Genomic DNA, 72,089 nt, shown 5'->3' on the forward strand with positions numbered 1-72,089 from the left:
CTGCTGTGGGGCTCAAAGCACAAAGAGAGAGCCTGGAGCTCCTCAAATAATGACCTAATAAATGCTAATTCATGATGATCATGTTGTTTGGAACATGAGCCATTCTTCTGAAGTCTTAGAAAGAAATGAAGGAATAAGGCATTGGAAACTAAGGAGAGAGGGCTGTTCAGTAACAAAGTGGCAAAGAGCTCAGCTGAACTGTACCGGAATAATGTGTGTAAGGTAGAACCTGGGAGTGATGAGCAGCCTCTTTGGCAGAAGAAATCAAAATGTTCAGGATGATGCCTGGCTTCTGATTACATAGGGCAAAAGAAAACCCCCAAGGTGGTGTCAGAGCAACTGGTCTCTGATATTACCATGCAGCTGGGTGCTATCCATCCCAACAACAGAAAAGCAGTGCTGGTGTCTTTCTGGGGACTATTGTGGCTGTCTCAATCATCATAGTCCCCAAATGTCAGGACTTAAAGGACAGATCAGTTTCAAATGACAGGCCTTGGGTACTACTCCTGGGACCTCACTGCTTACTGCCTAAGGCCACCTCAAGTTTCTGCCCCAAGCTTTCAGGTACAATTCTCTTTGGTCACTGCAGCTTCACCTCACACTTGATTAGATGCACCTCTGATGCCTTTCTGGAAGGCATAAACAGTAAACTCCACATCCATGCAGTGCCATGCACAGGACCCATGCACAGGGCCATTCACAACACAAGAACTCTGGACATGGATGCATCCACCTAAAGTTCAAGGAATTCCCTGGAGAGTCTTTGGAGAGCCTTAGGCTCCCAAATCTGTAGTGCCATCTGCATGCGACACCAGTGTGGGAGAGGTACAAGCATAAGACTCTAATCCTTGAATGTACTGTGTAGTCTTGTGCTCTCAGAGAGATGGGATGAGTCAGCCAGGGCCTTGGGAGCTCAACCCCCACACTCGTGTATCTGGAAGGCAAGAATATAGTCAAAAGATTCTATTAGAGGCTTAGTATTAAATGTCGTTTACCTTGTTGGGTTTGGGGCCTGCTTGGGGTCAATTAGTTTGTCTTCCTTTTTTCTCCCTCTTGGATTGGAAGGGTTTACCCTGTCCTGTCACGCTGTCACATTTAGGGAGTAGATAACTTGTTTGTTTTCACATGTTCAAAGCTGGAGTGTAGTCTGGCTCAGAATGAATCCCACCTTGGGGTTTCTTGGAGCCAGTTTAGATGAGACTCTAGGCTTTGGATTTCTGAGTTGGTGCCGAGTGAGTTTCAGGTTGGTGGCTTTTGGGATGGACCGAATGCATTCTGCTTGTGATAGGGGTTTGGAAGGTCACACAATGCTGTGGTCTTAAGATGCCTTCCAAAGTCTTCTGTCGAATTTAATCAACAACAGCAGAGTATTAAGAGGTGGAGTCTTGAGGTGCTGTGCAGCCATTTTATCCTAGTTGAAGCATCCCCTTCACAAGACTCAGGAAGTATATGAAACTTATCAGTCTCAGAAAACTAAAACTTAGAAAATTCACTAGCCCCTTCCCTTAAGGTCTTGAGAACCTCATTGTTCTAAGTGCCTAGGCCCTAAGCAGAGTGGGAACACATCCTTCCCCTTGCTACCAGTGGGCTACACATTAACCAAGGCCCACTCCCCAACACAGAGAGTGTGACCCTTGTCAGACAGGCACAAAGCATAGGTCACAGATTAACTAAGTCAGCTTCCTGGGATGCAGGGCTTTCCCTGCCCTCAAAAACCTTTAAGATTAGACCCTTGTTTTGTGTGCTAGGAGTGAAAATGTCTACTTCTGTACCACTAGCTGTAATGTTAATAAATCTGTTGCCTGGAGGAGGGTTTGACTTAGCACCCCCACTTTCCTGCCCTCTCGGTCCCTCTGTCCATCTCTCCCTTCCATCCCTCAGATAGGTTATATAAGCAAGCGGTGAACAGTTGCTGAGAAAAGAGACTCTCCTCCCAGCTGAGCTGCCTGCAGTAGACTTTCTGACTGGCTGTGCTGCCTGCAGTTTGGGGAAGGAGCGCCAGAGCTGCAGGTTTCCTGAGTCATCACCCATACTGGGGCAGGTTTTTCAGGGATGCAGCTGCTTCCTGTGAGTGATCGCAATAAACTCACCGGTTCACTAAGCTTGCCTTGTAGGGAACCCTCCCTTGGTATGTCTTAGTGCCTCATCTGGGGCAGTAGATGCTTGTAGAGGTTTGTTTCGGTGACCCACCTGGAATCCCAGCCATCCAGATATGGAGACAGGATCCTGGCCAAACCAGGAGAATCATTGAGCCCCAATTCAGTGAGAGGCCCTTCCTCAGCATGCAAAATGGAGGGTGCTTGAAAAAGACACCTGACACTTCTGGCCTCCACAAATGCGCTTGTGCATGTGCACCTCCACCCCACCCCCACCCCCACACATATACCATCCATACACACAATATTATATGCTTATGTAGCATTTGTCATTAGGATATTTAATTTTGGAAAATTTTAACATCTAACAAATTTCTTGTTTACTCTCAACATCTGAAGCAGGTAGAGAGAGAAGGTAAATAAATACAAGCAGCTGTAGGCTGGGGTCAGGCCACACTTAGACAGACAAGCTTGTTTTCAGCCCTGGAGCTGCAGGGGAAAGGCTGAATCTTGGCTCCCCCTGAACAATCTAGTGACTCTCTGAGAAGCGAGGTGATTTTCTCAGGGGCTTCAGTGCTTCAGGCAATATCTTATTTGTCCTTTCTTTTGGCTCTTAGAAACAATTCGATAACTGGACCTTCATCTTAGGGAAAATGAAGACATTTTAATCTATCCTAAACACATGACCCACTCAATGGGTCTTCATGCTAGCAGGAGACTACCCCTGTCTCGTAGGCCTCAGTTCTCACAACTTGGAACTGAGGACTTAACGTTTTCATTCAGAGCAGAGGTTCTCAGCCTGTGGGTGGTGACTTACTTGGAGTCTTGAATGGCCCTTTCACAGGGGTCGTCGCCTAAGATCATTGGAAAGCACAGATAATTCGTTACAGAAGTAAAACTGCACTTACGAAGCAGCAGTGAAAATAGTTTTATGGCTGGAGGTCAGCACAACATGAGGAACAGAATTAAAGGGTCGCAGCTTTAGGAAGGCTGAGAACCACCAATTCAGAGTCCAAACTCTGCCCTGGGCCTCCTCTCCCCCTCCCCTCTTCTCCACACTAAGCTGGGCTGAATGACACTATACTTTAAGTCACAACCAGTTCAAAACAGAGCAAGACCTTTACCTGGCAACACTATCGGTGCTCGGTGAACATAGGACAAACGTATCAGCTCCCGTGGGAATTACTTACTGGAAAATAGGAAGCAAAGGAAGATAGGAAGGAGAGGATAAGGAAAGAAGGGCAGGAAGAAGATAGCAATGAATAAATTCTACTTAAGACTATGAGGTATGAAAACGTGTGACAGAATGCATTTCCACGGTCTTTCTTTTTTAAAATGTTAGCCTTAGGGGCCTTTTTGGAGGGCCTGGGTGTTGCTTTATTGGAAAAGTTCAGAGAATCCTAGAGTCCTGGTTTTACCAAGTCAAATATTTTACATTCCCAAGAGTGTCTGGTTCATGTATATTCATCCCGGTTCCTTGTCTCTGCCCTTCCCACCCTCAAACCTAAACTTCTCCCTCTCAGGTACGCTCTGCAGTGCTGACTTTACAGACAAAACCTCAGCAGTCTAAACAGGGCTGGGTTGCAGCTGAATATAGACAAAGGAGATAAATAATGGATAATGGACTTGGCAGGTCACGGCGAAGTGGCCGTGGCAGAGTCTGTGGGAGTCCAGATGTGCGTTGGCAGATGTCAAGAGATACTGGATTTAAGAGAAGGCAAATAAAATCTGTCCTTCCAGAGTACCAGGATTAGGAGACTACACCCCACTGTCATCTCAGGACATCAAAAATGATCCATGTGATCCAAACATTTGAAATCACAGTTTGCTGTGAGGCAGAGTCTCTCTCATGGAGTCTGACAGGCATCATCTCTGCCTGGGCTTGCCAGCTCCAGTCTCATGTCACAGTGTACCTGTCAGGCCTTCAACTCTAAAGGGGCTGACTTTAGGAAGTACAGTGGTGTCAGCAAGTGATATGTTGGTACACTGCATGTCTTCCTTTCCTCATAGAGACACTGAATAAAACCCCAGTGAGGACACTAGAGGCAGGCTGAGAAGCTACACCCACTCAGCCCCAGTCACCATGAAACCGAGAAGGGATTCCACCAAAGAGGTGGTAGTTTGGCAGTTAGTCACATCCTGCCAGTACATCCGCCCCTCTCTGTGGTGCAGCGCTAAGCAATTGGGAAGGATTCTTCCCATCAAGGCTCTGCAACATGGAAACAAGAAGGCAGCCCATGCACTCAGTGTCCTAGTTTATCTGGAGGCTGTCCAAGAGCCTGGTTGCGGTCACATCCACCTCCAAGTGCCTTGTGCATTGCAAGACCGCCAGAACCTAGCCACTGAAAAAAAGGTGAGTCTCAGATCAGAGCTGCAGTTCTCCCGACCAACACCAGAGGGAGTAAAAGAACAGAAAAAGCTTTGAGAAATCCTTGCACCTTCACAGCTCACTGAAAGTCTTCTGGTACATCAAACTAAAGACTGGAACACACCGCGGCTTTCCAAATGTCCAAATACAGGCCGAAAATGTATAAGGCATGCATAGTTATAGGAAAATACAGCTAAATCAAAAGAGTTTTTAAAATTTCTCTAGAAACCGATTCCACAAAAATATTTATGGATTGCCCGATAAAGAAAGTAAAACATTGCCAAACGTGGTGGCGCACACCTTTTATCCCAGCACTTGGGAGGCAGAGGCAGGCGGATTTCTGAGTTCGAAGCCAGCCTGGTCTACAGAGTGAGTTCCAGGACAGCCAGGGCTACACAGAGAAACGCTGTCTCGAAAAACCAAAAAAGTAAAACATTGTGTCATAAAGATGTATAATGAACTAAAATATTGTGATCCAAGCTCTCTGATGGCGAGTCAGGTAGACTTCAAGTTCAAGACCAGCCTGGGCTTTGTGATGAATTCAAGACCTGACTGAGTTTCATGGCAATACACTATCTAACAAACAAACTAACAAAAACAAAAGAGCCAAAAGAGAAAAAAAAAATCAAATGAATGAAAAATTTAAATTATACATAAGTAAAATGAAAGTAACAACCAAGAGATGTAAACTATCAAAAGGGAAGTTGTATAGTTACTCCAGAAATACTGGAAAATGGAAGGACAGATCATCCAAAGTGGTCAGGTTACTGGAGCACAAAGAAAAAATGAAGGGCTGGAGGGAGGGTGGGATCTCTAATCCCAGCATTCAGGAGGCAGAGGCAGGTGGATCTCTGTGAATTTAAGGCCAGCCTGGTCTACAGCATGCATTTCAGAACAGCTAGGGCTAAATAGAGAAACTCAGTCTTGAAAACCCAAAACAGAAGAGGAGGAGGAAACAGCCCAGTAAGCAAGGTGTGTGTGATGGTGCACACTGCTAGCCCCAGCTTCTCAGGGAGGGAACAGAGACTGTAATACTGTGAGAATCACCTGCCTCACATGGAGAAGGCCCTGGCTCGATCTCTAGCACTGCAGAGAGAGATGGGATGGGAAAGGTGATTATTGTATATAGGTTACTAAGGACAAAAGAGAATGCTATGGTAATAAGTGTACAGTGTATGTATTATGTATACATAATTCAAGATGTAATTTGAGACATCAGTAACATGGGGAGAAAATAGAATTATACACTGTAGTCTAAAATGTGGCTGAAGCTACACTGTTGTCAACGGAAGGCTGAATGCTATTACTTTGTTTTATGCAATAATAAGAACAAAAAGAAAATATCTATAAAATATAAACAAGAGGAAAGGAGAAAGTCAAAACATGTCACCTGCAGAAACACTCATTTAGAACACATGTAGATTCTAGAACGTGAGTGTACCTCCTCTTTTTCTCCTTCCTGTGAGTGGCCCTTCCACCATGCTCCTCCTGCTATGCATTCTGTCTGACACAGACCAGAGCCAGGGGATGCAGGACCACAGACCGAGAGCCCTGAAACTGAGAGCCAAAGAACTCCTGCCTTACGTTGTTTGTGTCACTCTACCATAAATGCCACAGAAATGAAGACGTGTTTAATGCTATCCACAATTACACAGCAACAAAATAGATAACTAGAGAAACTGGACAATCCCTTGAACCATGCACTGTATTAAGAACATAAAAGACCAGTAATGAGAAAGAAGTGATCAAGACCAGGTGGCTTCACTAAAGAACCCCAATGTGCAGTTAGAGAATGAACAGTCTTCTGAAATTAGGGGAAACTTTAGATCATTCTACCGTGTTAGCATTACCGTAAGGCCTTAGCAGAAGACCACACCCAATACTGTGGATGAAGAATCATGCCAAATCTCCCAACAAAACGGTAGCACTCTGCATCCCACAGCATCACAACCAAATGGAATTTAATCATGGAATGGGGACAGTTCAGCCTATCAAAATCAAAGCCAATCTAGAACCGGGTATGATTGCTCCTGGTTTTAATCCCAGCGTTGGGGAAGTAGAGGCTGGAGCCATGTGAGTTCCAGGCTAACCTAGGTCACAGTGACATATGGACCACAAAATGGAATTGTGAGCCAAATAAATTCTTTCTTGAATTACTTTTGTTGAGGCACTGTGGTGGTTTGAGTGAAAATGCGCACACCCCCTACCCAACCTCCACAGATTCATAGGGAGTGGAACTATAAGGAGGTGTGGCCTTGTTGAAATAGATGTGGCCTTATTGGAAGAAGTGTGTCACTGGTGGGCTTTGAGATTTCAAATGCTCAAGCTAGGCCCTGTGTCTCTCTCTCTTCCTGATGCCTGCCAATCTGGACATAGAACTCTCTGCTTCTTATCCAACACCATGTCCAGCTGCGTGCCATCGTGTTTCTTGTCATGATGATAATGGACCAAACCTCTAAACCTGTGAGCCAGACCCAATTAAATGTTTTCCTTTACAAGGGTTGTGTGGTCATGAGGTCCCTTTACAGCAATGAAACCCTAACTAAGGAGGCACTGTGTCATAGAACAGGAGAAGAAACCAAGACACCTAAGAACCCATAGTGAGGACATTCCCCAATGGCGAGTGGCAGGGAAACACAGATCTGCTGCTCATGATGGGGGTGGGGCAGGATCTCCTCCAGCAGAGCCTTGGGATAACTTCAGGCCCAGTCAGAAGGTGACCTGTAACCGCTTACAAGGACCTTAGGGCTGGGGATGCAGTTCAGTGACGAACACCTGTCCAGCATATATGAGATCTCCCACACTGCTCAACACAAAATGCAAAATAGTTTAGCCAGAACCATCTAAATAAAAAAACTCCTACAGAAGCTGTGGGGTTGCTTCAAAGTCATGATAATTTTAAGTCTACTTTGGGGGCAATTCTATTGTATGTATAGCTACACACAACTGCTCTAGCCTTTTAGCACTCTGTAGGGAAAAGAAATAAGTGTGTGTGTGTGTGTGTGTGTGTGTGTGTGTGTGCTGTGTATGTGCTTCAGAAAAAGCTACAAAATGTTAAAGATGCTCCTGCTCCTGGGAGCTGTTGATCATGCTGTCAGAGTTTCACATAAAGTTGTAAAAAAATGAAAAGACAAAAACAAAAACAAAAACTGAACACGCCGAACGGACAGGCAAACTGTAGGTCTAATAGAGGATTTGAGAATAAAAAGCTCCAATTAGTGCTACACTAGTCTGATATTCACCATTACAGATCAACTCCACCTGATCCTGCAGCACAAGTCATTAGAAGTCCCCTGGAAGTCACAAAACCTTAAAATAGTTTTTATAGCAGGGTCATTACGTGGGAAAATCTAACTCTAGAGTCCACTTGAGCAGGATTGAAGTAAGGAGACTGAATGTAGGCATTGGCTATAGAACCCAGAGTTTCCTTCTTGTAGAGACTGGTGGGAGAAAGAATATAGCTGGAGGGAAAGAGAGAGAGAAAACCCACAAAATTTTCAGAGTGGTTGAGGCATGGATCCAAGGAGGAGGGAGTGGCCAATCTTAACTGCAGTAGAAATGGAACATTTTGTAAATCCCTGGGCCCAAGCAGGAAGGACAAGGGAAAATTAGTCAGTCTCTCTCATCCCTATCATCCAAGATCACATCGGTGCCTCCCCTTTGCTAAGCCCTCCATCAACCAAGAGGGAAACGGAGCTGGTGGAGCAGGGGTCAGGGCAGGCACTGGAGGGTGGGGAGTGACACAGCCTTTTGTGATGGCCAGTACTGATTGTCAACTTAACAGGGTCTAGGATCACCTAGGAGACAAACCTCTGGGCGTGCCTACCACGAGTAGAAACTCCTCTCTATGTTGGGTTAACTGAGATTGGGAAGGCCTACCCTAACAGTGGGCGGCACCCTAACAGTGGGCGGCACCCTAACAGTGGGCGGCACCATTCCATGGGGCGGGGTCCTGCGTTAAAAAGAAGGGGAGACCATCACCAGCTTCATCACTCTCTGCTTCCTGACTGAGGATACAATGTAAACAGCCATCTCATCCTCCTGCCACTGAGCCTTCCTTGCCATGTTGGATGCTAGCCTCAAACTGTGAGCCAAAAGAAACTCTTTCTTCCTCTCTCAAGTTGCCCTCTTCAGGCATTTTGCCACAGCAACAGGACAAGTGTCTGATACAGCTCTGGAGCCTGCTCCAAGTGGAAGGGATCCTACCACATCCAGGACAGTCGGTGAACCTGCGTTTTTGCACTGGAAGTGACAACTCAAACTGGCTTACGTGCCCATTGGTTTGCTTTCCTAAGAAGCCCATGGGTGTATATGGCATTTAAAGCAATTGGATTTTTATCACTTATCTGACAGCCCAAAGCTCTGCCTCTCACCTCATCTTTGCCTCTATTCCTTTTCCAGTCAGCTAAGCAAGGTGAGCATAGATAGTCCTCAGCCCAACGCTCACACAATATTCCAAATGGAAAACAAACTGCCTCTCAGCATCTAAGGCTAGGGGAATATCATCTCTACTTGGTACGTGTGCCCTTCCTGAATTCGTCATTATGCTACAGGAAGATGAAGTAATTTTACCGGCTCTGTCTAGAATGGGTGCCAGCAATGAATGATGGGGTGGTGCAGACAAGGGAGATGATTGACAGTTCTCCCAGACCACACAGCATAGGGGAAGGAAGAGTCTCCTGAGGACAGACGTTAGCGGGTCTAAATAATGGATATCATGGCTCCCAAGCAGGGAGTATAATGGACACTGGAGACAAGGAGGCTGGAGAGGGAGTTGTGTGGTAAGAGAGAGGAGCAGGGGCAGCAAGATCTTACTTTTCAAAATACAGCTAGCTGAAGGAACTATGGTACTATAGAGAGACTTGTTTAGGGAAGGAAGAAGATAACATGAATTAAAATATGAAATGCACCCTAACTATGTGTAGACATAAACTAACTTGAATAGTTGAAGATTATTGTGAGAAACAAAATCGTGGCTTCATAATAAGAGTGCTGGAAACTCAGAAAGGTGGCAGGAGACAGATCCATTTGTAGTTTTTCAGAAGCCAGGTGTCAGTGAGAACAAAAGGCTTAAAACAGTGTGTGTGTGTGTGTGTGCGCGCGCGCACGTGCACTCTATTCATAATTGCATTTTTCTGCGTACTAAATTCCTCATTGGCTAAGCTCTTGATACAATCTTGTGTCTAGAATGGCTCCCTCTTCAAATTCTTCATTCTCTTGGTTCAGGAAGCAAGACTTTATTTAATATATATCCAGAGGCTTGAGATTTCCTTCTTTTTTAATACGTGGCCCTGGTCATGTGGCAGACTGTAACTTTTCAACCATGGAATGAGCAACAGTACCAGGGCAAACAGGTGCTAGCTGCCAAGTAGGGAGGGCGGGGCCTAGGGACTCCTGCATCTCTGTGACACCCTGATGATGTCTAAATGCACCCATACTGAAAACGGAACACAATCATTTACTTCTTACATATGGATGAAAGCAGATGATAGAAATGCTATCATTTTTCTCAGGTAAATTTTGAAGTTCAGTGCAATTAGCAAAACATCCTCAAAATAGCTTTGGTTTGATTGTCACACCATCTAATCCTGAAAAGCTTAGATTTGAATAAACAAGTTTCAAATATATATCTCATGTCTGCTCAAGACACTGAGCTGAAGGAAGAGGCAACAATAGCCCTAGCCGTCTCCTGGGGTGAATGCAAGCTCAGAACCAGTCTGCAAAGAGAGAGGGGGAAGGAAGCCTTTGAAGGTCAGTGATCAGGCAAAGAGTCAGAGACTCCAAGAAGCAGGATCAGTACCAAGACCCAGAGAAGATACAAGGCTGGAACCCACAGGGAGCAGGTGTAGCATGCTAGCAAATAATCCTTTCCTTCCAAGTTCTTCACCTCCAGTGCCAAACTTGGGAGTAGAGACTTCCCATAGAATTCTGCGAGGTGTGCTCACAGCTTGCCTGTTACGGATGGAAGGTGAAACTTTGATAATGCGTCATAGCTCCATGATTGCTAGACACCTACCATGGCCCAGTCGTCTTTCTCTTATAAGGGAAGCAGTGTACCCGAGAGCCACTGAAAGAAGGAAAATCAAAATACCACTTTCTGTGCAATGGAGTAAATGCCAAATTGGTTCAGCGTTCTCTCTTTAGGGCCAGCAGCCTACATCGATGGCTTCCAGGGGACTTTTCCTCTTAGATGAGACACAAATCCCCTCACTTTTGGTGAGAAATGCAATAAAAAGTTTGTGTGGTTATGCACTCGAGGAGGGGAAAACAAGGTAGCCAGAGGGTCCCCGAAGAAAGCCCTGACTCAGTTTCCCTGTGCCAGGCAAATGAAGTAGAAGAAACTGAGTGGGGGTTAGACCAGTTCATTTCCCAGAATCCTACCCAGAAACGGAACAAAAATCAGAGGAAAGGCGGAGCTAAGAGAGGAGGGGAAATCGGGGCTCCCCCTTCCTCCTCTTCTTAGGGTACACCAGGGACAAGCAGAAGCAGCCGAGGACTTACTAGCCACGTGGAAGCTTGATCCCACCCGAGGTGAACTGAATTGGAGAGGCAGTCTGGAAGACCATCAGGCCACTCAATTCAGACTGGGCAGAGTTTGGGATATGATGAATTTCTGGCTCCCAAATTCACGCTCTGCTTCATTTCCTAAAATAATGCTCGGCATATGGTCAATAATTAATGAACGAATATTTGAGAAATTCTCCTTGGCACTTCTTTAATTCCATCTGAGGGGAAGCAAGCATTTCCAAGAAGCGAGAACACGCTACAAATGAGTGGCTAAGCTAGACAGAAGCATGCTGAAAGCAAGCAAATAAACAATGCCAGGCAACCACACTCAGCACTGCCAAGTGGGACAGATGGGCATAGTAACTCCTTCCTCACTTCCTTCCCCCATGGTCTTCCCTCCCTTCCTCGCTGGTGCTCCCCTCCCCTTCATCCTTAGGAGTACCAAGGTCTTGTGCTGAGTTCTTCGTCTTACACAAGGAAATGGCACATGAGTTATCTGTCTCTTCAAACCCTGTCCTTAAAACCAAAACTGAAGGAAAGACATAGTGCGGGGAGGGGAGTTGTCATGCCATTAACCTTAACCTTTTAACTTGATTCTTTTATTTTCTGCATGTATGTGTTTGTATGTATATGTGTGTGGTGTGTATGAGTATGTGCACACATCTGTGCAGAGGACAAAAGTCCACATAGATGTCTTCCTCAATCACTGTCCACCTTATTGGGACAGGGTCTCTCACTGATCCATTGATTTAACCAGATTGGCTGCCTGTGAGCTCCAAGGATCTTACTGTCTCTATCTCCTTAGTACTGAGGTTACAGAGGCTTGCTTGCACAACCTTATCAAACCATCTCCCAAGATCCACGTCTTACCTTTAGATGGCTTTGTTGAGACATTACCAAGTCCAAGGTTTGGATCTTTATTTGATATTTGCTTTCTATGATTCTTTCTACCCTGATCCACTGGGGTAACAGGAAATCTTTCAATCTCTTCCTTCTGCTCAATTCGATACACTACTTGAAAATAGAAAGGGCCAGGAGTTGGCAGATATTTACAAATTATTGGAGTTCTGCCGCCACATTATTATGGGATCCAGCCATGGTAGGATTTAGTGTGTAATACAATTACCATCTGCCAAGTACTTAGACCATGCTTCACAACAAACCCACTGGGTTATAACCCCACCCCCACTTAATGAGTGGGGAAATCTGAGGTTGTCTAAAGTTGAATAACTTGCCCAGGAACTAGCCAAGAGAGAATTCCAGCACACACACACCTGTCCGACTTCAAAGCTCCTTCACCACTGAGCAAACAGAGCGCCTCACTTGTCAGAAAACGGTAGATTCAGTGCGTAAGCAGAGACTCCTTACCTTCTCTGGAGCATTAGGGAGGCTCAAGTAGGATTAAAGGTGATGGAGCATTTAGCAAAGGGACGTTCTATAAAATGCAAGGTATAATTTAGTACACCAAGTTCAGGTCCAATTAAAAAGCTTTAGTTCGCCATGAATGGCAACTACCCATGTGAAACATTCATCCTTAGCATGAAGTATGTCCCAGTTAAGGTGCCATGCATTTTTCAACTTCATAAATACCAAGTACTTATACAAGTTTTACTTTTGATGTAAGGAAGCTATGTAATGATGTATTTGTGTTGGGAGCACAGGTTGGTCCCACCTTTTAAATTTGAATTATACATATGACAAGGTCTCCCTCTGTAGCCCAGGCTGGTCTGGACTTCACTCTGCATACTAGGCTAATCTCAAATGTAAAACACGCTTTTGTGTCTTAATCTCCCGAGTGTTAGGATTACAGGCAGGACAGCCCATAGCCAGTTGGACCACATTTAGACAAACAAACAAACTGTGCACCAGGGAGACGGTTTCGTGGTTAAAACACTTGTAAACCACCCACCCTTGACTTGGGGGCCCACCCACAATGCCAGCAATTGGAAGGTGGAGACAGGGAATCTCCAGAGAACGCTGGCTAACCAGACCAACGGCTTCTGAAACCCTGGATCCAATTGAGAGACCTGTTTCCATGAAAAACATGGAGAGCAATCAATGAAGACTCCCAGCATCAACCTCAGGCGTCCACATACACGTGCACTGACATTACACACACGTGTTCACGCACAGAGAAACACACACATTCTCATGCATACCACACACATACTCACGAGGGAGAAAAGAGCAAATTGACGGACTTTCTTGAGCTGGGTGTATGGCTCAGTGGTAGAATGTTTGCCTAGCACAAATGAGGCTCTGGGTTTGACCCTCAGCACGGTGTGTGTGTGGGGGGGGGGAGATTTACTTTAAAAATTAACCAATTTTCCTGACAGAAAAGTAAATAAGAACAAAAAATAAATATGAGTAATGCAAGAGATTAAGAATAATGTAAGAGTTTCCAAGGACAGATTGCATGGGTTCAAATACCAGGCTTGTTACTTACTGGGAGTACAACCTTGGCAAGTCTCTGTAGCATGCTGTGGAGGAAAAGAAATAGCCCCGAAAGATTCATGGGCATGAACGCTTGGCTCATGGAGGTGGCGCTATTCGGAGGTGTGGCCTTGTTGAAAGAAGCGTGTCACCATAGAGGCAGACTTCTGAGAGCTCATATAGGCTCAAGGTCCGCCCAGTGTGGAGCACAGGCTCCTCCTGGTTGCCTTCAGATGAAGATAGAGAACTCTTGACTCTGTCTCCAGCAGCATGCCTACCTGCATGCCACCATGTGTCCCACCATGATGATGATGATGGACTAAACTGGACTACTGAGACTGTAAGCCAGCATCAATGAAATGTTTTCTTTTACAAGAGTTGTCATGGTCAGAGTGTCTCTTCACAGCAATAGAAACCCTCTAAGACATGTGGTATGCAAAATGGGAGTAACTACTTATTTCACTAGATTGTTATGAAGGTTACATATATGCAAAGTGCTTAACCCAGTCCCTGGCACGATGTAAGCACCAGGTATTTGATATCTACTATTGCTCACTTCATTTAGTATTATCCATAATAGTGCATAATGTAATATAAAAAGCCGTCTGGATACAAAAACAACTGGTTCTGTACTTTAAGATACACACCTACAATAGACTATTATATAGCCATGAAAATAAGGCATAGGGGCCCAGCTCAGCTGTGGAGCACTTACTTGCATGAGTCCCCAAGTTCAATCCCCAGAACTGCAAGAGGGAAGCACTAAAAGAATATTTAATTCCATGAAACGCGAAAGTTTAAAAAGAAGGAAACAAATTATAAACATTGGCCCATACCGCTTACATTTGTTAAGCAGAAATACGAAACTTTGAGTAAGAGTCTCCGGGTGCCTCTATGTACACGCTGAGGTTTTTGTTAACAGTTTTTTATACTTTCCTAAACTTCTAGTGCAGAACTGCAGGTGTAGCCATATTATTACCGTCAATCTTGTTAAAGTGCAATTCCTGGGTCAGTGGGCTGGCAATCTTGCACCCAGAGCACTTCTCGCAGGCTCATCAGTGATGCTGATTCTGCTGGTCCAAAACCTGAGTAGGAAGTTTTCACAGCACTGTCTCTGAGTTCCTCTTGGAGCTCCAGAAACACAGATTGCTGGATCCAAGGCTAGGGTTCTGTTTTAGACAATCTGGACTATGTCCTTAGAGTTTGCATATAATAATTTCCAGAAGATGTTGATGCTGCGGATCTGGGAAGCACCCTTTGAAAATCACATTAGAGCATCTTTTCGTTCCCTTACTATCACTAAAAATGTATCTATCCTCTTCATTGCCTATTAACTCAAATCCAAATGCTTTATTCAGAAACCCCTGGAATCCCTCTCACTTGGAAAGCCATAAAGTCAAACCTTTAGGCCTTGAATATGTCTGAGGTGTCCAACATTACATCTCTGAGAGCTTTCTTGCTTTGGCTGATATGTTACTCCTTCCCTGTGCCCATCCTTTGGGGGGTCTTCAAATGTTGTTACCCCATAAGGAATTCCCAGGGCTCCACAGCGCTTTCTGTGATTGCTAGTGGGAATTGTATCTTCCAGCAGTAAACTGGATTCTTTTGGGGGGTGTGTGTGGGGGGGTGTAACTTGCCTATTTTCATCTGCCTGTGTGTGGCTCAGCCAGTCTCCTGCATACAGCTGACACTCTCATTGACAGAGGGAAAGAATGAAAGAAGGAGCCTCCCCAGGAAGGGCGCGGAACTGTCCAGTAATGGAAACTGGAACCCTGTGCCCGCCAAGCCTGATGACCAACAGTAACAGGTGTTTCTATCTCCGCTTCTGTGATTCATTCTGCATAGCTGCGCACGCACATAGCGTAAGCACACACAGTCTCCTGGAATACAACGCCAGGCACGCAGACGTGCACCCAGTGTCCTGGGCGCCCAGGAGACACACCTCAGCGACAACCTGGATCCACAAAAGCGAGGCTCTGCCACCTAAAATAGTAATGTCTTACTGCAAACAAAACAAGCAGTAGCTCCTGCTTATTCTCCTTGCTCCCTGGCGCACCTTTCTCTTTAGTCCTAAAGAAAGCTATTGAGGTGACCCCCCCTTCCCAGTCCTCCCCATACACACGCACCCCTCCCCCATAGCTTCTTTTGGTCACGGCGCGCCTCGGAAGGCTGGATGAATGGGAACCAGGGGGCCCTCTTTGTCGCTAATCCTCCCCTCCTTTGAGCAAGCCCAGCTTCTTCCGGGTCAGCGACAATCACCACCACCCCAGTCGGGCCCGCTGTCCCCTGTACCACGGCCAGGCTCGCACAGGGTCCGGTAGCCCGCGGGGACAGGTTGCGGGAGCAGAAAAGGGCGGGGACGAGGGCGGGCGCCGAGGGAGCGGGGGAGGGAGCTGGGAGGGGAGCGATCGCAGGAGGAGGGAGCTGCCTCGGGCGGCTGGCGACAAGGATGGGAGTGCGGGGCAAGCGCGCGGCGCCCAGGGTAACGGCCACGGCAGAGTCTGCGGGGCGCGAAGCCAGCGCTCGGCGCTTTTAAAGCCCGGATCGCGACGCGCTCTAGGCGCGGGCGGCGGCCGGATGGAGAGGAAGGGCTTGGCGGCCCGATCCTCGGGGAACCCTAGCCCGCCCGCGCTGGGTGAGGGACCGCGGCCCGTGCCGCCACCCTGCGTCCCGAGCGGCGGAGGAGCCCCGGAGCGGGGCCAGGCTGGAACGGCGGCCGAGCCCGCGGAGCTTATCCGGCGCGCGCAGGAGTTCAAGAGCCAAGGGGCGCAGTGCTACAAGGACAAGAAATTCCGCGAAGCCATCGGCAAATACCACCGGGCGTTGCTGGAGCTGAAGGGATTGCTACCGTCACAAGAGGAACGGGACGCACGGCCAGCCTCCTCGGCAGGGGTTCCCAAATCCAGCCGCCTCTCAGAGGAGCAGAGCAAGACGGTTGAAGCCATTGAGATCGACTGTTACAACAGCCTGGCAGGTAAGCCGCGCCCCGCCGCACCCCCTCCTCTCCTTCCCCGGGCCTCCAGGGGCCCCGCCTGGCCACGCGTCCCGTCCCCAGCTTTCCTGACCTAGTCTCTCTGGATCCTAGAGCGCCTTAGAGGCACACCGCGGTGCAGACTCCCTCCCGAGACAGTGGTGCTCTGGGGAGATCTGGGAGGGAGGCGCTTGAGAAAAAGTATGACTTTCAAGATGATGTCTTCCAAAGGCCATAGTCATCTTGAGTCTCTTCCCTTGCAAACATGGTGAATCTTGCCTATAAATGACCGGGCAGACAGAGGGCGACCCAGCGGGCCTGTCAGTGACTGCTACTGCTCACTTGGGTTCAAACTGAAGAGATAGAAGAACCCAGGTATGCCGCACAAGCCATGGGCTCTAAGGTTAGCACATGCACCTGTCTGTCTCACTCAGGTGTCGCTGGCTTCAAAGTTGACCTATGTCTTCCCTTAAGTAACCAGATGGAAACAGGCCTTCCCTCAAGTTCTCCTGCCCCAGTAGCAAAGGGGATTTTTTTCAGGATGTCCTGAGTAAAATGGATTCCAAAATGCTACTTTCTTCTCTCCGGGTCTTGCTCCAGCAGTCTCAAGGCTCTGAGCTCATGGTTGGTCCTTAGCCCTGCTAAATTCTTAGTCTCCTGCCTAAGGCTCTTCTGTTGGGCCGAAGGTGTACTTCCATGGTGTGCTTTAGGGATGCGGCTAAGTGTGTGTGTGTGTGTGTGCATTATAGAAAATGTAAAGTCTGTAAAAAAGGAAAACTCTGAGGCTTTCGAAGGACTTCCTGCGAAATGTGGCAAACAGCAGTATAAACAACTGCCTTACAGTGACTCAACCACCCTCTACTTTTCCCACCTAGTGTGTAGGGTTTGGGGCACAGTCAAGCCTCTCTCTGTTAGAATAAAAGGCATTTCTTCATTTCTAACCTTGGAAGTTGCTTGAACTAAGTATGGCCTGTTAGGGGGTGGGGGCGGGGTGGCAATGGATGCATCTGGAGGTTGAAAGACTACAACTATGGTCTATTCAGAAATGTAGATCTGCTGTGTTCGCTTTGGGCACTGAGCACCAGCTTCCTCCCTTCCTGTTCTGTCATGTTTGAGGTCATCCTTAGGCAAGTGCTCCCCTGTGCTGCCATGTCCCTATCAGGTCATCTTTACTAGGGTGAAACCCAGCCTGGGAAGACATGGTGTGAGGTAGCTTACACACGTTAAGAATTACACATGTAAACCAAGGGCAGTTACAGAGATGGTGACATTGGTCCTAGTATTACAAATAATGGTACCAGAGAAAATAATGGCACAGAAGGATGGAATAGGTGAATTCATAAAAGGATACTTGATTCCTCTGGTTTCCCGTAAGGATTTGGCCACTGCCCTGATGAACAGTTAAAGGGCAGAGCCTGTAAGGGCGGAGGAAGAGGCACTCAGGATGGCTAATGCAGTGATTTTGGAGTGGTAATGGAGCCTGCCTCCAGTATTACCCGTGGGTGTTCTAGGACTACATTTCCCCGGCCCATGAGTAGCTAGCACTGCCTGCCCTCCACCCCACAAGTGGCTGCATTTCCATGGTGAAACTCAATGTATGTCCTTGGTCAGGCCTGCCCTGTCAGAGGACAGAGGTGTGGTCAATCTCTCCTTCTGTCCCTACCACACAAACACTTGGGAAAACTTCACTGGTGACAGAATGGAAATAAACCCAGAGGGCGTTCCCTTCTGCTGCCTGCTCTGGGGCTCACCACGTATGAACAGTAACAATGTAGCATATGTGCAGTTGGGTACTTTACACTCATCACGTATGAACAGTAACAATGTAGCATATGTGCAGTTAGGTACTTTACACTCACCACGTATGAACAGTAACAATGTAGCATATGTGCAGTTAGGTACTTTACACTCATCACGTATGAACAGTAACAATGTAGCATATGTGCAGTTAGGTACTTTACACTCATCACGTATGAACAGTAACAATGTAGCATATGTGCAGTTAGGTACTTTACACTCATCACGTATGAACAGTAACAATGTAGCATATGTGCAGTTGGGTACTTTACACTCATCACGTATGAACAGTAACAATGTAGCATATGTGCAGTTGGGTACTTTACACTCATCACGTATGAACAGTAACAATGTAGCATATGTGCAGTTAGGTACTTTACACTCATCACGTATGAACAGTAACAATGTAGCATATGTGCAGTTGGGTACTTTACACTCATCACGTATGAACAGTAACAATGTAGCATATGTGCAGTTAGGTACTTTACATGCAATTTTGCTTTTTTGAGACAGGGTTCACTGTGTAGCCCTGACTGGCCTGAAACTATGTAGACCAAGCTGGACTCAAACTCAGATATTCACTTGCCTCTTCCCTCAGAGCACTGAGATTAAAGGAGTGCATCACCATGTCCCGCTTACACTAATTTAAATATATATGTATATATTTAATCATATATATATATATATATGCAATCTGAAGCAAATATGGCCATTCACCTTGCAGAGGAGACTCCCAAGGCTCCAGAGCCATCCTTCTCCAAAGGCAATGCCCTGCCCATCATAGCTTGATGCAGAAAATCAGCACCATCTGGACCTCTTCTCCTACCACGTACCCAGACTCAGGTGGGCTCTCAAATGCCACATTTCAAAATTCTTTGGGATGCCCTCGGCCCTGGTAACCAGGAAGGAAAAACATACAGTACCGTGATTCAAGGCTCTGAGAGGACTCACATAGGTTTCACATAGAATGTGAAAGATGACCAGCTGGCCAGTTCTGACAAAGTTAAAGTCCATAACCTGTGAGGACAATTCGGCACGTGACAGGAAGCCTCCACACAGAAATCACTTTGGTGAGAAACTTGACATTGCTGTCAAAACAGTTACCATTCTCCCAGAAGTCCCACCTAGTAGCAAATAATCCTTTCTCATGGGATTATCAAAGTAGTAGAAACCTATATAAAGGTTTTCTTCTAGAAAACAGCAAAACATTTAGAGAAATGCAGAATGACCTCTAACTCCTCCACCTAAAGAGATCTGTGTTTAACCTGATTTTACGAACACCTTTAATCCCAGCACTCAGGAGGCAGAGACAGGAAGATCTCTGAGTCTGAGGCCAGCCTGGTCTATAGAGTAAATTCCAGGATAGCCAGGGCCACAGAGAGAAACCTTGTCTCAAAAAAAACAACCAACCAACCAAACAAACAAACAAAAACAACAAAACAAAAAAGAAATCTGTGTTGAATATGTGTATGGTATGTTGTTGTTGTTGTTAGTTGTGGTGGTGGTGGTGGTGTGTGTGTGTATATGTGTGTGTGTGTGTTTACAAAGCAAGGGTCCTTGTCCTCATATATGTGTAGTCACATGTCCTGCTTTTAACCCCACTTCAAAAGAATTTATACATGTCACTAAAATATTTCATGAAGATTATTTTAAATGTAAAATAAGAAATGTAAGTGTGTCAGGCATGGCAGCACATGTCTTTAATCACTGCACCTGGGAGGCAGATGCAGGCGGATCTCTGTAAGTTCGGGACCAGCCTGGTCTACAGAGTGAGTTCTAGGACAGCCAGGGCCACATAAAGAAACCCTGTCTCAAAAAAACTTAAAAAAAAATGAAGTGTGCATTTTCAGTTATGTTTGGATAGAAAGAAAAATGACTTGTGTTGTTTTAGTTAGGGCTAGCCCGTAAAATGTCCTCTCCCCTGACTGCTGGCGGGCAGGAAAGAGATGGGCAAGAACAGATTCATCCTGGCAGAAAAGCAGGTGACTTCTATTGGGGTTTTGTTGACACCTGGGCAGCCTGGTGATACGGTTCTTACAGCACTGTCTTTCCACGTAAAGCCATATGTAGAGATAGAGGCTTGGCATTAGGAAAGAACTTAGAATAGCCCAGAAATACCTAGAGAATTAGGCTGTGTTGCTAAGGGCTGCTATTCTCCAAACACGAGGCTGAGGTGAGGCTTCTGGAGAAAACGTAAGCTCATGAGCCCTCCTGATCTATCTATAACCCCCTGCAAGTAATAGCCAGGGGCTGCCAGGAAGCAGTAGGAGGTGTTAGTCTAACACCCATTCGAATGTCCCCAGGAGCCCAAGAAGGGTGTGCAGAGGCAGTCTGCAAATGGTACCAGGTTATTGTCTGTTCTGATCAGATTTCATTTTTTCAGGAGGACTCTGGCTAGCTGTGCAGGACTAATAGATGGGGATTTTGCATGGCTTGTTTTCTGGGAGATTAAAGGGATAGTATTTTCTTCTTTCAGAATTTTAATAGACAAAACAGTCTCACCTGCCCAGGAAGACCAAGGAATCTGAGCCTTACAGGCCACAGAGCAAGCATGCATCTAACTGATGAGTGGGTCTTACTGAACTGAACAAGACACGTGATTCTCCTGGGGCCTTGGTACCTGTGGAGGGTAGAACATTTCCTCTTGGGGCTTTGGGGGCTGAGTTAAGGGGTGTGGCTACCAAGATGTACCACACATTGCTTTGTTGATACTTTTAAGTGATGCCCAAGATTTAAATGGCAGCAGTAGGGATAGGTGCCATTGGCTCCAAAGGCTAGGAATGTGTGCTCCTCATGATCGGCAACAAACACCATTTTGTTCTATTGCCATTTTCTATTTAGAGCTACGTTTGGGAGATTTCCTCTGTCTTACCAAAGGATAGACAGAATCAGATTGGTCTCAGCTGAAGCTCCCAGTATTAAAGTATGATGAGGCTTAGGAACAGCCTCATACCAAAAGAAGTCCTGGGATAGTGTCCTCTGAAACTAGCTTCATTGGTCTTAATAGACATAATCCTCAGAGCTGTCCTAGATTTTTGTCAGGCTGACACAAGCCAGGATCATTTGGAAAGGGGAACTTCAGTTGAGCAAATATAACGCCCCCCCCCCATCAGATTGGCCTATAGGCAAATCTCTGAGGCATCTTCTGTATATGATTGATGTGGGAGGGCCTAGCCCATACTGGTCCTGGGTATATAAGAAAGCAGGCTAGACAAACCACAAAGAGCCAGCCAGTCAGCAACACTCCTCCGTGGCCTTCCATTCAGCTCCTGCCTTCAGGCTCCTGCTTGAGTGCCTGCTCTGACTTCCTTTCACAGTGGCCTGTGATTGGGATGAGTTGGCCCAAATGAACCTCTTTCGGGGTGCTTTTGGCTGCCAACCCCAAGTGGCGATCAGTTGTGGTTCCCTATCACAGCAATAGAAACCTAACTAAGACAAGAGCCAAGCCCAGCATGGAAATATAAACTTTGTTCAAAAAAGCAGGGAAGCTGGGTGTGGTGGCGCACGCCTTTAATCCCAGCACTTGGGAGGCAGAGGCAGGTGGATTTCTGAGTTCGAGGCCAGCCTGGTCTACAAAGTGAGTTCCAGGACAGCCAGGGCTATACAGAGAAACCCTGTCTCGAAAAACCAAAAAAAAAAAAAAAAAAAAAAAAAAAAAAAAAAGCAGGGAAATCCTAACTCAATGTAAAACTCTTCCCTGGGACATAGCTGCTACCCAGCACTTAGAAGATTAAAGCAAGAGAGTCATGAATTTAAGGCTAGCCATCCTGGTCTACATAGTGAATTTAAGACCAGGCAGCCTCGTCTACACGGTGAGTTCAGGGCTAACCAGTGTGGTCTACATAGTGAATTCAAGCTGGACTGTCTCAAAAACAACCCAACCAGAATGAAGAAAAGATAAAACTTTTCCTTTTTTTTTTCCATGGTTGCCCTCTCTGACATGGTGGGGATTTTTTGTTTGTTTCTTTCTTTTCTTTTCTTTCCTTTTAATTTGCTATTCAATGTCATTAAACGTAAAGAAAATCAAAATTTTATATTGGAATGAACTTTACTATTCATCTGTGCTTTGTGCAATGCCAGTTTTAAATGAGAATATGACTATTTAACTTGCATGTGGAATCAAAAATTACACAATTCATATTTTGTAGTTCCTACATGCATACATAATGTATTCCTACTGGAACAGTGGAAATGCTGCACAAATGAACTGTTTTTATTTAACTTCTTTATATGCATATTTTATATGCAGATGCCATATGTGCACTTTCTACAGGGCTTTCTGATAAATGGGGAGAGAAGAAGGAGCTGTGGGTCACCCTATTCTTTCTTTTGTGCCAGTTCTAGCATAAGTTATTGGCTTATGTCAGAGAACTAACAGAAATAAGGGATATGACCTGGTTCTATGGGTTATTTGTGTTACTTAGGCCCTACCACCTCTGAATTTGAAGTTTCAGGTTTAAGAGTGTGGCTTCTTGGGTCCGCTAATGTGTCCACTTCATTATAGACATGACACCTTCACCTACTCTCATTGAACTCTGGGTCATGGATCTGCCATAAGTCCGCGCTTGCAGGATATTGTGAATTCAAATGTGAATGGGGCTTCAAAGAGCAGTACCGCACTTATCTTACACACATGTAATATATGCTGTCATCAGGCTTCACCTACAGCAACAGAAGAATATAAAAACAAGCACTGAATGCTTTCAAGCAAGGATCCAGGCAGCTTCATAAGTGGTCTGTCTCTGAAATCAACCCTAAATGAGTCTGTGGGAGAGGACCAAATGGATACATCTAAGTATACAAAACTGGGTGCAGATGCTGAGATGAAGTCTAAAAAAAAAGGAAATTCAGCAAAAAGTGTTGTGGAACCAGACAACCTAGCATAGAGGTGCAGGGATCACAAATACAAAAAAAAAAAAAAAAATGGAAAGATGAAGGAGTTCAGAGACTAGAGACAAGCAATTACCTGGTGGCCAGAAGATGAGACTCGGGGTGAGAAATCGGGAAAGGAGAAGGAGGGAAGGGAGACTCAAAGCTACTGGGACCTGGGGCTGTTGCATGGGTAGCGTATTAGACAATATATCACGAAGTCCTTATAAATGTAGCTTCTAAAACCATCTTCCAGGGAAAGACGGGAGAGTAAGTGCACAGAACACGTTCAGGGAAGACACTGGGAAGAACAGTCTGGCCTTGGGCTTTCAGCAGAGTCTCTAAAGTGGATGCTTACTCTGCCTCCAGGGGGTGTACATCAGGCAGCCTCTAGCTAGAAACTCTGGAAGGCATCTTAAAACCAGATTCCCTACGGTCCAAACGCTCAAGAATAGCTGTGAAAGATGCAAAGATCTGGCTGCTGCACAGACAGGAAGAAACACCAGGATGTGGAAGAGCCTAATGCTGCTCCGGGAGCGTTAAGGTTGGGTACCAGCTCCACACGGATGGCCTCTCTGCCCTGTACTCAGTCTCACCAGGCTCTTCCAGGATGGAAACTGGTTGTCTTAACCAACCAACTCAACACTTCCTGATTCCCTGTGGAGATCCATGTATCTTTGAAACAGTTTCATATTTCTGCTCAGATAATAACTGTGGCTTAGTCTCAATCACAACACAGTGACATGTGCCCTAGTCCAGACAAGGGCATCAGACATAAAAAGACCAAAGATGTAGGTGGAGGGCTAGCTCAGCTGTCAAGAGCATGTCCTTCTCTTGAAGAAGATCTGAGTTTGGTTTCTAGCACCCACTTTGCGTGGCTCACAACTGCTTATAACTTCAGTTCTGCGGGGATCTGACATCTCTGACCTCTGTGGGCTCCCACACATACCCACCAGAGACACATAATTAAGCAATAATAAAAATAAATCTTTTAAGCCGGGCGTGGTGGCGCACGCCTTTAATCCCAGCACTCGGGAGGCAGAGGCAGGCGGATTTCTGAGTTCGAGGCCAGCCTGGTCTACAAAATGAGCTCCAGGACAGCCAGAGCTATAAAGAGAAACCCTGTCTCGAAAAACCAAAAAATAAATAAATAAATAAATAAATAAATAATAAATCTTTAAAAAAATGCCATAGAAGAGTTGAGTTTTTCTAATGAGGTCCATATGGATTTCAAATTGCTCATAGCAATGTGAGGTTCATTACCTATTGTATATCTTGTTCATTTATATTTTCACATCATCGTTGAAGAAGAACTATGTTCAATAGGACCCAAACCAATAGTTCTCATTTAAAAATAATAATAAGTGTCAGGGAGAGCTGGCTTAAGCCAGAGAAGCTTATGTTAGAATGTGTCCAGGTCATCTCTCCATCCATCCATATTTCTGCCAAGGGGACTTTACAAATATTTTAGGTTTATTTATTTAGGCACCCAAATGACAGGCAGAATTTAGAGAGGCTACTTGGGGAGACAAATGTTTTCTATCTATAGTACTTCCATGTATAAAGCACAAGTATAAATTAGCATTAACTAGCGGGCTCAAGAATTGTGTAAGATAAGAATTTATGATTGCAGATTGGTATATGAATTTTCTGGTCTGTATCACAAATTTTCTGTTTGGCTTAGATAGGGAAAGTCGAGGGGGTTTTTTGTTTGTTTGTTTGTTTGTTTTTGTTTTTGTTTTTGAGACAGGGTTTCTCTGTGTAGCCCTGGCTGTCCTGGAACTCACTTTGTAGACCAGGCTGGCCTCGAACTCAGAAATCTGCCTGCCTCTGCCTCCCAAGTGCTGGGATTAAAGGCATGCACCACCACGCCTAGCTAGGGAAAGTCGTCTTAAATGAGCCTTGAAGCAACCACCACTAGCAAAACAATAGCCTTGTTAATAACAGTAACCAGTAGAAGAGACAGAAAAGACTCGCATAAGCCTGGCACGCAGTCCACGGTCCACAAGTGTGTTTGAGAAGACTGAAATGTTTATGTCTTGTGTATCTGTCCTTCCTTAAGGAACCAAATTACCCAACTGTTCCCTTACTGTTTATTGGGTACCAGTTCCGTGGTAGATCCTGCAGGGACTTAGGGGTCTGCAGCAGTCAATATGAAGTGAAGTTTCCCCTTTCAATGAACTCACATGTATATTCCACTTTGATCTGTACAGCTTTAGAAGACAGAAAACTCAGACTTGGAACAGTTAAATCATTTTTCCTTGGCCACAGAGCAGTACACAACAGACTGGAATTTATCTGTCATCCCAAAGCCTGCCATTTTAGCCATCCATGCCACATGGCTTCGGTATTAAAATGGGTCTTTGTGGAATTTCCATCGGTCCATCTGTTTTCCTCTTTTGAGACGACACTGACTACATCACATTGGCGTTAGAAAGATAAGCTTTGATGTTTCCAGGGCAAACTCCCATGTCCATCCTTTAGTCATTTCTCCCAGAACTTAAGCACTATGCTTGCTCTTCATGGGATCCCATTTCAGGCTGGTCCTGAGAGAATTACAAGGAGAGCCCTGGCCTCTGTGGCCAAGCAGAGCTGGTGTGTTAGTGACTTCTCATGCTGTGACAGAATACATGGCAGGAACAAATTAAGAAAGGAAGAATTGAGCAGGGCTCACAGTCCATCACGCCTGGGAAGGCATGATGACGGGAGTGCTTTGTGGCTGAGGCAGTGAGAGCCTGCAGTGACTGGTTAGAGGACCCGCTGCTAGGATGAATGCTTAGGCAGGAAGTAGGGCTATATCTCATAAGCCCTGTTCTTGCTGCTCTGTGTCTGCCAGCTGCCTTCCAACCTCCCCAAAACAGAGACAACCAAGAAAAGCCAAACTGTTCAAACAACTGAGGGGGACATTTCCCATCAAACCCATCAAGCCTAATACCCTCCCCATGTCAAAGGTGACCTGGGTCTGTCAGGTCAGAGAAGATTAAGTCTGTATGTGGAACTGTTTAAAGAGCATAGAGACTCCGAAGCCCACGCTACCCCCTCCTCTTGGCTTCCTGCCTGCTCTGGGGTATGTGGCTCCAGTCACAAGTTTTGAGAAGTTTAAGTGGACGTGTTAAGAGTAGGTGTTCACTTCCGACGTAGAAGAAAGCACCTGCTGGGGGAGGTGCAGGGTGTGTTCTCTGAGGGCGGAGATGTCACTTGCTCTCTTTATACACCCCCATCTTTAGGAGCACAGGCAGAAGCCTGGTGTGATGCAGAGGCCTGGGCTGCCAGTTCTGTCTCCTGTTTGCTATGCGCCTCGAGCCTAGGAACTTTACCTTTCGAGTTATGGGTTTCTAGTTTATGAAAAACAAGGGTTGGATTCTGGGATCTCTGAAGCCCCCTTCCAGTCTCTCAAAGATACATTTCCTATGTCCTTCTCTTCTGCACTGCAGGCCATTTCGCAGAACAATATGCTTCTGTGTGTTCTCACATGACCAGTCTCCAAAAACTTACCCAAAAAGGCACAGTGCAGAACAGCATTTGTTATGACGTCCTCTGTTTAAATATTCAAGAGACAATAACGGTGTTAAGTTTGAGATTACATGAAATTGTAGCAAAGCTCACCTTTGAAAAAAAGAGGTTAGTTAAGGAATTTCAGACAGAGGACAGACAAACAAGGAGCTCAGCTTTTTATATAAAATCTCTCTTATTGGATTTTCTAAACTATATGCTTCATAACTTTTTTAAAAAGAAAAGTGATGACATTAGTTTTCTGGGTAGAGAAATTATGAGTTTGTTTGTTTGTTTGTTTGTTGCTTTCCTTACATTGACTCCAAAGTAACCCAACATACAAACACATTTTTCCATATTACTCTGAGAATCAGCTATGTCTTGTCATTGTCAGACAGTAACATCAAACATGTCAAACAAATATCCCAGAGCCCATATTTTCGCTTTATGTCCCTAGCAGGACCCAGTCTACATACAGAGCTCAATCCAGGCAGCGTGGTACTTCACAGAGTAGGGGATGCCACACATTAGCATCAATTTGGGTCTGGTAGGCTAAGACAGGGAAGGGTAGGGTCAGGCTTGTGACATAAGTTGGTCCTGAATGTTACTGCTCTATCATTTGGGAAGAGGAGTGGGGTGACCATTTAGGATTCTTGTCTGGGAAATCTTGCCTGCTGCTGGCTTCAACGGAGCAGCAGGAGCAGCAGGAGGAAGCCTGCTCATTCACCTGATCTTTACTGGACACCTGCTGTGGCTCATCACCACCCAAACTTGCACCACTCTGTTCTCAGAACGCCATGTGGGGGCCAGTCATTGAGACCAGGCTCTGCTGAAAACCAGTTCCTCAACTTCAGGTAGAGGCTCAGTGTGTGTGTGTGTGTGTGTGAGAGAGAGAGTGTGTCAGGCAATTTCCCTCCAAGTCCCCTTTTGGGAGCATGAAGCTACTAGGATTTTAAGGGCTTTTAGCCATTTTCCTACCTCATCCTTTATGTCTGGGAACGGCCAGAGCTGGGGAGGGAAATGGGAGACAAGCTCTCTTTTATTCTGGTCTACTCATCTGTGCTGACACGTGCTCATTCAAAGGGCTTGGCTGAGATTGCCGGGCAACCCTTGTAACTTGGAGAAGGCCAAGGGACTTTGTCATCTCCCAGGATGTTAGAGAAAGGTGTGTGGCTTCTGAGAGGATGGTGGGTTGCAAAGGGGTTAAAGCCAATAGAAACGTCTCTGTGGATCCTGGCATCCACTGATGACCCGAAAGAGCACATACTGATGTGGTATCTGCCACGATTAGTCAAAAATACTGACATTTGACTCGAACTGCACAGTCATTCAGCACGAGAAATTACCCCCCTCCCCGAGAGGGGGCAGGGAAAGAAACAAAAAGCTTTAGAGACAGGCTGGCAAGGGCAAGAGTTTCGGGGAATAGATGTCGGCCAAATTCTCGAATCTTACAAAGAAGCCACCCTTGGCGTAAAGCTGAGTAGCCTTGGGGAGTCTGAAAGTTTTGGTCGTACTAAGGCAAAACTAAGCTCTTTTCACCTCCAGATTGTAGAGACCACAGAACTACTAGAAATTTGAGTGGACTCTTCTCTGACACCTCTGTAGGGAGGACTGTGTGCCCATGTGTGCTCAGAGACGGGGAAGGAAGAGATGAGATGCAGAGGAAAGCCCCAGCTGCACAGCAGGGCCCCAGAAATGCACAGGGTAGCATAGTAGAGAATCCTTTGCTTAGTGTAAGAATCTGGACTTGACCATCAACTTTGGACAGACCCCAACCCTGTGAGCAACTTGGTTCATTAATGCATGGAGTTAAGATAGGTACCACATAGGAATACCATATGCCTAACAGGCACACATACCCAGCACAGTGCTTGACATATAGAAGATGATTTAAATGACAGTTATGTGCAGGGGTGGTTATATTAATGACAGCAGAGGGAGGCATATGGGAGAAGATGAGGAGGATGTGGCAAAGGAGGCTCTATGAACACGGGAAGGCTACGGGAGAGCGCTAAGGACAAAGGAAGGGTCATAGGTCATGGATGTTTCACCCCCACTAAGCAGCCGGGGGCTAGGATAGGTGAACAAGATGTATCGAACACCCTTGGTGTAGATGTGGGGAGGCTGAGTGAAGGAAAAGTTGACCAGATGTTCTCTAGAGAGTCAAGTGAATTCTATCAGTACCCCCTTTTCTAGACCCAAAGGGTTAATAGCCTGTGTCCTGTCCCAACTTCTCAGGATTAAGGGATCCATTCAGTCAACACATAGAAACTGCTTGAAAGGCACCGGAAAAAAAAATGGTTCAGTGGGCAAAATACGTGTTACCACAAGCTTGAATCCCAGAGTTCAGGTACCCAGCACCCACATAAATTCTGGGCTGGAATGGTGGCACATCTGTAAGCCCACCACTTGAGGTGAAGACAAGAGTATTCCCAGAGCAAGAATCCTGCTTAAACTAGCTGAATCATGAGCTCTTGGGTCAAGTAAAGAGGCCTTGCCTCAGTGTCTATGATGGAGAGAGACAGAGGAGACAGCAGAGTCAACCTCTGGCTTCTATAACCCATGTACATACATACACACACACACACACACACACACACACGCACGCATACACACACACACACACACACGCACGCATACACACACACACACACACACACACACACACACACACACACATCCCACATGTAGCCAAAAATAAAAAAGGAAAAGAACTGCTGGGTTCTTGACAGCCATGGGCTCCAGGCTGAGCCTGTGTAAGTGAATGAGGCTCAGTTAGATATGTCCGAATGTGTTTCTCCTCCACCTTCCATCCTCTGCCCTAGGGTTTCCCAGGTTCTTTCTTTGAACTGACCAAGGAGGGAAAGAACTACAGGTCAGGGTGGGTACTCTCACAAATCAGACGTGACCCCAAGCGGTCTGAGAGCAAGGACTTGATGAGAGAAGAAGACCCTAACTGTGATCATTCGGGTCCCTGTAGGCCCCATAGCGTCTAACAAGAAAGCGAATGCATTGATGGAGTGGGATGGGGCAGGTGCCACAGAAGAAGTCAAAAGACAGATGCTGCCCATCTTCTACAGTGTCATGCAGACACCTAGAGCCCAGAGCTCCTCCTAAGCTGAGGATGGAAACAGCTCTAACATGGCTGGGTGTCCGGGGAGTGAGAGGATAGTGATGTGAAAATCCCTGTGGATTTCCTCTCAGGTGTTCCAAGAGCAGAATATCCCCAGTCCTCTCTACTCCACATGAGCCCAAGACCCAGACAGCACTGTTTGTGTAGCAACTCCTCTCTCTCTAACAGAATATAGACCGGTGTTTGTTTTTTCTTTGTGTTTTGTCTTAATGTTTTTTAGTTATAAAATAAAACATTGCAGCAATCAAAGTTGTTGAAAAGTACAAGAAGTTATGACAACCAATAAACAAACAAACAGATAAAAATAGTTGTCAGTCATGTCACTTCATAGTTTGCCTTTCTCCAGCTTGTGAAGGAATGAAGTTGGTCTGCTTTGACTCTTACAGACCCCATGGGGTGCTGTTCAGTCCCCCTTGGTGTCACCAGTGGCAGCCCAGTTCTTCCTGCCACCTCCTTTCGTAGCACTATATTAGTCTGTTGAGTTAATTGAGTAGGTGATGGGATGCACAAGGAGAAAGTCTTATTAAAGCTTATCAACCAGGGCTGGAGAGATGGCTCAGTGCTTAAGAGCACCCGACTGCTCTACCAAAGGTCCTGAGTTCAAATCCCAACAACCACATGGTGGCTCACAACCATCTGTAATGGGATCTGATGCCCTCTTCTGGGGTGTCTGAAGACAGCTACAGTGTATTTACATATATAAAATAAATAAATAGAATAGAATAAAGTAAAGCTTATCACTATCAGGAATTAATCACTAGAGCCTTACTTTGTTGGCAGGTTCCTTTTCCTTCTTCCACGGTTATCACTCTTTTCCCTCATTTCCATGTCAGCCTTCCCCCTGCACCCCACCTCGCCTTCCCCCCTAACTCCTGTCATTACATGTGCAGAGCAATTTGGCTGGATTTTGTCCACTTGAATTTACCCAGTACCCACCAAGCTTCCCCACGCTCATCTGAGGCAGCTGTTGAAGATACTCCTCTGCAGGTGGTGGGGTGGATAGTTTCTTGCTTGGGGGGGACACTGTTTTTTTAAGTCATTCGGTGTGTAAATGTTTGCACTCTCTATTTTTTCCATCCATATTTTCCATTGAGAATAGTTTAGCCATTAAATTTTATTCTTCCGTACACTTTTCCAGTTGCAGGAGCCGTGCCATTATTCATTTAGCTACTAGTCAGCATTTTGGTTATTTTAACAATCTGCTCTGCTACCGTGCTGCCAGAGAGGTTGGGCGTGGCTCTTCCTGTTTCAGTTGAGCCTGTTAACCCACCCCAAGCATCTGATAGCAATGGAAGGCTACTGGGAGAGTGGATGGGGCAGATGGTACTGGGATTACAAAGGGTGGCAGGAAGGCTTTCAGAACAGAAAGGTTTGGCTTGCTGTTGTTGTTGTTGTTTTTTCTGCCTTAGTTACTGTTCTATGGTTGTGATGAGACACCATGACCAAGGAAACTCTTACAAAGGACAATATTTAATCGGTGCTGTCTTACAGTTTCGGAGGATTAGTCCCTTATTATCATGGTGGGAAGCATGGCTGCATACAGGCAGGCACAGTGCTGGAGCTGGAGCTGAGAACTTTGCATCCTGATGTGAAGGCAGCCGGCAGAGAGCAAAAGCTCTTTGTCCTTTCTGTAGGCAGCCACAGGAAGGTGGGTGGGTCTTCTGACCTCAGGTGATCTGAGCCTCCTGGGGACATTCTCACCCAAATGTCCACAATCTCCAAAGAGAACAGGATGGGACTTGAACTTCTGACGTCTCCCTTCCCCTGGCTCAGGATCAGACTGAGATGTGTTCTCGGCAGAGCTGACAAGGGAAAGATGGTAGCACACGGGTTTATCCTGAGCACTTCTGGTGGTTGTACCTGCCATCACATAGCAAACAGCCAAACTGACATCCCCGAGACCCTGCTTCCAGACAGAAGAAGGCTCGGCCCATGCATCCTGTCATCCTCTGTCCCTCCACTGCCTTTCTGTGTCACATCAAAATCAAGAATGAGTTTTGGGGGCCATGGTGGCACGAGAGATGTGTACCAAAGGCTGAACTGACCTCGGGACTCAGCTTCAGCTCTCTTCAGTGGGTGCCAGTATCCCATAAATGATATATGCCCTCAGCTTAGAGGATGCTAAACTGCCTTTCCACCTTGGCTCCTTCACCTGCTATTTAATGGCTACCCCATCATCCTCCAAATCTTTATGGGTGGGGGGATTGATTCGATGCCCTACCAGATGGCAAAAATCTATAGATCCTCAAGTCCCTTATACAATGCAGTGTCATATTTGCCTGTAACCGGCATACATCCTCCTGTGTATTTTACATCTCTAGATTACCCACATGACCTAAAAAATGTATTTGCTATTCGGACGGCAGTCATAAATACTGTCTTAGGGGATGACAAGAAAAAGTCTGCTCAATACAGATGCAGTTTTCCCCCCACCCCCAATATGTTTGACTGACAGTTGGCTGGATCTACATACACATGCAGATCTGCAGTGTGAAAGGATTGCTTGCCAGCCAAGTGGATATGAATAAAACCTTGAAGAAAGCAGTATCTTTTCAGTGCTTTCCCATAATCCCCTGCGCAAGCCACGAAGGGCAGGTCCATATTGAGTAGCTTTACCAAGGGCATCTGTCTGGGATCCACAGTGATAGTGAGAGGTACAATGAAGCACCCCAGCACTGGGACATCCAGTCGGAGGCTTCAGAGATAGGAAATGGCAGGTTGGTAAAGGCAAAGGAGATACTTTCCAAAGAAAGCGTCCCAGAAAGAAGGAAAACAAAAGAAACACTTACCAGGATTTATATCAGCTCTAGTGGGAGCCTGTGGTCATCAGTATAAGTAGGAGGCCCAAGATTTGTGGTGATGGAATAAAGATTTACCCCCTCGATATAAATCTGCCAAGTGCATCCTGAATGTGGGAGTGGTGGGTAAGTGGGAGACTCCTCGGTCTGATTGTTGGAAAGGGAACATATTTCTGAGAACAAAGACACAGCTACTTGGAGGGTACTGGCTCCCATCTGTCCACCCTCCTGCTCACAGTCATTTTCCACTCTCTAATCTTGGAAGAAGAAGCCTTTGGTGAATAGCCACACCAGGTCCCACTCCTGTGGGTGTGACCCGGGAGTAAGTTATCCCGACTGTCTCCCTAGTAGTTGAGTGCAGGGCTTAGAGAGTCATTCAGGGGAGCCTAGAGGCAGTTGATGGCTGCCGGGAGAGAAAGAGTCAGCTTTCTTTAGGAAGGAGTGTGGCCACTGTGAGGTTATCCATGCCCTAAACTGACGACTCTACACCCACGAGCACCCAGGCAGAACTAATGGGACTCAGTGGGATGGGAGGGAGATGTAGGACTGAGGGGTGAGTGTGATCAAGACACATTGTATACATGCAAGGAAATTTCATGGAACAAATAAAAAACCTTGAGTTCTTTACATTGGCAACAATTAAAAAAAATCACTTGACTCCCAGAGCCCCAGCTTCTGGAAGCAGAGCCAATGAATGATACCTTCTAGATTATACTATTACTAAGGGAGACTGCCATGACAGGTACTGGGTGAGGAATTTAAAATGCCTTAGAGATACTTGTCTGGAAGAGCAAAAGAGGCATACATTGTAGACACCTGAAGACATGAGCATCTCCTGACTTAGGATGAAGTACACTGTTACATGAAGTTCATTGTTAGTAACTAAAAGGATCTACTTGATGACCACATCTGCAGTCATAATTTCAGTGAAAAGAGATTCCCCGAACACACATTACAGGCCTTATCAATAGGCAAGAGTATGTTATAATCAATAGACTTTTTAAAAGTCATACTTTCTCAGTAAGCCATTAAGAGAAATGAAGGAGAAAGGGCACCCAATCATTAAAAAGCCATCCTCAAGAATCTAAAACTCACTTTGCACTTAGGAGCAAGAGACTGAAGGGATATTCTCCCTTCTGGCCTAGGAATTGAACTCTTGTGTGTTTGTTCATGAGTAATAAAGGTGGAAATAACTATTCTTATCAGTTTTACCCATAATAACTCATAATTCACAAACATTATGATGGCAAAACCATTCTGTACCTTAATTTTAATTTAGAGTATAAATAGATAGCTCAGGTGTCTCGCTAGACAAATGATTGACAGTCGTACACCCACATCATACAATACTATTCACACATGAAACAGAGCAAACTGTTGGTACATGCGACAGCTTGGATCTTAAGGGAATTATGTTGGCTAAAAATAATTCTAAAACATTTTATACCATATTATTCCCTCTTCTGCCCCGCCCCCATCTCTTTCTGTTGTTTAGTTTGTTTTTATAAGAGAGGATTTCTCTATGTAGCCTGGGCTGCCTTTGAACTCACTGTGTTTCCTGTGAACCCGCAGTCCTCCTACCACTAAATCCCGAATTCTAGGGCTAGCACATGCCCAGCCCATAGAACAATTTTGAAACAACAACATTTAAAACACAGAGAACAGATTGACAGCTAGCTCCTGGGGAGAAAGGGCAGGGGGAAGGTGAATGTGTTTATAAAAGATGACTGATGGGAAGGTCTGGAATCCAAGCCCGGACTGACGATAGCCTAAACTGTAACCCTGATTCCAGCACTTTACTTGGTGGCCTTAGGCAAGGGACTCAACTTCCTTGTGCCTCTGATTCCTCATCTGAAATATGGACAAAATTTGAGAATATACCTTGGAGGCAGTTGTCAAGAGTAACTCGGGTCAGTGCTTAGAAAGCAGGTCTAGACACTCACACGCGCTCCAGATTCGCCAAACCTGTGCTGACTGACTCCCGAGAGGTACTTGGGCACTGAGCACTGATGCACAGCTGGATCCTTCTGATCTCATCATGCAGCACCTTGTCCTGCCCCTTCTCTATCCCTCTGTCCAGGTTCCCTCATTCCAGAAAGAAATCTCAAGTCACCAGGAGAAATAGTCAGGATGCCCTGATTTCACAGTCTGTCTGAGAACAGGTGTTTGTCTATCCATGCCAATATCCCAGCTCTAGAACTTGGCCATCTGACATCTCTGCCCTTTGGCTAGTCCTGGAGTACCTAATGACTGTCCTGGGATTAACAGCTGCAGGATTCTTAAACAGGCATCTGGGGCCTGGAGAGATGGTTCAGCACTGCCTGCTCTTCCAGAGAACTCGTTTAGTTTCTTGCATCCGTGTAGGTGGATTATAGCAATTCCAGGTCCAAGTGATCCAATGCCCTTTTCTGACCTCCGTAGGTACCTGCACACATATGGTGTGCACACATAGGATAATAAATCTTTAAAAAAAAAAAAAAGAAAGAAAGAAACACAGATTTGTAATCTTAGTTATTCAGGAGGCTGAGGCAGAGAGGATCACAGGTTCAAGGCAACCCCGGGTAATTGAGTGAGATTGCATCTAGAAATAAAGATTTTAAAAATGAGAACAATGTTGGCATGGATGTAGGGAGGGGACACTCAGTCACCGCTGGTGGGAGTGCAAACTGGCATGGCCACTATGGAAATCAGTATTGAAGGTTGCACAAAAAGCTAGAAATAGATCCACCACAGGATCTAGCTATACAACTGTTTTGTTTATACCTAAGGGATTCTATATCCTGCTATAGACATGCTCATCCCCCATTACTGCTTTATTCACAATAGCCCAACCAGGAAATGGAAACAGAATGTCTATGCACTGGTGAATAGATAATGAAGATATGGTGCATTTACACAATGGAATATTACTCAACTATTAAAAAAACAAAATTATGAAATTCACAGGTAAATGGAACTGGAAATAACCATTATGAGTGAGGTAACCCAGACCCAGAAGGCAAAGGTTGCATGTTTTCTCTCATTGTGAATGCTAGCTTTGAATCTTCAGTGTGTGTGTGTGTGTGTCTGTGTGTGTGTGTGTGTTGGAATACCTATAGAGGTCAGAAAATTAGTACAGAGATGTGGAGAGGGTATTCTCCCCCCCCCCCCCCAAAAGATAAAACATTGTGGTATGAAGGGTTAAAGAGGAATAACAGAACAGAAACGATTAAGTTGGAGTAGGGGATGGGAGGGTGAAGTAAGGGAAGGCATGAGAAGGAATAAAGAACAGCAAAGACCTTAAGAAAAAGCCATTTGGAAACCTACTCCTTGAGATGCTTCCTAAGATATATACATACACATATATAAAATGTTTAAGTGGAGCTATGCTATAATGGGGCAACACTTTCCCTACTCCATACCACAGGCTAACAGATAAAAATCCCAGCTCCAGGAATGAAGTTACCTCTTTTGAAGTTGTTGGCCAGTGGGTTGCGATGTACCCCTTGAAACATTGTAGCCAGTCTTTGGCTACATTGTGGATTCTTCTTTCTTTCCCCTTTCTCCATTCTTTTTCCAACCTTTCAACTCTCCATACTAGATCCGAAAGGAGAAAGGGGGTGACCTTATCATTACTACTTCCTGTTGATTAAAGTGTTGAATTTCATGAGGCAACTTTGATCTTAGCCAGCAGGATATCTAATTTTCTTCTTCTTTCTTCTTTGCACATGATTACTTAACAAACCATGACTGACAGCAACCAACATCAAATAACCAACAACCTACCAACAACAACCAACCATCCACATGTGCCTCTCAGAGCCCTAGAATTTCTATACCCCCAGAAAAGTCCTCAGAATTCCCAGTATCACACAGTCTCAGAAACTATCTGCTACTGGCAAAATCACACCCCTGCTAGAGCACCAGGCAAATCATAGTCGGCTGCTGTGGGCTGTCTGAAGCAGCCACATAGCCCACAGCTGAGATTAAAGTGAAAACACATTTTATAATATTTCTTTGTTTTTCAAAGAAACAAAACCTCCAAAATTGTCACTACAGTTTATTGTCATGGCTCTTGGCTACCACTCTTCAGAATTTGACATTGGGACCTTGCTATTGAATACAGCAGTGCTTGAAGCATAGAACATGGAGACATTAAGCTGGTACTCACCTGCAAAATTCATACCTACTGGCTAGTTTTTATAGTTCTGGAAGGTGTTACACACACTGCCAGAAGAGTAACCATCAGACTCACCCAGATGTAAACCTGAAAGCTGTAATAATGACAAGCCTGGCAAGATACACTCACTGGTTCACTGATGGCAAGAATGCCATGGGAGTAACCAGCTATTTTCTGTACTGACAAAAAGCCTGTTCCACAAGATGAAATCCATCCCTGTCACTTTTATCTGGGTCAAGAACCTGTGGCTAAACATGTCACAGGCCCTGCGGGAGAATCTACTATTAGTCTTCTGATAAATGGGCATAACATTAAGACAGCTCCTGATAATTTATCTTTAAACCCATCTCCCAAGTCTGATCAGAGGAGTTTCTTTATGTAGTGGACAGTGAGAAGCCAAGACCACAACTGGTCAAGATGCAGAGAATGAAATCCTGAGGAATCCTCAGCCCTAAGTGGGGCATCTCTGCCCTCTCCTCCCAGGGCTCATGGGTCACCGTGGAAGATGGTCCTTGATATACATTTAAGAACATATCAAACAATTTGATGAATTGGATAAAAATCCCCCTCCCTCAAGTATGTAACAGTTGCTCCTGGGTCTCCTCATGGAAAGGTAACGTTGCTCCTCTAGGGCTATAATAAATTGCCTCGACTTGGAGGACTTAAAGTCAAGAAGACAGAGCACCACAGCACTCCAGAGGCTGAGAGTCCGAGGTCAAGAGGCCATCAGGGATAGTTCCTCCTGAAGGTCAAGAGATAAATGGTTATCTAAATACCTAGTAGCCTCAGAGATCACTGTGTCTCTTCCTGTGGCCTCTCTCCATCTAAGTCTCTGTGTCCATCCATGCTTCCATTTCTTTAATAGAGACATTTGGATTAAGGCCCACTCTAATACATCCTCTTTAAAAAATTACAATTACATCATTCTACACTCCCTGCCATCCAGTTCCTCTCATGCCCTCCCTCAAACTCATGGCCTCTTTTTCTTTATTATTTTTATGTATTCGTGTGTAAATAAATATATAGACACAACCTGCTGAGTTTCTTTAGTATTACTTGTATGTATATGTTTCTATAAAGGCTCCACTACTTAATATTGGATAATCAATTAGAGGGCTCACCGCTGGGCATGACTAGTTAATTCTCCCTTTTTCAGAGTTCTCAATTGCGTGTCACTCTTTATTGAGGGGTGAACCCTTGAGGGTTCCCTCATCCATGCTGGGATGTTAACTAGTGTTGGAACTGTTCAGGTCATGTGCATGTAGCCATATTATTGAGATTTCATGAATGAAGCTTCCTGATTAGATCTAGAAGGCTCATGATCCCAGCACGCTTCCTGGTCCTCCAGTTCTTACAATTTCTTCCTTGATCGTTCCCTAGGCCTTGGGGGTAGGGATTGTGTTGTAGATGTACCAACTGGGGTTGGGTTCCACATGGTCAGTGGTTCTCTGCATTTTGACCAGCTATGACTTTCTGTAATGGTCTCCAATGACCTTCTCTTGATTAAATCCGCACAGGGTTTGTTTTTGTGTGTGTGGTTTTGTTTTGCTTTGTTTTTTAGTTTTGGCTTTTAATCTCTAAATAAGATCACATTCGCTGAGGATTATGACTCTTACATGTGTTTCGGGAGGGCATACGACAACACAACGTAGTGAAGCAGCTATGGAGGTCCCTTCTCCTGCCCAACCCCAGTGGCTCCTTCCTTCCCATGCAGTTCCTGCTTCCCTTCTGTTCACTGGGTAAGAGCGCACCAGTGAGTCAGCTGTAAGAAAAAGTCGGTGACTGCATGAACTTGTTCTTCCTCTCCTTTGGGTTCTCTTCATCTTGTGCCAGTTGGTGGCATCTTGCCCAGGCAGTTGCTATGCCCTGGATGCACCAGGAAAAAAAAAGACAGCAACAGAACAGGTTCCAGAATCAGAGAAGATTCTGTCGCTGGCGTTGTAGCCTGAAGCCTCAGCGTGGTTGCCCTGGGGAATGTCACACTTAAGGTTTTCTGTGTCCATGGGTGTGCTTGAAGCTCCTGGAGCCACCAACTCTCTAATCTTTATGAACATAGGTGTCTTTGTGGAGCTGAAATAGCCTGCCAACCCTTTTCATAAAATCATACCCAACCACCCAAGCAGGCAGTTCCAGAGGCACCTGTGATTGGAGTGGTTGGAAACTTACAGCCTTCACACTGTAAATCACACCAGCTCCTACCACCACCACCACCACCACCACCACCACCATCACCACCACCACCACCATCACCACCACCACCACCACCACCACCACCACCAATCAGACCAGCAGAGTCTCCCTTCTGCTTCTTCTGAAGCGAGGATGGAGCTTATTCCTCTAATCTCTGTTGCCTAAGCAACTCCAGGCATGTTCATTCAGATTTCTCAGAAGACTTAGAAATCAGAAAACTAGTGACATGCTTTCAAGGAGGCTCTTAAGAGATGGTTGTTGCAGAGCTTGGGCCAGTCATCATGTGTCCAGAGTGAACACATCTCCCACCATGCAACTCATTTACTGTCAAATAACTACCTCTTCAGAGGCCAGGCTAAAATCACTGCGCTGTTCCCAGGAAGCAGCTTTGTGCCCAGTCAGTCCCGAGACTTACATTAAGAATGGAAAAGAAAAAAGGAAAGGAGGAAGGGAGGTGGGAGGAAGGGAGAGAGGGTGGGAGGGAGGGAGGAAGGGAGGAAGAAAGGAAGGAAGGAAGGAAGGAAGGAAGGAAGGAAGGAAGGAAGGAAGGAAGGAAAGAAGGAAAGAAGGAAAGAAGGAAAGAAGGAAAGAAGGAAAGAAGGAAAGAAGGGCGGGCAGACAGACAGACAACGACTTGTCTTCTTGATTTAATGCTTGGTTTAAAAGCTTTGCTTCAAAAAAGAACCTTCCCTAAGGCCTTGCCTTGGAAGATCACCTCCAACTTGCATCCAGTCTACACACACACATACACACATACACACACACACACACACACACACGCACAAGAGGAAGGGAAGGAGAAAGACAAGAGAGAGAGACAGAGAGAGGGACAGAGAGACAGGAAGAGAGAGAGAGAGAGAGAAGGAGAAGAGAAGAGATGAATCCATTAATGGGTGGGGTTGATAAGTTATCTTACCTCTTGACCTTCTCATGCTGACCATAATCCCCTAAAGAAGATACCTCACTCAGCAGTAAGGATGGAATTCCTTTTAACAAGGGATCAGGGAAACAACTGTATTCTTCCATAAAGAGGCCAACACTTTTTCACAGGCTGCTGGATCTAAAAGGACAGATGGTAGAGGCTACTACTTATTAGTAGATCTTAGGCCCCTGGGTTAGCAGATAGAGAGTCAGGGCCTGATGAAGAGAAAATGATTTTTGTCATGTTGGTTAGGGACAAAGGGTGGAGCAAAATCTCACCTTCTGACGCCCAGTCTGGGGAATATCGGTCTGTGCCACACTTCAATTCAAACAGGGCAGATAGCAACAAAGTGAAAAGATGCCTCTTCCTCAGCAGTGAGCCTAAAGTACCAAGGGAATGTGGATGAAGGGCTCAGACTCGCAGAGGAACAGGAGGACACAACAGGGTTTCCCCCGTGCTAGCTAGCTCTACTGGCTGGATCTCTCACACCCCTGCCTGTCCAATTCCATTTGGTTAATACCCTGAAAACCCACACTTACTCCAAAAGGGAAAGGGAGTCTGGGTGCCTTGGTTGGTTGCCTTTCTGGCTTCATTTTTCTCACAGGCTCCGCACTGGGCTTTCTGCTCCAGCCTGATGTGTCTTCTCAGGGTCCCCCAGGCAACCCCTGCAAGTGCGTGTATGGGTGTTCCCTCTCAATGTGAGCCTGTCTCTCCCTCCTCTCATCTCTCTCTTCCCACCCTGCCTAGAAAATTTCTCGTAGTTTCCCTTAGCCCAGTCATCCTCAAACAGGAGTGGGTTTACCTCTCCAGGGGATATTCAGCAATGTCTGGGTGGGTGGGGAGGGGACCTTTGTTAATTGTCACAAGTAGTGTTTGATGAAGAGAAGTCAGTAATGCTCACCATCCCACAATGCACAAGGCTTCATCCTCTAACAAAAGGTGTCCTGGCCCCCAGCGTTCATAATGGTGAGGTTAGAAACTACCAATAACTCACTTTCATCTAAACATTGCTCTTCCAGGAAGGCCTCCCCTAGTGCTTTAGCTTGAATGGAGGCCCCTCCCACAGTCCATGTGTTTCCACTCTGCCCTCTCCCTTTATAATTTAACACCCGATTTCTTAGCAGTCTCTCAACCCAGGGGATAGAATGGGGTGTCCATAATTTGACACTGTACACGACGACATCTACAAATATGTTGGGTCACAGCCAGGGACACATATGGCCTGTGGCCACAGGTTAAAACCGCATGGGGGAGGGCGCACATTGGCCCATTTTCCCACCCAGTGTCTGTGTTCCATGAAGCCCACTTTCATCTATTTCTCTCCGGCACACTACTTGCGAAGTGTTCTTTCTTCCCAGGAATGGCATGGGTTTCTGAGAGCCTCAAATGCAGATGACTCCAGTGTTGAGTCTGGCAGACTCTGGGGCCCGATAACCCAATTCTGCCCCCCTCTACCTGAGTGGCCTTCAGCAAGTTGCTTAATTTCTTCGAACTCAATTTCATCATTTATGAAGGAGCATAAAAATAGAACCTGTTCCAAAGAGTTATGGAGACTTAAAGACAAGCACAGTGTGTGACGTTCTGAGCCTGGCTCTGACAAGAGAGTGAGGGACACCTTAAGGATGGGGCTGGGGAGATGGCTTGCTGTGTATGAGTGCTTGCTGTACCATCATGAGGACTGAGTTCAGAGCTCAGAACCCACATGAAAGCTAGGTGTGGTCATAGGCATGTCTGTCATCATACTCATGCGAGGATGTGAAAAAGGCAAGAAGTTTGCTGGTTTTGGCCACCAGCCCAGATCCAGGTTCGGTGAGGAAGCCTGTATCAAGGGAATACGACGGGAAGGGCCAGGACCACAATACCTTACAACCTCTTCTGGTCTCTGCACACACATACAGTGCTTCTGTGTACACACTCACGTGTCCATATGCCACACTTTCTTTTCTTTTTTTTTCCCATTGGTTACTTTATTTATTTACATTTCAAATATTATCCCCCTTCCCAGTTTCCCTTCCACAAACCCTCTATCTCATCTCCCTCCCCCTGCTTCTATGAGGGTGTCCCCCCACTCCTCCACTCACACCTCACCACTCCAGCATTCCCCTATACTGAGGCATTGAGCATCCACAGGACCAAGGGCCTCTCTTCCCATTGATACCAGACAAGACCATCCTCTGCTACATATGCAGCTGGAGGCATGGGTTCCCCCCCTTTTGTGTACTCTTTGGTTGGTGGTTTAGTCCCTGGGAACTCTTTAGGGTCTGGTTGGTTGATACTGTTGTTCTTCCTATGGGGTTACAAATCTCTTCAGCACCTTCCATCCTTCTCTTAACTCCTCTGTTGGGGTCCCCGTGCTCAGTCTGATGGTTGGCTGTGATCATCTGCATCTGTATTGGTAAGGCTCTGGCAGAGCCTCTCAGGAGACAGCTATCGCCACATTTTCTTACACACACACACACACACACACACACACTTTCTGTGAAGAGCCCCAGCAAACTCCAGGCCCACAGACAGAAGGATGGATTCTTGCTTGGGGGTAGCCTGTCACCTTATTCTCAAGTTCCTCCACCCTCAAAGGTGCCTACAAATAGAGAGTTCCCCTTCCAAAGCATAGAGGTGCCCCTGTGTCACCTGCAGGTAGGCTCAGGTCACCTCTAGCCTCTCCTCTTCCCCACCAGCATCTTCTTTCAAACCCTGGCCTGGCACCTAGCTTCTTATCTGGATTCCACCTCTCAAGTTCCACCTTCTGTTTCAGCCTTACTCTGGAAGGCTGCCCACTTCTCGGCCTCCCTGGGTGCTTCCTCCAATGTGATCAGGGGTTCCACGCCCTGTTACCAACAAGCTAGGCCTTGCCTCCTATCAGGTCTGAACTCTGATCCATAGCCAAGTGCCCCAGTTCCCATAGGATTCCCTAAAAGGGATTTATAAATGTTTTTTTTTTGTTTTGTTTTGTTTTGTTTTGTTTTTTTATGAGCTGAGGGCCAAATAGGTCACCATACTTGCCTTCCCTATTATGGGCTGAGAGAAGGCGGGGCTTTCCTATTTCCAGCCTCCTACTTCCTTTCTCTGATGCCTTAGACATCCAAAAACTGTTTTTGACTGAAGCAGTGGCCTGTTTCCTAGACTGTCCAGGTCAATAAACAGAAGTGTCTGTGTAGAGATGGAAAGTGAGACCGGAAGGAGGTGCTGTGCCTGGTCAGAAAAGGCATCACACAGGGCACGGGAAGCTACACAGAGAGGAAATCCTTCTGCTCTAAGAGCAGATGTCAGAGCCAGGTCTGTCGGTGGGATCCCAGCCAGGAATGGCTTTCAAAGCTCTCCCTGTGAGCAGAGCCTGGGACTGGGGAGGGGTCAGAGGAGTCTGAGACCCCTGTTGAAGGTGGCTGGGCTGGGCATGGTGGGGAGAGGGGGCTTGTGGCATCAGCTCATGGAGAGGGAGCCTCTGGTGCACCAAGTGCTTGAGACTCTGGGTGAGCAGCCCTGCTGGTTGGCTTTTGGCTTAACAGCCAGGAAAATAATGTGGTGGGTTGGTTTCTTGATCTCTTTCATTTCCTGGCTCTCTTATTCTTAGGCTGAGTTTGTGTGGTTCGCCTGTTAGTCTGCAAAAAGGATGGGGGTTCAGTTCAGAATGTGTGACGGGATGCTACAGAAGGAGGGGAAACAAGTGAAATGGGAACTCTTAAGATTAAAGTCAGTAGCCGGGCGTGGTGGCACACGCCTTTAATCCCAGCACTTGGGAGGCAGAGGCAGGCGGATTTCTGAGTTCGGGGCCAGCCTGGTCTACAAAGTGAGTTCCAGGACAGCCAGGACTACACAGAGAAACCCTGTCATGAAAAACGACCACCAACAATAAAAACTAAAAACAAAAAAGATTAAAGTCAGTCACTGGGGAGCAGTGGCGCATGCCTCTCCTACATGCAGAAGGCAGAGAGAGGCACACGAGCTTTGTTTGTCTGAGGCCAGCCTGGTCTGCACAGAGAGTTGCAAGTCACCCAGGACCAGAAACAATTAATTAAGATTGCAAGGGTTGCGAAGACCCTTCATACCAGGGAAGATCCACATGTCTGTCAGCAGCCCCTCCAGCTCCCCATCCAGGCTGGTCTTGGGTGGCCACTGTCTGATTTAAAGGAAAAGCCCAATGCTTTCCCACTCTCCCCCTACCTGTAGCCGCTCCAGTGAGTACAGTGAACCTCTCTGCTATTAGTCAGAGCTTACAAAATATGGTGGGAACATCTCAGCAGACTCACAGTGAAGTGCCCAGGGCCCAGGCTTTCAACTACTTTCCAAGATGGTTCAACTCCCCTCCAGGAACACTCTCATCCTATCCCAGCTGTGGTTTAGGCCAACAAGAAAATCCTCCAAGGGAGGGTAAAACCATTCTATGTGAATTTATCTGACATGGCTAATTATAGGATGAGCGCCTGCCCCCTTAGCCTCCTCCTGCAGGGAACTCCGAGGAAGGTTCCATGTCAAGAATGGGACACGTGTGAGCTAGTCTGTAGGAAAGTGCCTATTCTAAAGAACTGTAGAAACAAGCAAAGAGGAGAGACGGAGACCTGTCTTGATGGAGGTCAGGGGCACACGCCCTCGGTATAAACTGAACAGAGTCAGAGTGAAGTTAGCAAGCACCGTTCGAGCGCTCCTTACATGCCATACCATGTAGTAAGATAACCACATTCCGATAAGGCGGGCTCTAGACTGTAGAGCCAGACAGCTTTAGTTTAAATCCTTCCATGACTCTTGCACATTGTATACTCTCATGCACATCCTTACATTCTTAAAGGCTCAATTATCCTTATCTGTAAAATGGAATGCTAATAGTACCCACACCATAAGATTCTGAGGATCCCATCAGATAAATGCATACAGAATGGTGAGACACGCCTCCGGCATAAGACAGTCAACAGGTAATAGCTAGCCTTATTACCGTTGCCTTTGATAGCTTCTTTCTTGGGCCTCTGTAACAAAGTCCCACAAACTACAAAGTCCCATTAACTAAATGGCTTCAGTCACACAGATGTATTATCATCTGGCTCTGGAGGTTAGAAGTCCAAAATGAGGGTGTCTGTGGGTTGTTTTCTTTGGAGGCCTGTGATGGAAAGTTTGTTCCATTTTCTGAAGTCCACCTCCTGGCCCACCCAGATTCCCACTCCTACTCTCTGGGAGCCTCAGGCATTCCTTGCTATAGGCACAGCCAGCTGTCTTCTGTTGTGTCCCTTTCTGTTGTTCTCTGTATGAGCAATTCCCCTTTCATAAGGACAGCAGTCACATCAGATGTAGGCCTACTCTAGTGACCTGCTTTTAAAACAATTACCTCTGAGATCCTGTCTCCAAACAAGGTGACGTACTTCTCACGTACTGACAGCTGATAACATCCTGTGTATCTTTTAAGGGAGGCATAATTTGACCTATGATACAAGTCCATGTAACATGCTTAAAGTTATATAACTTAGTGGTGGTGAAGCTAGTTCTGTAAGCAGTGATTTTTGGATGGCAGATCCCACAGCGTAAACCCCAGAGGAGGCCTCAGTTGTGCTCAACATCCTCTGGGATGAACAGATGAGGCAGGGATGTTTAACACTGTAACACGATGACACTGTCATCTACAGAGATGGGCTGGGCTGAACTCGTAGCTATCCTGGGACCCATGTGGGCTATGGGCTACAAGCTAGCTAGCTGAAGGTGTTGTAGCCTCTGGTTTTGTAATGGCATTTTCTCTTTATTTCTCCGTCTTCCACAGCCTGCCTGCTCCAGGCCGAGCTGGTAAATTATGAGCGAGTTAAGGAGTATTGCCTCAAGGTCCTGAAGAAGGAAGGAGAGAACTTCAAAGCTCTTTACAGGTCTGGTGTGGCCTTCTATCATCTTGGGGACTATGACAAAGCTCTCTACTACCTAAAAGAAGCAAGGACCCGACAACCCACAGGTGAGACAGATATCCCAGCTTTTTCATCACAGACACCCCTGACAGTTCCTAGGGCCTGCTTATCGCAGAAGATGGTGTCTGTGGCTGGCAGGACTGGGTGGGGCCAGAGAACACAAGGGCTCAGGTATAGGCAAGACCCAGAATGAGGAGGGCATGTGGTCCTTAACTTCACCTGGATTCTGCTTTCCAGAGACCCGAGGCACTCCTTCTCTTCAGATACACTGTAGAATTGGCTTTTGCCTTTCTCAGCTCAAATCTAGGTCCCTTCACTGATTTAATAAATACATTCTTACTATGTACGACCTAGAGTTCTTACTATGTAGCACAAGCTGTACCAGGCACCAAGGATGTAGACAATAAGGTGCCTCCCTTTTCCATGAATCCACATTTGACTGACAAGACAAAAGCGAGCAGAAACTTTTGATGCCCGGCATCTTTCAGGAAGCATGAGCCGACTTCTCCAATCAGCTGGCGTTCCTTCAGATCACGTGTATTAGCTCTCCCAGTCACTCTTTCATTCTATGGGTATTTGTAGAGGTAGTGCAGTGGACAAAGTGCAGTGAGCCAAGAAGGCTGCTACTGTGTCTAGCACTCTGTGCTTATAGTCCTGGTATTCAGGAACCTGTGTCAGGAGCATCTCTTAAGCCTAGGAGTTCAAGACCAGCCTTGGCAACACAGGGGAGAGTAACTTATTTGGGTTTGTGTTTTCATTTAGTTTCTTTTGTATTTTCTTTCCTTTCCTTTCCTTTCCTTTCCTTTCCTTTCCTTTCCTTTCCTTTCCTTTTCTCTCTCTCTCTCTCTCTCTCTCTCTCTCTCTCTCTCTCTCTCTCTTTCTTTCTTTCTTTCTTTCTTTCACAAAATCTTGCTGTATCAACCAGGCCATACTCAAACTCCCATCCTCCTGCCTCCCAAGGGCTGGGATTACAAGAGTGTGCTGCCACACCCAGCAAGGAGCTCTTTATAATGGAGGAAGCCCATAGATAGACACGTAGAGGATGCTAATTTGGCAGTAGTGAACACTATGAAGGAAATGAGGTGCAGAAAAGGGAATGCTGTTTTAAGGCAGGGGGTCCAAAAGCCTCTCCAATGACTATGACCCTACATAATTATTGTTCGTGTGGTTGATCCATTAACATAGCAAGACTTCCTCCAATGCGTCTTTAAGAACTTCTCAAGTTGCTAGCATCCAACCATATTTTTTTTTCTTTGTCTTTTTTTAACGAATACCTCTCTGTTTTTACGTATGGTTGGCTCATTTTCTGTGAACAATGTGTGTTCTACCAGCTTTGGAACTAAACAACTTTGGAACTAAAAGTGGACCCATCCAGCAGAGTTTTCTTGAGCACCTGCTGTATGCCAGTACAGGATGCTATGCCTGGAGCTTTTAAGCGTGATGCACCTACCATTTTCACTTCCACAAGTAGGTACCCCAGGCAGCTGTGTGACGCTTATGTTGTGGGCAGTCAAAGCTAAGTGACTCTAGCATGCCACTCACGCTGCTGGAATTAGGAGAGAATGTTCCTGAGGAGGGCTGGTCATCTGGCAATACTCAAAATGACAAAAATAAGGGTGGAGCAAAGTCATAATTTAAGCTCGTAAGTTAAGTCAAACAGCACATTTGACTCGTTTTTCTTGATCACGGTGTTAAAGCACTTTTAGACTTCCTTCTTCTGGCCCTTACAGCGACTCTATGAGAAGGGCACTATGATGTCGAAGAGAATCAGGCTTGGGCAGACGTGCCAATCACTACATTATCGTCTTGAGGTTTTGGGTGGTCTGTGATGTTTATTTGGTTAGTTTTCTGTTTGGCTTGTTTTGTTTTGCTGACAGGGTCTTTTTAAATAACCCCGGCTGTCCTAGAACTCACTATGTAGACCAGACAGAACTCACTGAGATCTGTCACATAAGCACCGAGATTAAAGAAATGGGCCGCAGTGCCTGGCTCCTTGAGCGTCTTAATATTCCCAAGTCCCAATCTTCCCTTTTGCCACAGTAAGGGTCAGGATACACGCCTTGGAGGTTGTAAGAAGAGCTAGATGGGATAATGAAGGCTTTAAAAAGCCAAGCATAAGCAAGCCCTGTAGTGTACACCTGTAGCCCCAGGTACCTGGGAAACAGGCAAGGATACCACTTGACTCTAGGAGTTTGAGACCAGCTTGGGCAACAACCCCTTTATTAACCACACCCAGCTGTGAGCGACATTTTTTTTTTCCGAGACAGGATTTCTCTGTACAGTCCTGGCTGTCCTGGAACTCACTTTGAAGACCAGGCTGGCCCCGAACTCAGAAATCCACCTGCCTCTGCCTCCCAAGTGGTGGGATTAAAGGCGTGTGCCACCACTGCCCGGCTTAGCAACATTTTTTTTAACTTAAAAACATTTGCAAAGTAGACATTAAAGGTGAATATTGTTTATTGTAAATGAGACACTGGGGTAGAGACGTTGGGAGTTTGCCTGAGGGTTAGTGCCAAGCGGACTCTCAGCTAACTGCACAAACGCAGGGATGGCTGAGATAACTACTTCCGGTGTCTGGGGCGAGCACTTCCTGCCCCGCTCCCCAACCCCATCCTCCTATCCTCGCTTCCTGGTCAGAGTAGGCTGGTCATCTTTACTAGAGAAGCAATGAGGCAAAGGCTGGCACCTGGCTGCTCTCTCTGCTGCTCCTAGGGCAAGGCAGAAAGGATCTTGGCTGACCACCATAATCCTTGCTGGGTAGCCCCTGAGCTGTGTTTTCTCTCCTCGCAGACACCAATGTGATTCGGTACATCCAGCTGACGGAGATGAAGCTCAGCAGATGTTCCCAAAGGGAGAAAGAAGCCATGTAACAAGGAAGCCTCTCTCAAACCACACTCGTACCTGACCAGGGACTTCCAGGCACTGGTGGTGGAGAGTCCCGACGTGGGCTCTCTCCCTCTCTTCCCGGTTCTTCCTGTACTTCGCCTGTTGCTCATTCTGTTGCTCCCCAACTCTTGTCTGTAAGAAGGTGAGAGGCGGTCTTGGACCTTCGTGAGCAGCCCAGACGTGGACTTGTCCTTTTCTCTAGTAGGTCAGCAAATGGGACAGCTAGGGAAGTCTTGTGGACCGGGGATGGTTCTGTGGCTTTGACTTGGCCCAGTGTACGAGCCCACAGTCTGGACCCTTCTACTCCTTCCCAGTGGATCAGAGCATCTTGAGGCGACTGTGATGAACGTAAGAAGCACCGGTCGAACTAATGCTGAGGTTGTGAATTTCCTTCTGCCCCCTCAGTCACCTGAGCTCCTGCCACACCCGCGGACTTGTCCAGGCTTGTACTTTGTTTTCTCCCACTGTGAGGTCAGGTCTTTGCCAGGATTCACATGCCTTTAAGGCCCACTCTCAGTGCCCTTTGGTGACCACACATACCATTCTCCCACCCCCAGCTAGCTGGCAGCTGTAACAGCAGAAGGGCAGGGTGAAATGAGCCAAAGGTTGGGGGCAGAGCAGACTGAGTAGGTGACAGAGGAAGGAAAGAAAGAGCATTGGGTGGACTGAGGGATTAGGACTAATTAATGTAAATAAAAACTAACTCACAGGCATCCGTCCTGTCATTTCCTGTGGAGACAGTCCACTCCCTTACTTCTGTTCCCTCCTTGTCCCTCAGGCAGAGTGGCCTACAGCTTCCGGTAAAGACAGTGAGGGGCACTTAGACCAAGACTGTATGCATCAGGTTGGCCACAGCCTCTGTGCTTTGTGGAGTGAGCTGGAATTGTAGAAACTGCCCCAGGACTTGGCTTTGTCGGAATTTGTACACCCCACCTCCCCTTTTGACAAAATTATCTGAACTCAATATCTAGTGCATAAGGAATTTTTGTCAAATGGGTACATTTCGACTGCAGACTGACTCTCCTGCCTTAAACCAATCAGGTCCCCTCCTGGTCTCCTGACACATACGCTTTTTATGCTATGCCACATTGAAACATGTCCCGAGGGCTCACTGGTTCCCCACCATAGTGCAATATAGGACAAAGTCCCAGTCTTCATGAAGATAGGGAAGCTGGGAAATCCATCTGAGATTATTACCAATGACACCGTTAATATATATGATGCTTAAACCTTTTCAAAGCACTTTCATGTATTTTTCGTGTGACTTAGTGAGACACTATTATATAAAATTAAAATATATACAAATGCAATAATGTTAATAGGATTTATTAAATGCACTATCTTCAGATCATTACACGGACAATCTCATTTCTTTCATATACTCTGTGGGATCTTATTCCCAGGTGATGGAGAAGCCAGGAAAATTAATGTTCTTGAGGTCACATGGCCTTACAGGATATGGCTAGGACTGAACCAGATCCGACTGGTTCTAGAGCTCTGGCTACTGACTATCTTATGCTTAGCTGCCTCTCTGTTGAACAGTTACACTGTTTGAGAGCAGAACAATTTCCATAAAGTTGAAACATGATTCACACATCAATCCTCCCACCCCCTTATATTTACATAGGCAAGACAGAAAGGGACCAGAAGCCAGAATCCCTAGTGGCTTGAGCAGTGACCCCCAGGAAAAAGACAATAGGCCTGGCAATTACATCTGTGTGCTGGTTGTTCTATTTGCTGATGGATCAGATCAACATGAATCTGAACAACCCACCTGGCCTTCCTCACTGAATGGCCAACAGTGAGAAAGGATCCCAAGTATAGGCAGAGACTAAAGGGAAACACAAAGTTAATTGTGTGTTATTTCTTCAAGCTGTTGCTTTGCCAGTTGCAAGATCCAGTCACTGCTGAAGGGCCCAGATGCCAGCAGCCCAGCTCATATCCACACAGCTCCCCAAACACTCCCAGGATATGTGTGTGTGGGGGGGGGTGCTGCAGGAAGGTGCTAGAAATATCCAGAGTCCCACCGCGGCTCTGGAGAAGAAGAAAAGGAAAAAGCCATCCCAGGACCACTTTCCTTGACTTTAGAACATATTCTGTCTTCTTCCTCCAAAATGGCTTCTCCTAACCCCAACCCCAGACTCCTCTCAGTCCTGGCATATGCCTGCGCCCATCCCCTCAGCCCTCAGTGCCATCCCCAAGCTCAGAGGTCATAAGCTGACAAACGGTTAAGATCTGAAGGATGAAAATGATGTCAGAGGTAGTAGTTTACAGAATGAGTTTAAACTGACAGGCACCTCCTTTACGCTTCAATGCATTAGAAATGGTTTTGGTACGAATTTCCAGTGGAGGGGAGGGAGAGAACGCTTGCTTGGATGAATGTGTCGGGGGAAGGGCTATAGTCATAGGAATAAAAACATTGCCACCCCAAAGAGAATGTTTGAAAAAGCACAATAAGTGACTCAGATACAGACACCCGTGGGAACTCCATTCACTGTGACCCAGACTTAAATGACCCCCCCACACACACCTCAAAAAGGAAACCGTCTGGGGTATTAGTTAACACAAGGGGTGGCAGGGATGAATTTTCTGTTCATTTGTCAGCAGAGTCTTCAGAGAGCTGTTTCTCTTTTTTCTTCCACGTCTCCCGAAATCAAGGACTGTACTCTACCTGCAGACTTGGTGGGTGCCACCGTTAAACTGTGCAGACAAACACTCAGCATGGGTCTGCCCTACACGGTCATCTGCCTGGACTTATGTGAAAGACCCCTTGGCACACAACTTAGACTTTGTGTTGAGTTATAAAAGCCACACACATGCGTTGTAGATCACGTAAGGAAAGTTAAGGGTGACGCTCAGCTCGTCACACTAGCACCAAGAGGACACGGTCAGCCTTTCTGTACGTCTTTCGTTCTCCCTGGTATAACTGTGTGCACACGTACTCTCACCGGCTTTTGGTTTTTTTGCTTTTTTGTTTGTTTTTGTTTTCTAATGAAGAAAACTGGGTCGTCTGTATATAGTCTTTAATGACTTACTTTTCAAATGTGTATTTATATTTTAGAATATGCAATATATGCACAGATCTATAAAATTCAAATAGTATACAAACTCTGTAGTTGAAAGTAACTCTTCCCTGTGTGCCCACAGCAAGGTACCCTCTGGTTTCTTGTGTAACCCCTTCAAGAGATTCTCATTTTTCAAAGATATGTATATATATTCTTTTATCACTCACAAGTGGTAGCATGTCAGATGCTTCCCCCCCCCCATTGCTTTATGTAATATGTCATGGGCATTTCGGCGTGTCTCTTGGACTTTTCTTCAGCATCTTCATGGTATGAGTGGATCTTTATTTTGTAACCCGTCCACAAACACAGATGAGTTCACCTGTTTCCAGTCTTTACTGTAAATAATGTTGTAACTGACATTCTTGTCACTAAATTTTGCACATGTCTGTGGCGAGTTCCTTAGGATATAATCTGAGAAGGAAATTGCGTGACTATTTTTAAGGATTTTGATACATGTTGCCAATACCCTGTAGAGAGTTTATACCCAGACACTGTTCTGTTTGCAGCCCCAGAGCACCCTGCTCTCTGGACTCTAAAAAGCACTAGGTTTTATCACTTATCAAATCTTTGCCAATTTGATAGGCAAATAACAGTACGTCAATGGTATTTCAACTTATTGCTTTAACATTCTTTGGTTATCAGTGACTAACATTTTCATATGTTTATTGACCATTTGAATTTCTTTCTTTGTGAATTTCCTATTTGTTTGATATTGATATGTTTATCTATATTTATGTTTATGATCTATTTGTAACTTTAAGAATATTATTTTTGTCAAGAAATGCAACAGATACGCTTTCCAAGTGCTTTTGCTTTCGGATTTCATTTATGGTGCTTTTTGACATACATAAACTCCTAATTCTGCAACTAATTTGTTCTATGTTGCTAGCTTTTTCTGCCGGTATCCTCAACCCTCACGTCTGAAAGGCCATCTGAGCCGGCGCTTCTACAATTCCAAACTCCTTCATCACATCCCATCCTCCTTAAGAGAAAAATCAAAAGCCAAACCCCTCAAGTAACGCTCCAGGTCTTTCCTGTACCATCTCTCTCCAACTTTATTCGGCACACCTCCGACCCTCTTAAAGTATCCTCCACTCCACAGCCATGTGGTCCTAAGCCACCGAGCTGGGTCTGTGGGTCTTTCCACACTGGCCCCCTGTTCCTTGTGAGGCATTCCTAGTACCTCACCCCATCCTTGCCATGTGCTGACCCAGGATCACTCCCCACACTGTAGTCTGTGTTCCTAGAGCGAAGTCTCCCTGCCTCTGCCCAGTGTCCCCCACAACTAATCAAGGGTTTAGCTCTGGCTGTCCTGGAACTCAGAGATCCTCCTGCCTCTGCCTTCCAAGTGCCAGGATTAAAGGCGTGCACCAACACCGCCTGGCAAGAATGTCCTCTTTCCATTAACCTCCCCCCGCCACACACCCCCCCTGCCCGGGCACTTCTCAAAGCAGACACTCAGGTTTCTTTGCAGCCAGAATGTCTGCCATTGTGGGTGCTTGGGGGCTGCTGAGCATAGCACGTGCAATGGATGAACAGCGGGATGGACAGCGGCAGATATTGTTTGTGATAAAGAGTCAGGGCTGGACTAGTCTATGCCTCTGAGAAATGAGAACTTCCTGCATAACTCAGGTTTGCAGGGAAGCTGTGTGCCCCAGCTCTTGCTTTCCAAACTACCATAATCTCTTGAGCTTTTTAAAAGTGCATGCTCTCAGGCTCAGCCTCGGACCCAATGAACCAGATACCCAGGGATAATGCCCAGCATGGTGAGTGGGTAAGCTAGGGACCAGCTCTCACTGAATGGCAGACTCCCTCCGGCATCACTCCTGCATGCACCCAGCCCAGTCACTTCAGAGCACTGACCTCTTACAGTGGACAGGTGAAGCTTTGTCAGAGTACTCACTGAACAGACTTGTGGTTGTGTGACACAGAGGTAGTTACTTCCTGACTCATTTTCCTAATTTACGTAGTAGGGCGTGAGGATTAAGAAACGACTGGTGCCAGGCAGTGGTGGCGCACGCCTTTAATCCCACCACTTGGGAGGCAGAGGCAGGCGGATTTCTGAGTTCCAGCCTGGTCTACAGAGTGAGTTCCAGGACAGCCAGGGCTACACAGAGAAACCCTGTCTTGAAAAACCAAAAAGAAAAAAGAAAGAAAGGAAAGGAAAAGGAATAACTGGCTCGCAGCTACTGTCTGCTACAGAGTAAGCACAGAAATAAACTACTATTTCCTCGCCCACCCTCCTCAGCCTCAATTTCCCTCACTTACAGTGTGATGACACCTCTGTGCCTGCCCTCCCTGTTCTCACACTCAGCTCTCTAAAAGCCCTTGTGTAGCTCTGGTCAGTGGGACAAGCATTTGGGAAGGGTGGCAGTAAACAGGCTGAGCCCTATGTGGCACCCTCTTGCCCTCTCCTCAGCAATCAACGAGAAACATTCTGATGGTTTTCAAGGCCCACTGCCCTCTGGTCACATCCAAAGAGCAACACAGTTTTCTTCCTGACAATCCACCCAAGAGGACAGGCAGCCTCCATGATGCAAGGAAGAAGCAAGTATTGGGAAATAGAAGGAAAAGTAGCCACTTGACTTCCGGTGCCCTTGGTATTCCCATCACGTGACCGTGGTGCCGCAGTTTTGATGAAGATGTTCCACCCTCTGTATCCAGTGCCACAGCAGCCTGGGGGGTGGGGGGAGGGCAGGTGGTGGAGGCAGAGAAAATGCTCTCTGTCCATCAGGCATGGTATAGTTCAAATTACCGAGTCAGCATGAAAAGTCCCACTCTAAATGGACTGAAATTGGATTCTATTAAAAACCGCATGCAGCAAGGCCTTTGGCTATTAATACTTGCTAAGACAGGAGAGAGAGTGGAGGCGTTTGGCCTCTGAAGAAGGTTGGGACTCAGCTGCTGTGGAATAGCTTGTGTGGAAGGAGGCCTACATTGCCCTGGTTTAAAGGTCTCTAAGAATGGTAAGAGTGGAAGAAAGCTTGAGGTGAAATCACCGTACCCTCTTATACACGACTGGTCAAATCCAGTCTGGTGACCTACTGAAGGCCACACAGCTTGGAAATTCTTCAACCAGAACAGGAACTGGGGCCAGTTTGCTCATGACAAACAATAATCTTTCCCCTAAACCAAAACTGACTCACAAAACCCTTAACTTAAGAAACACATATTTTAATGTTGTGAGTCGTTTTGTTCTAAAGAACGTAGGGACATCATATTCAATCCACTCAGTAACTGTCCCCAACGTGCCCAGCAGAAGGGTGTACCATGGCTAGCAAGACATATCCGCTGCCTGCAAGAGGATACCAGCAAGAAGGGAAAGTAAGCAATACCAGTTCCATGTAGTGAGTGTCACCAAAGACTCTGGGGCACACATAGAAGGGAACATCTGTACCAATCCTGAGGGAACAGGAAGGCTTCTTCCCTGGAGTAAAGGAGTAAAGGGGAGATGTGTAAAGTCAGACCCTGCTCAATGACAATCTCATTCTCCTTTCCTGGCTATGACACTAAAAAGATGTCGGAGAGTATTGCACTATCTTCCTGCCTCTTTCCTGGTTGCTCATGCCTGGAATCAAGCAATGCTGGCTCTTTGTTGCCTTTCTAGGACCAAGAGCCAAGAGATCATGAAAGACTCTCCAGTTGTGTTTGATCAAGTATTTCAGGTAGCTGTTTGTGTGTCTTTGAATGTAAGAGAGACTTGAGACTTCCACAGCTAGGAAGATGGCTCAGCCAATAGAATTGCTGAGTTCAGATCTTCAGCACCACTACGGTGCTCTTCTTGGGGACCCAAGTGTGGCTCACAACCACTTATGACTTCACTTCCAGGAGCTCCAATACCCTCTTCTGGCCTCAGAAGACACATACACACAGAGAGACAGAGACAGAGAGATCCTCTTTTAAATAAAAGTAAATATTACTAAGAGAAGTAAAGGGCCCACATCTCCTGCTTTCAAAACTTACCATAAAGCTGTAATAATGAAAATCTTGGGATGCTAACCTCAAGAGATATCATCGATCAATAGATCCACACAACAGAAATGAGAGTCCAAAAATAAGCTCTGACATTTACAGTAAATTGATTTTTTACCAAGACATTTGGGGGGGGGGTATTTTCAATAAATGGTGCTGGGTTGACAAGATATACTGTGCCAAGGTAATGATTGGGACCATCTGCCTCATGGTACACACAGAGATCTCCTCAACATGGGCTACAGTCTTGACTGTAAGTGCCAGCATTATAAAATTCTTTATGACTAGGTCTAGATAATGGTTCTGAAACCCAAGCAACAAAAGAAAATGTTAAACTGGACTTCATTGGAAGTTGAAATATACTTCAAAAGATACTTTCCAGAAATGACAGTCCACAGAAGGGGCATGAAGGGGCTGCAGATAGTGTATCTAACAAAGGACCCAAATCTGGAATGTATAAAGAACGATTACACCTTGGCAATAAAAGGAAACCTGATTTAAAAGGGTTAAGGAACCTGAATCTGTAATACACCAAAGAAGACAGGAAAATGCCAATACCCACATTAGCTGATGATCAATAACATTAACGAAGTACATATCAAAACCACAGTGAGCTACCACTTTGTGCCCTTAGGATGGGTCATCAGACAATTAACAAAAGGAACTGCATTTGTATTCATTTATTTCTTTGGTTTGGTTTGGTTTGGTTTTTTATTTTTCCCAGACAGGGAGGGTTTATCTGTGTAACCCTGGCTGTCCTGGAACTTACTGTAGACCAAAATCAGAGATCTGCCAGTGTCTTTCTCCTGAATGCTAAGATTAAAGGTGTGTGCCACCATTAACTTTTCTTACCACTGTGACCAAAATGCCTGTCAGAAGAAACTCAAGGGAAGAAGGAGTTGTTTTGAGAATACAGTCAGTCCATCAAGGAAAGAAAGACATGGTGGCTGGGCTGACTTCTGTCCATGGTATCAGGAGCTTTTGGAACCCATTATTACATCTCAGCAGATCAGAAAGCAGGGAGCTAGACCAACTTGTCACCCTCCAAGCCCACCCCTATGCTCTGCGCTTGCCAGCTGGGTTCCACATCTAAGTGTTTCTTCGGTCTCCTCAGCCCCTGTTTACTCACGGTTTCTATTGCTGTGAAGAGACACCATGACTCTTATAAAGGAAACCATTTAACTGGGGCTGGCTTACAGTTTCAAAGATTTAGTCCATTATCATCATGGTCGGAAACATGTCGGCATGGAGTCAGACAGCGTGCTGGAGAAGTCTCAGATAGTTCTACATCTGGATCTACAGGCAGCAGAGGGGTGGGGCAGGCAGACAGACACTGGTCTGGCTTAAGCTTTTGAAACCCCAAAGCCCACCCCAAGTGACACACTTTTTCCTAGGCCACACCTCCTATGGGCCACTCTCTAGGGGCCTATGGAAGCCATTTTAAATCAAACCACCACATTCCCCAAAAGAGGTGGTTACCACAAGCTATCTTGCCACCTTTTCTCCCAGTTTCTCAAGCCTGGGTTCAAATAAAGTCATGTCTGTTACCTTTGTAGGCCCAAGGGTTGAGCAATCACAGTAGACACTGGAGTTGTGTCTGATTAAGTCTCTCAACTGATTACTGGCATGCTCTCTGGATGTAATCAGAGGGTTAGGAAGATCCATGATACTGGGATTCTTCCAGCACAAGTTGTTGGTGGCCCCGTGTTCAAAGCATGAGCCTGTGGGGACATTTCCAACATGTCTTGGTTACTGATCTATTGCTGTGAAAAGACACCGTGATCAAGACAACTTATAAAGTAAAGCTTTTAACTTGGGGTTTGCTTATAGTTTCAGAGGGTAAGTTTATGACCCTCATGACATGGTATCTTGATAAGAGACTAGTAATATAGTTTAGCTAGCCCAATAAATCTAAAATGTTACCATTTCATCACTCAGTATAAAAACATATATTTAATGCCCCTTTCTTTAGGTGTGTGTGTGTGTGTGTGTGTGTGTGCCTGAGTGTGAGCACTTGTTGTACCAGTTCTAGAAATGGGGCTCAAGTAATCTGTAAGAGCAGTGCTTGCTCTTAATCTCAAATCATCTCTCTAGCCCTCATATTCTTTTTTTTTTTGTAATGTAATATGTAACTTACACTTAAGAGCACATACCATTTAGACTAGCCCAAGTGCAATTGCTTAATGATAACATGTGGCTAGGAGCTACCCCATCAGACCACACAGTTGTAGTTCTTCACAGAAGATTCTGCGAAGACGAACAGTCACCAAATTGCAGCAACCTTCTTGGTGGTTTTCATCCTGATCCTTCATGGAGTTTCCAACACCATCATTTCCAGACTCTGAGGTCCACCAAGGCAAGACACAGCCAAGAATGCTGCAGAGAAGAGGAGGCCCCGGTCCATGAGCCTCCTCGGCCAGTCCTATGTTGACCCCACGCAGCCTTTCTAAGGTGCTAGTTCAGACTCTCAAACTTATCAGGTACATGTCTCGTTTAAAAAGATATGGAGATTATTATAATCCCAACTTACAGAATCTCTGTGAGGACTGCATGTGATGACATATACAAAATGCCACATAGAGAGTGCAAAGTCAGCATGCTTTAGAATTAGCTTATTATGAACCGACATCATTAATCATCTCTCAACTTTAACACAGAGCCTGGCCCACATCAGATTCATGGAAAACATCTATCTTCACAAGGGAACCTTATGCCAGTGAGCTGACTCCTGGATCCTAACTCTGACACGGTCATTTCACGTCCACTGGTTGGGATGTACCCTCCTATAGCTGGTGGGCATCCCCAGGAGCATCCACCACAGCCTGCCTTTGGCTTTCGGTTCAGAGCAAGTTCTTCCCTGTGGTGTCATTCCAAATAGTTAAAGACTGTCTCTGAGGTCTCTCATGTTCTCCTGTTTCCCTAGCCTGTACATCTTTGGTTTCTTCAGCTCTCCTTCATTTAAAAGGTTGTCCGGCTCTAAGCCTCCTAAAATGAGGCAGACTGAGCTGGAAAGAGACTTTGATCGTCCCAGCATTTAGACTTCCTCAACACCTCGCTTTGTGGTCAGACCATCTCACACTTTGTGGTGTGCTCATAGCCCTGTCTTGGATTTGTATCACTAATGTTTAATTATTGCCTTATAATTATGTGTGCCGTATACCCTATCCCCGTCTGCCCTTTCCCTTTGTGTTGTTTTGGTTACCTGTGCTCCCTGAGTTCTGAAAATAGTAGACGAAAAACTCCATAATAAAAGCCATAAATTCTGAACGGTGCACTGTTCCAAGAAGCCTGATAAAATCTCACACCATCCTGCGCCAACCTGCACGGGGCACGGGGCATCCTCATCCAACACACCCACCCTGTGTATGCTGCCCGCCCAACAGTCATTAGTGCCTATCTCAGCTGTCAGATCAACTGTCACGGTGTCCCAGCACTAGGGTTTAAGTGGCCATTATCATACTTAATAATGGCCCAGGGCATGGAACCAGTGAGCTAAAAATTTGGATGTGTCAAAGAGAAGCTTTAAGATGCTACCTTTGGAGCTAAAGGGGTTTGCAACCCATAGGGTTGCTGATGCCAAGAAGTGCTTGCTGACAGGAGCCTAGTATAGCTGTCTCCTGAGAGACTTTGCCAGATGAGGGATATCAATATAGGTCTGGATGCTTGCAGTCAACCATTAAACTGAGCACAGGGACCCCAATGGAGGAGTTAGGGGAAGAACTGAAGGAGCTGAAGGGGTTTGCAACCCCATAGGAAGAACAACAGTATCAACCAACCAGATTTCCCCCGCCCCGAGAGCTCCCAGGGACTAAACCCCCAACCAAAGAGTACACATGAAGGGACCCATGGCTCCAGCTGGATATGTAGCAGAGGATGGCCTTGTCAGGCATCACTGGGAGGGGAGCCCCTTGGTCCTGTGGAGGCTCGATGCCTCAGCTTAGGGGGAATGCTAGGGTGCTGAGGCAGGAGTGGGTAGGTGGGTAGGGAAGCACCCTCATAGAGGCAGGGGGAAGAGGGAGAGGATAAGGGATTTGTGGAGGGGAAACTGGGAAGAGGGATAACATTTGAAACGTCAATAAATAAAATAACCAGTAAAAAAATGAAAAAAAAACTGTAAAAAATTCTTCCTTTAAGTAAAAGCCCAAAGTATAATACAAGATCTTGAAAGAGATAGAAAATTCATGTAACATTCACTATTATAGTGAATGTATTATTGATTATGACTGTTGCTACTGATTATCGTTGAAAATCTCTTACTTTGACTACTTTGTAAATAGACCTTATTGCAGTTATGTGTGCATTGGGATAAAAGAGCTACAAAGGGTTCAACTATAAAGTCAGGCATCCCCCAGGGTCTTGAAACATATCCCCTGTGAACAAGGAAGGCTCTAGCATTCGAAATACCCCAATCTCGGTGGAAAGGCGTCTCATCCAGCACTAACAGATCAGTAGAGCATCATCCTTATTCTTGGAAATCCCCCTGCTGCCTTCCCAGAGGTTCCCCCTGAAACCTCCAAAGAGCAAGCATTACTCCGTTTCTAACCTCACAGATTCCTTTTCAAACCCAGAAATTCCTGGGAGTGGAATAACAGAGCATTAGGCCTTAATCCACCATTTTATTCCTAGTAAATCACTCATTAAGATTTCAGCCTTTCTTCATGGTCTAGTGAAGGCATTTGGTTTCATTTCCCCAACCCATGCCTCGCTGTTGATTTCCTAAACTCTGTACTACCTTCAGATTTGGTAATAGTTCCTTCTGCCCTTCATCTAACACCCGATAGGAACCACAAGGAACTCGTGGGTACTTAACTGGAAAGCCTGCAGTCTGCAGCTTAGTGAATGAGAAGCCCTGGCCAGAGGAAGCACAGGAAGGTAATCCCCCTTAATAGACAGGATCCAGATCTATTTAGATTAATCTATAGAGGAAAGAAAATGGCTTTCTTCCATTCTTTTCTGTTTTTTTTTTTTTTAACTGAGCTGGGAATTAAACTGACAAAAAGCGTATTAGCTAGCAAGAGAAAGCTCATTTTAATTATGCACAAAAATCCCACAAAAATATGAGACTCTAAGAGTGCCAGATGATTGGAGCATCCTAGGCCACAGAAAGGAATAGAGATTGGAGTTGTGGGGGCTGGGGAGACTAATTGAGAGGATGAGGGGAAGAAAATTGGTGAAAAAAAATGTTGCCTTGTTAGGTAAATAAGAGTCTCTGGTGACTAATGTTATCTAGGGACATTACCTTCATAATCCATAAAAGTTTTCTTCTTTTGAGACAGTTTCTCTATGTTGGGCAGGCTGGCCTCGAACTCACAGAGTTCTACCTGTCTTTATCTCCCAAGTGCTAGGACTAAAGGCTTGTGACACCTGGGTATGTGTGTGTGTATGGGAGGGGGGGGTTGTACACACATGTGCAGTGCCCAAGAGAGATCAGATCCCTTGTAGTTGGGGTTACAGACAGTCATGAGCTGCCGATTGTGGGTGCTGGGATCTGAACTCAGGTTCTCTAGAAGAGTAGCAAATGCTATGACCCATTGTTCCATCTCTCCAGATCCCAATACACAGCTTTAACTAAGGAAAAGTGAGATGCAAAGATCTTAGAAATTTTTATTTCATTGTGTGTCACAGGGTGAGAGGTGGGGAGATATTGGTGTCAGAAAACAACATTTAGAAGTTAATTCTTTCCTTCTAACATACAAGTTCTAGGGATCAAAACAGGTTTGCTAGACCTTTTGGCAAGGACTTTTACCTGCTGAGTTGTCTTGCCAGCCCCAGATGCAAAAATCTTTGAAGGCAACGTCTCAAAGATACCCGTGTCTGTGGTTTCTCAGAATAACCATCTAATAACCACTTTGACAGAGATGTGTGATGTGGGGTGACATAGCCTGCTCACTTATTTCTATCCCAAGAGGTGGTATATGGGAAGAGGGAAGTGGGGACAAGCCCCAGGCAATGGGAGGTACACTGGGAGGGGGCAGGGCTCAGAAGAAGGTCTGAGACTCACACCAGTGGAAGACAGAAGAAGGCCCCTGAGCGAGAAGTGAGCACAGCCCTCACAGGAGAATCCCCAGTGGTTCTCAAGGCTCCCTCCTGGAGGAATCCAGGGCTAAAGCTATTGTTTGGATTTAACGTTATGATTTGTTTCATTTTCTTTGTTTTACTAAGTCCTAAATAGAGCCTGGCAGCTTGCAAGGAAAAAGGATTTTCCTAGATTTAGAAGCTGCTGGGACCAAGAAATCATATAAAATACCTCATTCTTTCCTGGTCCCAACTGCAAAGCACTGGGGTACAGGGGGCAGGAAGGGGGTTGCCTTATGGAAGTGCTCCTTAAATGTTTACTTTTTTATTATATGTACCCTCGGTATAGAAACGATTTCTTTGCAGTGCAGGTAGACACAGGAAACCTGGATCGGCCCCATTTGGCTTGGACTTTAAGCTTCTAGCAGGTTACCTTTGTTTTTATTTCCTCTAAAGAGGGGTGAAAGTTGTATCTATTAAGATATCAGAATTATCCAGTGAGTTTTAAAACAAAATCCAGGTGAGGGGTGTTCTATTCTGTTTCGGTGGTGCCTGGGATGGAACCAAGGGCCTTATATCTGCTAAAAAAGTGCTCCACCCTTAGTTAAATCCTCAACTCAAATCTCATTTTTAAAAGCCAAAGTTTACACACAATTGCATGGACCTTTAGTATCTGTTCTTAGGGAGTATTAAGAAGCTGGGACTTGCTGGGCAGTGGTGGCGTACGCCTTTAATCCCAGCACTTGGGAGGCAGAGGCAGGCAGATTTCTGAGTTCGAGGCCAGCCTGGTCTACAGAGTGAGTTCCAGGACAGCCAGGGCTACACAGAGAAACACTGTCTCGAAAAATCCAAAAAAAACAAAAAACAAAAAAAAGAAGCTGGGACTACAGTCCAGAACTTCAAAACCAGCCTGAGCAACATTGCAAGACCCTAGGCTCCTCTCCTAAGAGAAAAAAGTTATGACTGGTTTGTGGGGAATTACTGAACGACTGTAAGACATACACGGTGGTGCCATCTATCAACCCATGGTACAGCAGACAGTCATTCCCAGGCTGTGCACCCATGTGCATGAATTAATGTGCATAAGGACATTGGTTTGCTTCAAAAGGTACGAATAGTGTTTTCTTTCTTGGCAGAGAGATTTGGAGACCATGAAGGGAAACTGATGAAGACAGCAGTGATGGACAGAGAATCTGAGGGTCAGGTGCAGTCTCCAGTTCATAGAAGACTGGAACTTAAGAGAAACTTCTATAATAAGGACATAAAGAGACTTTAAAAGTCAGGCCAGTGACATATTTGGTCACAGGGTTTGCTGGGAGTGAGGCATTGACTTGTAACAGTGTGAGATAACGCAGGTCACTGAAGTCCCATCAGGCTTACCCTGAACGTGCAGAAGGACAGAAGGACTGGATTCTCTGGCTTCCTTCCTTCCTCTTCTCCTCTTGGCAACCACAGCAACCTTTTGAACTACCAAGCCCTGCAGTCCTAGCCTTGGGCCAAGCCCTACACCATACAGCTAAGACTTAAGCTTCTAAAGTAACCAAGGGCTCTTTTGAAAGAAGGTAGTGTTGGAGGTATAGATCATTTACATGACAGTGTACTGGGCCCTGGGCTCCATCCCCAGCAGCACAGGAAAAGGAAAAGGAAGAGGGGGTGGGGGAGAGGTGGAGGAAGAATAAAAACAGAAAAGGAAGGGAGCCAAGCTCTTATAAGTGAAGACGCTACCTACTACCCACATTGCTCACTTTACAGTTGGAAATCTGAGGCACAAAGTGGGTGAAGGAGGAAACACTGGCCACAACACAGCATGGACTTCTCTCACAGCCCTTCTGAGGCTCACTGTACAGAAGCCTTAGGTCTCAATCCAGAGCTTCTGCGGGGTTGACTGGATTGGTTTACTGCATTCCCTGGCAGATGGCTATAGAGGAATTTTAAATAAGACTATTAATAGGAGTTATGCATTAGGGAATGTCTAATGAATGAACTAATAGAGACATTGTCTGTTGATCATAACTTATGCTGACTATGGCTGACCTCCCCCCGGCCCCCCGCGCACGTGCATGTGTGTGTGTGTGTGTGTGTGTCTGTGTGTGAATGCCAACAACATTTGTTATGTTATGTCGGTGATATGTCTTTCCACGGCACTGTTCAATAGTCAAAGAGTTTACTTGAAGATAAGCTCCTAGAGCCATATCCCTATCACCCCAGCAATCCAGAGTCCAGCCTGGGCTACATATTGAGACTCTGTCTCTAAACCTAAGGGAAGGATGGGGAAAATAAGAAAAGATAATAAACCCACTGAAGTATAAACTTCATTTAAAATTATAATGCAATCAGATTTTGTTTTGTCTGACACAGGGTATCATGCAGTCCAGGATGGTCTGGGACTCAGTGTCTAGTAAAGGACAACTCCTCCCAAGTGCTGAATGACAGGCATGTATGTGCTGCCGTGTTTTCTCTCTCTCTCTCTCTCTCTCTCTCTCTCTCTCTCTCTCTCTCTCTCTCTCTCTCGTGTGTGTGTGTGTGTGTGTGTGTGTGTGTGTGTGTGTGTGTGTGTCACAGGACAGCTAGCAGAGTTGGTTCGTTCGCTCCCCCTACCACGTGGGTCCCAGGAATTTGAACTCAGGTGAGGAGGCTAGAGAGCAGTGTCTTTTCACTGAGCTTTGCCTCCAACCCAGTGATCAGATTCTCAGCAGCAGCAGCACCTGATGGCCTTCTGTCCTGCTGGGAAGTGGTAACACTCCCAAAGCTCCCTGCCCACTCATCTCAACTTTGTTGTGCCGGGAATCATTGGTAATCTTGTTAAAATGTAGACTTTGATTCAGTCAGTCCGCAGCAAGGCCCAGGGTTTTGCCTAACATGATCCCACCCCAGGTGATGCTTGGCAGCTGCTCTGTGGCCTGCACTGTAAGAAGGCTGCCGCCCAGGCAGAGACAGACATTCTGCAGAGTCAGCGAGTTTCCAGCCATACCCCTAATTACTCCTTTGACAGTATCCTTATCTACCCTTGCAGCACTAAATGACCTACAGGAGTCTTAAATGACCTGGAGACTGTGGGGTTGCCACCATTCTAAATATCCTGTGAGTTAGAACAGGACTCCCCTCCACCTCAACCCTCCCATTAGCTAAGTCCTTCCTTGTATAACCCCAACCCATCCCGTATAATCCGTATCCCGCATGCAGCCTATCATTTAGTTCTTCCTTTTCCTCCCTCCAGTGTAATCCAGTCCTAGCATAGGAAACAGCTGCAGCTGTCTTGTGCCAGCCTGCGGTTTGCTCTTCTCAGTAGGCTTGTAAATGCCAATGTATGAAGTAGTTATTATTTTAACCTCCATGTAACTGACAAGGAATTGAGACGCACTGGGTTAAATACATTGCCTGAAGCTATGTGATTCAGTTTAAAAAAAAAAAAAAAAAGTCAAAGTCCAAGGTCTTGGCCTGCCCCGACATAGAAAGTCCTAGGATGACTTTTCATTCTCTTTGTGATGAAAAGGACATCTCCTTAACTTAAATTACAGTTGCTCCTAACTCACCCTGGTCACTTTCCCTTCTCCTTAGTCTGGACTAAAACTGCATTAAGTCTCAGATATCCACAGAGAATGCATGGCTTTCACTTTTAGTATCTTCAGCACTTGGCCAAACTGGTCTCTGAGATTCCCAGTCTCTCTTACCCAAGCCAACCAAACCCAGTGTGACTGCCTCGCCGCTGCCTTCCTTTGCTCTTTTAAAAACCCTTGCCTTCTGCATCAAGAACTATTTTCAGAGAAAGCTATGGAACCATTGGTTAGTGTCTTCACATGTACAAAGGTTTTTTGGAAGCTGGCACTATAAGCCTTATCTCAGGGAGCTGTGGTCTGAAAGATAAATGACTATTAAGGAAAGAAATCAGGATAAGGAGTTGGGGGATACAAATTTCAGACAGGAAGAATATCAGAGTTACTCAGCAAATGTTTGTTGATGAACCAATGAAGAGAAAGATACATAAAAGTCCACTGGGGACCTAAGTTAGAGCTTCCTGTGGAAGCCAAGCCTCTCTTACTGCCTTTTATGCAACTCTTAAGAAAAGACAGTTGCTGGGCGTGGTGGCGCACGCCTTTAATCCCAGCATTTGGGAGGCAGAGGCAGGTGGATTTCTGAGTTCGAGGCCAGCCTGGTCTACAAAGTGAGTTCCAGGACAGCCAGGGCTATACAGAAAAACCCTGTCTCGAAAAACCAAAAAAAAAGAAAAGACAGTTGACAGTTTTTAAAAAATAAATAATTAACTTATAGTGTCTTCCTTCCTCTCTTAGCCCAATTTCATCTTTGATTAGATATTCTTAAAGCCAAAATACTCTTTCAACTAGATGTGACTTAAAGGAGAAATCTATGGGTAGTGATGGCTCACACCTTTAGTCCCAGTACCCAGGAAGCAGAGGGAAATGGATCTCTGATGTCAAGGCTAACCTGGTCTACAGAGTAAGTTCCAGGATGGCCAGAGCTACACAGAGAAACCCTGTCTTGAAGAGGAGGGGAGCGGAAGATAGGGAAGGAGGAAGGGGGAAGAAGAGGAAGAGGAAGAGGGGGATGTCTGTAACTTTGGAAGTGGCAGGGCTAACTTGCACAGAGCTCATCCTCTGATACTACTATGCCATCCTTGGGATCCCAGCTCTGGGCACTGGTACACAAACAGGAATGGGAACTAGGACCCAGATAATTCATTTTTATCAGAGACAAAAATCTCTCTGTGTATCTCAGGCTGTCCTCTAATGCTGGAAAGACAGGCATATGCCACCATGCTCAGAGAAAGCTAGAATGTTTGATGGTGTGCTACATAACTTTGTGTGTGCTGTAGTAGATCCACCATTGTGCAGTTCATTTTCCTGTCTCCACTCTCCTGGCCTTTCCTGGTCTGAGTTATGGGACCTATGGCTTGCTCTTCTAATAGTCATTAAGCAAGACAACAGCAAAGGAGCTGTGGAGTGAAGCTTACACCCCAGGGAAGCCTAAAAGTGTCTAGTGACTTTGCACCTCTGAAAAGAAATGAAAATAGAATAGAATAGAATAGAATAGAATAGAATAGAATAGAATAGAATAGAATAGAATAGTATGGAAGAGTATAGTAGAGGGAGAAGTCTCTGCAAGGCCAATGGATAGGAGCAATGTAGACAATCCTTTCTCATTCCCTGAAACATCCCAGTATCTCTTGGAGTAGCAACCAGAGCTCCTTGACTATGAAGTGTCTGATTACACACAGAAAGAGCAAGATAGAAGAGGCTAGCATGGTTATTTAGTATGAAAATGTTAAGCTTCCATACAGGAAAATATGGAATAGGAGTATGGTAAGTGTTTGAGCCAAGTCATTTCGGCATCATGGGCTGGGGATGTAGAGACAAGAGCACAGGAGTTCAGGATCATCTGTGGCTACATCGTGAGCTTGAGGACAACCTGGGGCCTTTGTCTCAAACAAAACTAAACACCCAAAAACAACAACATAGCATCCTGCTGGGGGGGGGGGTTTATCCACAGAACATTTATTTAAAAAGTGACCTGATTACAATCTAGGATTGTTAAAAAGTGCTCCCCAGCTATTTAGTACCACCTTGAGTATGCAGCTGTTAGCACATGTTTCTGTTCCCTCAAAGGCAAAGGGCACATGTGTCTGGCTTACTCTTGCATCCTCCATCATAGGCCAGTAATAACCCATGGGGCTATCATCAGTCAGGAGTAAGCACTTATTTTTTTAAAGATTTATTTATTTTGATGTGTATGGGTGTTTTGATTGCATGTACGTCTGTGCACCACATGTGTGTCTATTGCCCACAGAGGCCAGAAGAAGGTGTCAGAGTCCCTAAGACTGGAGTTACAGACAGTTGTGAGGGTTGGGACTCAAACCTAGGTCCTTTGGACAAGCAACCAGTGCTCGTTACTGCTGAGCCATCTCTCCAGCCCCAGCGATAAGCATTTGCAATAAAGATGAAGGGCAAGAGGAAGTTGAATAGCTAAAACTGTTTCTACAGATCCCCTGACTGAAGCTTAAGCTGAGGGTCTTGTGCCCTGTGTGGCCCTAATGAAAGCCAGCCGTCCATAACCCTGCTGCTCTACCTGCCTGTGTATTTTATCCATCTCATACTGTCTAAGCATCACCACTTTTGTAAGCAAAAGTCCCCACGTGCGTGCTAATTCTGGAGCTATAATTCTGACATGGTTTGTTCACTGAGGAAAAGTATAGCAAAAACAGTATAAAATATAAGATGCTTCCTCTGATGAGCCCAGGAAGAGTAGCCAGAATATAATCGTCTCCCTGCATGGGTCACTCAGAACAGACGGCCTTAAGAGCCATGGTTTCCATGGGAGCTGTCCTGTCTTTGACTTGTAAGGAGCAGCTCCTGGGCTCCGTGTCTCCACAGAAAAGAGTACACAGCTCAGAGAGCTCAAATTATTTCTCAGCAGACCCTTCCTTCTACCTGGATAATATCCCCAAATGTGCAAGTGAGGGGACCTGCCAACACCCCAAAAACGGACATGTCCATTTGTCCCCAAATAAAAGCATCACCTTTCCCTCTGCCACACTTATAGCCCTCCAGATGACAGAGAGATGTGAAGAGTAAAGACAAACTGGAGAGACTCGGAACTCTGCAGGTGTGGCCTTCAGCCTACACTTTTGCTGACTCACCCTGCCCTGCTTCTCTTTGCTCAAGCCCAGAAGTTAGTCCTGGGGACAGGAGAGAATCCAGACATGGATTCTCAAGCCTTGCCCCGGAGTCTAGCTCAAAAGCATCCTGTCTGTCATTATGCCACCTCGGTGAAATGAAAGTCACCTACCTTTCTGGACATATAGGAGACTCGAGGAATCTGCGGAGGACTCTGCGGCCCGGAGAAGCAAAGATCCCAGAAAATAAAACCTGGGAGTGGGAAGGTTTCGAGGGGTGCTCATGAGTTGTGAAGACTGAACCCACTGGGAGAAACCAAGACTTAGATTCAGTTCAAATTTAGATCGAATGAATTAATTCTCACTGTTGGTAAAGCGAGACAGCATGCCATGGGGGAGGGGGGCGCGGGGAGGGCGGGGGGCGGGGGAGGGGTTAAAGTGCGGGTGTCCAGGTGTTTCTCACTTTCCCACTATAGAGTAAGGAAAAGACCATTTTATCCTTTCCCGTGGCAACAGAGTTTTACAGAAGCAATGGTGTCTGTTACCACCTCACAGCCTATTACTATCCTATTCTCAGCTCACCCGCAGGCCACTGGGGTTTCCCAGGCATTCCAGAGCACAAGGCCAACAGGCCCTGAAGGGACGCCTGGCTCCACCGAAAATTCCTTTAGTCACCTCAGGATTCTGTGTTTTGGGTTTGCGGACTCTGGTGACTGGGGTAGGGAAGATTGTTTCTGGGCAGGCAAAAACACAGTGATGTCAGGTTAGGCTGGCTGTCACATCCCCACATGTGACTCCCTTCTAAGCCCACTGAGGCCCCTGAGGGTAGGGCTGGGCATCCAAACTCAGTGCCTACCTCTGAGTCAGAACCTTACTTCTCAGCCTGGCACTTCTGGCCTGGGACCGCTGAGTTGGCCTCTGTCTCAGGGCAGACACCATGACCAAGGCATTTACTTGCCTTACAGGTTCGGAGGTTCAGTCCGTTATCATCAAGGCAGGAGCACGGCAGCATCCAGGCAGGCATGGTACAGGAGGAGCTGAGAGTTTTCCATCTTTATCTGAAGGCTGCTAGGAGAAGACCGGCTACCCCAGTTTAAATGTTTAATTTCACCCACCCAGCTGGCATTTCCTACGCCTCTTCTCTGCTTTATTTCTTCTCCTCGCCACTTTCAGGGAACATACATTTTACTTATTAATTTGCTCTCTTATTTTTCGTCTTTCCCACTAGAACACCAGCATTTCCGTGTCTCTAGTACTAGCACAGTATGTGACTAGTAGATAGATATTCAATGACCATGTGTTCAAAGGAAGAAAAAAATGAAAGACAGTTTAGGTGCCTAAGTCTATAACACAGTAACCCTGACCTGCTCCTAGCTGGGAATTGGGGTTCAGCCTCCTTGCCCCGGTCATTGACATCTCTGTCACCCCAAATGGACCCTGCACAGAGGCATTCCTGGTACTCAATCCCTTTGTTCTCTCCCTTCTGAGATTGTTCCTTACCCACCAGGCCCCCTGTAATCAATGAAGCTGATTTTAAATACAGCAACCATTCAACAAACGGCAGCGCCTGCTGCCTATCAGCCTTTGTGCTTCCTGTAGAGTTTTTATGCGTTCATTATAAGCTAGATAGTGTGTATGTGCATTGTACATACATATGTGGGTGTGTCCCCTCACCCACCCACCCCACACCTCCGAGGTAACCTTGGAATGGCTTTCTCAATCATCTGCCTTGTTTTTTTCTCTCACTGAATGGCTGCAGAGCCCCCGTGTTCTGCCTACCCCTGTTCCCCAGAGCTGGGGTTGCAGGGAGCTATCACACCCAGGTTTGTATGTGGGCACTGGGGTCCAAACTCAGATCTTTGTGTTTGTGTAGCATATATTTTACCCACTGAGCCATCCTCCCAGTCTCCACATCATCTTGTTTTTACATAATCATGTGACCCTAGAGACCACATTGAATATTCAAGTGTCTGCTTTTACTTCTGCGAGGCTCCCTCTATGCATAAAGGTGGGCTCTGCTGGCACACTGACACTTGGGATAGCCCATACCCTGGTGGGCTCTGCTAGCACACTAACGCTTGGGATAGCCCATACCCTGGTGGGCTCTGCTGGCACACTGACGCTTGGGATAGCCCATACCCTGGTGGGCTCTGCTGGCACACTGATGCTTGGGATAGCCCATACCCTGGTGGGCTCTGCTGGCACACTGACGCTTGGGATAGCCCATACGCTGTAACTCAAAAGGTCACTTCTGACTCATCAGTCCAAGGCACAAATTGGACTTAGTGGTTCTGGTCTGTTCCTTTCTACCCAGAATAGGCAGATCTGAATGCAGAAAAGGCCCTTATAAAGGACTGGAGCCCCAGTGTCTGGCTGCAAGGTACCCCAGGCCAACGGGTAAGAAATTCTCCAGTTGCTACAATGACCAGAAGCATCACCTTCACAACGCCAGAGAAGATGGCACTGTCGTGATTCATAACAGCACCCACACCCAGAGCTCCTCCCTTCAGGTCCAGCTGATTATCCAAGACATGGCTTTTATGTGGCCCTCTCTTACTCTTCCAGCAAGAAGTTCACTTCTGACTTTGATTCTCTTTTGCCTGCTTGGGATCAATCCCAAACCTTATACCTGCTCTGTGTGAGTTTTACTGCTCAGCTGCATCCCCAGCCCTAACTACTCCGTTTTGAATAAGATAAATCAAGTCGTTTTCAAGTGCTTGTAGACAAGGAAACAGATACTGACCTAAGACAATGCAGGTTGTGAGTCCTGAAGCTGGGACTCATGCATTTTGCTAGGAGGGGATGTGTGGGGATTCCCCCATCAAATCCTTTGCCCTACTTCCATTTTTTTTTTTTTTCACACAGGTCATTTTCCTAAGGAAAATGAGGTCAGGCTAACATTCAAAGCGGCTCCAAAATTAAGGCTAAGGATATGAGGCATGAAGTTGGGGATGTGCAGCGAGAGGATATAGCCCTGCTGAGAGAGTCAGAATGAGGCAGCATGGAGTGAGTGTAAGTTGTAGGGGGTGGGGCAAATAAAGCTGTCTCCATAGTGATGATATAGACAGACAGGTAATGGGGAGGGGCCTGTAAGGAGAGGGCTTAGCCTTTTAAATGGGGGCTTTATCCATAAGATTCCGGGATCCAAATCATGTCCCGCATCAAGGACACTACCTCTCAGGCTTGGTCCAACAATGCAGTCCAGGCAGGTGAGGCTAAAAGAAAAGTGGGTTGAAGGTTTCCCCGGGCAGATCCATTCGCAGCAGCTGCTCCCTGGGAACCACTTACAGGCTGCAGCTCCTGAAGCTCTGTCTATTGACTCTGTTTATTTCTCCCATTTGTCAAGGAGTGGCTGATACCCCAGCCTGCCCTGCTAAGGGCTCAGCTTCTGGTTCACCTCACAGGCTTCACCAATTCAATTAGCACACTCTCTACTCCACCTCTGCAGTCATTAATGAAAATACTGCTGAATGCCTGCAGGTCCCTAGGGCCTCCCCTCCACTCCTTCATCCTCCAGCCTAGCTAACAGGCCCCGTTTCTAAAAATCTTCCCCCACTGTTCAAGGATGCCCCCCTTCCCATTTACTCATTAATTCAATCATTCATTTGGTCCCTATCTAGAATAGAGACTTCATTCAGAATAGAACATGGAAAAGGCTTAACTACTGCCAGCTATTACTATGGCGAGAGGCCGTGGGGGAGCAAAAAAGTGCTAGATAGATTCCTGCACACAGCAATAGAAATGGAAGTAAGAGTAGTCGCTGCTGCTTACAGAGTGCTCTCCAGGTACCCAGCTAATGTTGTGCAGAGAGTACACGTCGGCCATGTTGGGCATGGCCCATGCTACTGAAGAAGCTGTCAGTCAGGATCAAAGGTATCAATTCTAAAGCCAAAGTTCTTCTGGCTCTCTCAC

At 46.0% G+C, this 72,089-nt stretch overlaps 1 protein-coding gene across 1 annotated transcript; it reads left to right on the forward strand.

Annotated features, from left to right (window-relative positions):
* The first annotated feature begins 15,805 nt into the window (after positions 1-15,805).
* Ttc9 (tetratricopeptide repeat domain 9) lies at positions 15,806-52,424 on the forward strand. Its single transcript, XM_021179047.2, has 3 exons — positions 15,806-16,378; positions 45,476-45,658; positions 48,402-52,424. Exons 1-3 carry the CDS (start codon positions 15,982-15,984, stop codon positions 48,479-48,481), a joined length of 660 nt encoding a protein of 219 aa, XP_021034706.1. The 5' UTR covers positions 15,806-15,981; the 3' UTR covers positions 48,482-52,424.
* The last annotated feature ends 19,665 nt before the right edge of the window (positions 52,425-72,089 follow it).

Source organism: Mus caroli, unplaced genomic scaffold, assembly GCF_978045245.1.
Source record: "Mus caroli unplaced genomic scaffold, Mus_caroli_1 scaffold_14, whole genome shotgun sequence".
Lineage (NCBI taxonomy): Eukaryota > Metazoa > Chordata > Mammalia > Rodentia > Muridae > Mus > Mus caroli.

Coding starts and splice junctions, on each gene's coding strand:
- Ttc9 (XM_021179047.2), top strand. CDS start 15,982: ATGGAGAGGAAGGGCTTGGCGGCCCGATCCTCGGGGAACCCTAGCCCG. Junction 16,379..45,475: donor CTGTTACAACAGCCTGGCAG/GTAAGCCGCGCC, acceptor CGTCTTCCACAG/CCTGCCTGCTCCAGGCCGAG. Junction 45,659..48,401: donor AAGGACCCGACAACCCACAG/GTGAGACAGATA, acceptor CTCTCCTCGCAG/ACACCAATGTGATTCGGTAC.